Genomic DNA, 63,334 nt, shown 5'->3' with positions numbered 1-63,334 from the left:
CTGTCTCTGCGCAGCTGTTTCTGCGGAGCTGTTTCTGCGCAGCTGTTTCTGCGCAGCTGTTTCTGCGCAGCTGTTTCTGCGCAGCTGTTTCTGCGCAGCTGTTTCTGCGCAGCTGTTTCTGCGCAGCTGTTTCTGCGTAGCTGTTTCTGCGCAGCTGTTCCTGCGCACCTGTTCCTGCGCACCTGTTCCTGCGCAGCTGTTCCTGCGCAGCTGTTCCTGCGCAGCTGTTCCTGCGCACCTGCTCCTGCGCACCTGTTCCTGCGCAGCTGTTCCTGCGCACCTGTTCCTCCGCACCTGTTCCTGCGCACCTGTTCCTGCGCAGCTGTTCCTGCGCAGCTGTTCCTGCGCAGCTGTTCCTGCGCAGCTGTTCCTGCGCAGCTGTTCCTGCGCAGCTGTTCCTGCGCAGCTGCTCCTGCGCAGCTGTTTCTGCGCAGCTGTTCCTGCGCAGCTGTTTCTGCGCAGCTGTTTCTGCGCAGCTGTTTCTGCGCAGCTGTTTCTGCGCAGCTGTTTCTGCGCAGCTGTTTCTGCGCAGCTGTTTCTGCGCAGCTGTTCCTGCGCAGCTGTTTCTGCGCAGCTGTTTCTGCGCAGCTGTTCCTGCGCAGCTGTTTCTGCGCAGCTGTTTCTGCGCAGCTGTTCCTGCGCAGCTGTTCCTGCGCAGCTGTTTCTGCGCCGCTGTTTCTGCGCAGCTGTTTCTGCGAAGCTGTTTCTGCGCAGCTGTTTCTGCGCAGCTGTTTCTGCGCAGTTGTTTCTGCGCAGTTGTTTCTGCGCAGCTGTTCCTGCGCAGCTGTTTCTGCGCAGCTGTTCCTGCGCAGCTGTTTCTGCGCAGCTGTTCCTGCGCAGCTGTTCCTGCGCAGCTGTTCCTGCGCAGCTGTTCCTGCGCAGCTGTTCCTGCGCAGCTGTTCCTGCGCAGCTGTTTCTGCGCAGCTGTTTCTGCGCAGCAGTTTCTGCGCAGCAGTTTCTGCGCAGCAGTTTCTGCGCAGCTGTTCCTGCGCAGCTGTTCCTGCGCAGCTGTTCCTGCGCAGCTGTTCCTGCGCAGCTGTTTCTGCGCAGCTGTTCCTGCGCAGCTGTTCCTGCGCAGCTGTTCCTGCGCAGCTGTTCCTGCGCAGCTGTTCCTGCGCAGCTGTTTCTGCGCAGCTGTTTCTGCGCAGCTGTTTCAGCGCAGCTGTTCCTGCGCAGCTGTTTCTGCGCAGCTGTTTCTGCGCAGCTGTTTCTGCGCAGCTGTTTCTGCGCAGCTGTTTCTGCGCAGCTGTTTCTGCGCAGCTGTTTCTGCGCAGCTGTTTCTGCGCAGCAGTTTCTGCGCAGCAGTTTCTGCGCAGCTGTTCCTGCGCAGCTGTTCCTGCGCAGCTGTTCCTGCGCAGCTGTTCCTGCGCAGCTGTTTCTGCGCAGCTGTTTCTGCGCAGCTGTTTCTGCGCAGCTGTTCCTGCGCAGCTGTTTCTGCGCAGCTGTTTCTGCGCAGCTGTTCCTGCGCAGCTGTTCCTGCGCAGCTGTTCCTGCGCAGCTGTTCCTGCGCAGCTGTTCCTGCGCAGCTGTTCCTGCGCAGCTGTTCCTGCGCAGCTGTTTCTGCGCAGCTGTTTCTGCGCAGCTGTTCCTGCGCAGCTGTTTCTGCGCAGCTGTTCCTGCGCAGCTGTTCCTGCGCAACTGTTCCTGCGCAGCTGTACCTGCGCAGCTGTTCCTGCGCAGCTGTTCCTGCGCAGCTGTTCCTGCGCAGCTGTTCCTGCGCAGCTGTTCCTGCGCAGCTGTACCTGCGCAGCTGTTCCTGCGCAGCTGTTCCTGCGCAGCTGTTCCTGCGCAGCTGTTCCTGCGCAGCTGTTCCTGCGCAGCTGTTCCTGCGCAGATGTTTCTGCGCAGCTGTTTCTGCGCAGCTGTTTCTGCGCAGCTGTTCCTGCGCAGCTGTTCCTGCGCAGCTGTTCCTGCGCAGCTGTTCCTGCGCAGCTGTTCCTGCGCAGCTGTTCCTGCGCAGCTGTTCCTGCGCAGCTGTTCCTGCGCAGCTGTTCCTGCGCAGCTGTTTCTGCGCAGCTGTTTCTGCGCAGCTGTTTCTGCGCAGCTGTTTCAGCGCAGCTGTATCTGCGCAGCTGTATCTGCGCAGCTGTTTCTGCGCAGCTGTTTCTGCGCAGCTGCTTCTGCGCAGCTGCTTCTGCGCAGCTGCTTCTGCGCAGCTGCTTCTGCGCAGCTGTTTCTGCGCAGCTGTTCCTGCGCAGCTGTTTCTGCGCAGCTGTTTCTGCGCAGCTGTTCCTGCGCAGCTGTTTCTGCGCAGCTGTTTCTGCGCAGCTTTTTCTGCGCAGCTGTTCCTGCGCAGCTGTTTCTGCGCAGCTGTTTCTGCGCAGCTGTTCCTGCGCAGCTGTTTCTGCGAAGCTGTTTCTGCGCAGCTGTTTCTGCGCAGCTGTTTCTGCGCAGCTGTTCCTGCGCAGCTGTTTCTGCACAGCTGTTCCTGCGCAGCTGTTCCTGCGCAGCTGTTCCTGCGCACCTGTTTTTGCGCAGCTGTTCCTGCGCAGCTGTTCCTGCGCAGCTGTTCCTGCGCAGCTGTTCCCGCGCACCTATTCTCGCGCAGCTGTTCTCGCGCAGCCGTTTCCGCGCAGCCGTTTCCGCGCAGCCGTTTCCGCGCAGCCGTTTCCGCATAGCCGCTTCCGCGCAGCCGCTTCTGCGCAGCCGTCTCCGCGCAGCTGTTTCTGATTTTCTGATGAGACTTCACTGCAACAGCATGGGTGACGAACTCCGTACGCGCGCGTGGTCTAGAGATCCTACCACGCGCGTACGGGATTCAACTTTACATGTTCAACTGCCCAAAAAACATTGAACATGGAGGTACGCTCCTGTAACCGGAGGCTATAGAGTGTTTCTGCGCCGCTGTTTCTGCGCCGCTGTTTCTGCGCAGCTGTTTCTGCGCAGCTGTTTCTGCGCAGCTGTTTCTGCGCAGCTGTTTCTGCGCAGCTGTTTCTGCGCAGCTGTTTCTGCGCAGCTTTTTCTGCGCAGCTGTTTCTGCGCAGCTGTTTCTGCGAACCTGTTTCTTCGCAGCTGTTTCTGCGCAGCTGTCTCTGCGCAGCTGTTTCTGCGCAGCTGTTTCTGCGCAGCTGTTTCTGCGCAGCTGTTTCTGCGCAGCTGTTTCTGCGCAGCTGTTTCTGCGCAGCTGTTTCTGCGCAGCTGTTTCTGCGCAGCTGTTTCTGCGTAGCTGTTCCTGCGCAGCTGTTTCTGCGCAGCTGTTTCTGCGCACCTGTTCCTGCGCACCTGTTCCTGCGCACCTGTTCCTGCGCACCTGTTCCTGCGCAGCTGTTCCTGCGCAGCTGTTCCTGCGCAGCTGTTCCTGCGCACCTGCTCCTGCGCACCTGTTCCTGCGCAGCTGTTCCTGCGCACCTGTTCCTCCGCACCTGTTCCTGCGCACCTGTTCCTGCGCACCTGTTCCTGCGCAGCTGTTCCTGCGCAGCTGTTCCTGCGCAGCTGTTCCTGCGCAGCTGTTCATGCGCAGCTGCTCCTGCGCAGCTGTTTCTGCGCAGCTGTTCCTGCGCAGCTGTTTCTGCGCAGCTGTTTCTGCGCAGCTGTTTCTGCGCAGCTGTTTCTGCGCAGCTGTTTCTGCGCAGCTGTTTCTGCGCAGCTGTTTCTGCGCAGCTGTTCCTGCGCAGCTGTTTCTGCGCAGCTGTTTCTGCGCAGCTGTTTCTGCGAAGCTGTTTCTGCGCAGCTGTTTCTGCGCAGCTGTTTCTGCGCAGCTGTTTCTGCGCAGTTGTTTCTGCGCAGTTGTTTCTGCGCAGCTGTTCCTGCGCAGCTGTTTCTGCGCAGCTGTTCCTGCGCAGCTGTTTCTGCGCAGCTGTTCCAGCGCAGCTGTTCCTGCGCAGCTGTTCCTGCGCAGCTGTTCCTGCGCAGCTGTTCCTGCGCAGCTGTTCCTGCGCAGCTGTTCCTGCGCAGCTGTTCCTGCGCAGCTGTTTCTGCGCAGCTGTTTCTGCGCAGCAGTTTCTGCGCAGCAGTTTCTGCGCAGCTGTTCCTGCGCAGCTGTTCCTGCGCAGCTGTTCCTGCGCAGCTGTTCCTGCGCAGCTGTTCCCGCGCAGCTGTTTCTGCGCAGCTGTTTCTGCGCAGCTGTTTCTGCGCAGCTGTTTCTGCGCAGCTGTTCCTGCGCAGCTGTTCCTGCACAGCTGCTCCTGCGCAGCTGTTCCTGCGCAGCTGTTCCTGCGCAGCTGTTTCTGCGCAGCTGTTTCTGCGCAGCTGTTCCTGCGCAGCTGTTTCTGCGCAGCTGTTCCTGCGCAGCTGTTCCTGCGCAGCTGCTCCTGCGCAACTGTTCCTGCGCAGCTGTACCTGCGCAGCTGTTCCTGCGCAGCTGTTCCTGCGCAGCTGTTCCTGCGCAGCTGTTCCTGCGCAGCTGTTCCTGCGCAGCTGTTCCTGCGCAGCTGTTTCTGCGCAGCTGTTTCTGCGCAGCTGTTTCTGCGCAGCTGTTCCTGCGCAGCTGTTCCTGCGCAGCTGTTCCTGCGCAGCTGTTCCTGCGCAGCTGTTCCTGCGCAGCTGTTCCTGCGCAGCTGTTTCTGCGCAGCTGTTTCTGCGCAGCTGTTTCTGCGCAGCTGTTCCTGCGCAGCTGTTCCTGCGCAGCTGTTCCTGCGCAGCTGTTCCTGCGCAGCTGTTTCTGCGCAGCTGTTTCTGCGCAGCTGTTCCTGCGCAGCTGTTTCTGCGCAGCTGTTCCTGCGCAGCTGTTCCTGCGCAGCTGCTCCTGCGCAACTGTTCCTGCGCAGCTGTTCCTGCGCAGCTGTTCCTGCGCAGCTGTTCCTGCGCAGCTGTACCTGCGCAGCTGTTCCTGCGCAGCTGTTCCTGCGCAGCTGTTCCTGCGCAGCTGTTCCTGCGCAGCTGTTCCTGCGCAGCTGTTTCTGCGCAGCTGTTTCTGCGCAGCTGTTTCTGCGCAGCTGTTTCTGCGCAGCTGTTTCTGCGCAGCTGTTCCAGCGCAGCTGTTCCTGCGCAGCTGTTCCTGCGCAGCTGTTCCTGCGCAGCTGTTCCTGCGCAGCTGTTCCTGCGCAGCTGTTCCTGCGCAGCTGTTCCTGCGCAGCTGTTTCTGCGCAGCTGTTTCTGCGCAGCAGTTTCTGCGCAGCAGTTTCTGCGCAGCTGTTCCTGCGCAGCTGTTCCTGCGCAGCTGTTCCTGCGCAGCTGTTCCTGCGCAGCTGTTCCCGCGCAGCTGTTTCTGCGCAGCTGTTTCTGCGCAGCTGTTTCTGCGCAGCTGTTTCTGCGCAGCTGTTCCTGCGCAGCTGTTCCTGCCCAGCTGCTCCTGCGCAGCTGTTCCTGCGCAGCTGTTCCTGCGCAGCTGTTTCTGCGCAGCTGTTTCTGCGCAGCTGTTCCTGCGCAGCTGTTCCTGCGCAGCTGTTCCTGCGCAGCTGTTCCTGCGCAGCTGCTCCTGCGCAACTGTTCCTGCGCAGCTGTACCTGCGCAGCTGTTCCTGCGCAGCTGTTCCTGCGCAGCTGTTCCTGCGCAGCTGTTCCTGCGCAGCTGTACCTGCGCAGCTGTTCCTGCGCAGCTGTTCCTGCGCAGCTGTTCCTGCGCAGCTGTTCCTGCGCAGCTGTTCCTGCGCAGCTGTTCCTGCGCAGCTGTTCCTGCGCAGCTGTTTCTGCGCAGCTGTTTCTGCGCAGCTGTTTCTGCGCAGCTGTTTCTGCGCAGCTGTTCCTGCGCAGCTGTTCCTGCGCAGCTGTTCCTGCGCAGCTGTTCCTGCGCAGCTGTTCCTGCGCAGCTGTTTCTGCGCAGCTGTTCCTGCGCAGCTGTTTCTGCGCAGCTGTTCCTGCGCAGCTGTTCCTGCGCAGCTGTTTCTGCGCAGCTGTTTCTGCGCAGCTGTTCCTGCGCAGCTGTTTCTGCGCAGCTGTTTCTGCGCAGCTGTTTCTGCGAAGCTGTTTCTGCGCAGCTGTTTCTGCGCAGCTGTTTCTGCGCAGCTGTTCCTGCGCAGCTGTTTCTGCGCAGCTGTTTCTGCGCAGCTGTTTCTGCGCAGCAGTTTCTGCGCAGCAGTTTCTGCGCAGCTGTTCCTGCGCAGCTGTTCCTGCGCAGCTGTTCCTGCGCAGCTGTTCCTGCGCAGCTGTTTCTGCGCAGCTGTTTCTGCGCAGCTGTTCCTGCGCAGCTGTTCCTGCGCAGCTGTTCCTGCGCAGCTGTTCCTGCGCAGCTGTTTCTGCGCAGCTGTTTCTGCGCAGCTGTTCCTGCACAGCTGTTTCTGCGCAGCTGTTCCTGCGCAGCTGTTCCTGCGCAGCTGCTCCTGCGCAACTGTTCCTGCGCAGCTGTTCCTGCGCAGCTGTTCCTGCGCAGCTGTTCCTGCGCAGCTGTTCCTGCGCAGCTGTACCTGCGCAGCTGTTCCTGCGCAGCTGTTCCTGCGCAGCTGTTCCTGCGCAGCTGTTCCTGCGCAGCTGTTCCTGTGCAGCTGTTCCTGCGCAGCTGTTTCTGCGCAGCTGTTCCTGTGCAGCTGTTCCTGCGCAGCTGTTCCTGCGCAGCTGTTCCTGCGCAGCTGTTCCTGCGCAGCTGTTCCTGCGCAGCTGTTTCTGCGCAGCTGTTCCTGCGCAGCTGTTTCTGCGCAGCTGTTTCAGCGCAGCTGTATCTGCGCAGCTGTATCTGCGCAGCTGTTTCTGCGCAGCTGTTTCTGCGCAGCTGCTTCTGCGCAGCTGCTTCTGCGCAGCTGCTTCTGCGCAGCTGTTTCTGCGCAGCTGTTCCTGCGCAGCTGTTCCTGCGCAGCTGTTCCTGCGCAGCTGTTCCTGCGCACCTGTTTTTGTGCACCTGTTCCTGCGCAGCTGTTCCTGCGCAGCTGTTCCTGCGCAGCTGTTCCCGCGCAGCTGTTCCCGCGCACCTGTTCTCGCGCAGCTGTTCTCGCGCAGCCGTTTCCGCGCAGCCGTTTCCGCGCAGCCGTTTCCGCGCAGCCGCTTCCGCGCAGCCGCTTCTGCGCAGCCGTCTCCGCGCAGCTGTTTCTGATTTTCTGATGAGACTTCACTGCAACAGCATGGGTGACGAACTCCGTACGCGCGCGTGGTCTAGAGATCCTACCACGCGCGTACGGGATTCAACTTTACATGTTCAACTGCCCAAAAAACATTGAACATGGAGGTACGCTCCTGTAACCGGAGGCTATAGAGTGTTTCTGCGCCGCTGTTTCTGCGCCGCTGTTTCTGCGCAGCTGTTTCTGCGCAGCTGTTTCTGCGCAGCTGTTTCTGCGCAGCTGTTTCTGCGCAGCTGTTTCTGCGCAGCTGTTTCTGCGCAGCTGTTTCTGCGCAGCTGTTTCTTCGCAGCTGTTTCTGCGCAGCTGTCTCTGCGCAGCTGTCTCTGCGCAGCTGTTTCTTCGCAGCTGTTTCTGCGCAGCTGTTTCTGCGCAGCTGTTTCTGCGCAGCTGTTTCTGCGCAGCTGTTTCTGCGCAGCTGTTTCTGCGTAGCTGTTCCTGCGCAGCTGTTTCTGCGAAGCTGTTTCTGCGCAGCTGTTTCTGCGCAGCTGTTTCTGCGCAGCTGTTTCTGCGCAGCTGTTCCTGCGCAGCTGTTCCTGCGCAGCTGTTTCTGCGCAGCTGTTTCTGCGCAGCTGTTTCTGCGCAGCTGTTCCTGCGCAGCTGTTTCTGCGCAGCTGTTTCTGCGCAGCTGTTCCTGCGCAGCTGTTCCTGCGCAGCTGTTTCTGCGCCGCTGCTTCTGCACCGCTGTTTCTGCGCAGCTGTTTCTGCGCAGCTGTTTCTTCGCATCTGTTTCTGCGCAGCTGTTTCTGCGCAGCTGTTTCTGCGCAGCTGTTTCTGCGCAGCTGTTTCTGCGCAGCTGTTTCTGCGCAGCTGTTTCTGCGCAGCTGTTTCTGCGCAGCTGTTTCTGCGCAGCTGTAACTGCGCAGATGTCTCTGCGCAGCTGTCTCTGCGCAGCTGTCTCTGCGCAGCTGTCTCTGCGGAGCTGTTTCTGCGCAGCTGTTTCTGCGCAGCTGTTTCTGCGCAGCTGTTTCTGCGCAGCTGTTTCTGCGCAGCTGTTTCTGCGCAGCTGTTTCTGCGCAGCTGTTTCTGCGCAGCTGTTCCTGCGCACCTGTTCCTGCGCACCTGTTCCTGCGCACCTGTTCCTGCGCAGCTGTTCCTGCGCAGCTGTTCCTGCGCAGCTGTTCCTGCGCACCTGCTCCTGCGCACCTGTTCCTGCGCAGCTGTTCCTGCGCACCTGTTCCTCCGCACCTGTTCCTGCGCACCTGTTCCTGCGCACCTGTTCCTGCGCAGCTGTTCCTGCGCAGCTGTTCCTGCGCAGCTGTTCCTGCGCAGCCGTTCCTGCGCAGCTGCTCCTGCGCAGCTGTTTCTGCGCAGCTGTTCCTGCGCAGCTGTTCCTGCGCAGCTGTTTCTGCGCAGCTGTTTCTGCGCAGCTGTTTCTGCGCAGCTGTTTCTGCGCAGCTGTTTCTGCGCAGCTGTTTCTGCGCAGCTGTTCCTGCGCAGCTGTTTCTGCGCAGCTGTTTCTGCGCAGCTGTTCCTGCGCAGCTGTTTCTGCGCAGCTGTTTCTGCGCAGCTGTTCCTGCGCAGCTGTTCCTGCGCAGCTGTTTCTGCGCAGCTGTTTCTGCGCAGCTGTTTCTGCGAAGCTGTTTCTGCGCAGCTGTTTCTGCGCAGCTGTTTCTGCGCAGCTGTTCCTGCGCAGCTGTTTCTGCGCAGTTGTTTCTGTGCAGTTGTTTCTGTGCAGCTGTTCCTGCGCAGCTGTTTCTGCGCAGCTGTTCCTGCGCAGCTGTTTCTGCGCAGCTGTTCCTGCGCAGCTGTTCCTGCGCAGCTGTTCCTGCGCAGCTGTTCCTGCGCAGCTGTTCCTGCGCAGCTGTTCCTGCGCACCTGTTCCTGCGCACCTGTTTTTGCGCACCTGTTTTTGCGCACCTGTTCCTGCGCACCTGTTCCTGCGCAGCTGTTCCTGCGCAGCTGTTCCTGCGCAGCTGTTCCTGCGCAGCTGTTCCCGCGCACCTGTTCCCGCGCACCTGTTCTCGCGCAGCTGTTCTCGCGCAGCCGTTTCCGCGCAGCCGTTTCCGCGCAGCCGTTTCCGCGCAGCCGCTTCCGCGCAGCCGCTTCTGCGCAGCCGTCTCCGCGCAGCTGTTTCTGATTTTCTGATGAGACTTCACTGCAACAGCATGGGTGACGAACTCCGTACGCGCGCGTGGTCTAGAGATCCTACCACGCGCGTACGGGATTCAACTTTACATGTTCAACTGCCCAAAAAACATTGAACATGGAGGTACGCTCCTGTAACCAGAGGCTATAGAGTGTTTCTGCGCCGCTGTTTCTGCGCCGCTGTTTCTGCGCCGCTGTTTCTGCGCAGCTGTTTCTGCGCAGCTGTTTCTGCGCAGCTGTTTCTGCGCAGCTGTTTCTGCGCAGCTGTTTCTGCGCAGCTGTTTCTGCGCAGCTGTTTCTGCGCAGCTGTTTCTGCGCAGCTGTTTCTGCGCAGCTGTCTCTGCGCAGCTGTTTCTGCGCAGCTGTCTCTGCGCAGCTGTTTCTGCGCAGCTGTTTCTGCGCAGCTGTTTCTGCGCAGCTGTTTCTGCGCAGCTGTTTCTGCGCAGCTGTTTCTGCGTAGCTGTTCCTGCGCAGCTGTTTCTGCGCAGCTGTTTCTGCGCAGCTGTTTCTGCGCAGCTGTTTCTGCGCAGCTGTTCCTGCGCAGCTGTTCCTGCGCAGCTGTTTCTGCGCAGCTGTTTCTGCGCAGCTGTTTCTGCGCAGCTGTTTCTGCGCAGCTGTTCCTGCGCAGCTGTTCCTGCGCAGCTGTTTCTGCGCAGCTGTTTCTGCGCAGCTGTTCCTGCGCAGCTGTTTCTGCGCCGCTGTTTCTGCGCCGCTGTTTCTGCGCAGCTGTTTCTGCGCAGCTGTTTCTGCGCAGCTGTTTCTTCGCATCTGTTTCTGCGCAGCTGTTTCTGCGCAGCTGTTTCTGCGCAGCTGTTTCTGCGCAGCTGTTTCTGCGCAACTGTTTCTGCGCAGCTGTTTCTGCGCAGCTGTTTCTGCGCAGCTGTTTCTGCGCAGCTGTATCTGCGCAGCTGTCTCTGCGCAGCTGTCTCTGCGCAGCTGTTTCTGCGGAGCTGTTTCTGCGCAGCTGTTTCTGCGCAGCTGTTTCTGCGCAGCTGTTTCTGCGCAGCTGTTTCTGCGCAGCTGTTTCTGCGCAGCTGTTTCTGCGCAGCTGTTCCTGCGCAGCTGTTCCTGCGCACCTGTTCCTGCGCAGCTGTTCCTGCGCAGCTGTTCCTGCGCAGCTGTTCCTGCGCAGCTGTTCCTGCGCAGCTGTTCCTGCGCAGCTGTTCCTGCGCAGCTGTTCCTGCGCACCTGCTCCTGCGCACCTGTTCCTGCGCAGCTGTTCCTGCGCACCTGTTCCTCCGCACCTGTTCCTTCGCACCTGTTCCTGCGCACCTGTTCCTGTGCAGCTGTTCCTGCGCAGCTGTTCCTGTGCAGCTGTTCCTGCGCAGCTGTTCCTGCGCAGCTGCTCCTGCGCAGCTGTTTCTGCGCAGCTGTTTCTGCGCAGCTGTTTCTGCGCAGCTGTTTCTGCGCAGCTGTTTCTGCGCAGCTGTTTCTGCGCAGCTGTTTCTGCGCAGCTGTTTCTGCGCAGCTGTTTCTGCGCAGCTGTTTCTGCGCAGCTGTTTCTGCGCAGCTGTTTCTGCGCAGCTGTTTCTGCGCAGCTGTTCCTGCGCAGCTGTTTCTGCGCAGCTGTTTCTGCGCAGCTGTTTCTGCGCAGCTGTTTCTGCGAAGCTGTTTCTGCGCAGCTGTTTCTGCGCAGCTGTTTCTGCGCAGCTGTTCCTGCGCAGCTGTTTCTGCGCAGTTGTTTCTGCGCAGTTGTTTCTGCGCAGCTGTTCCTGCGCAGCTGTTTCTGCGCAGCTGTTCCTGCGCAGCTGTTTCTGCGCAGCTGTTCCTGCGCAGCTGTTTCTGCGCAGCTGTTCCTGCGCAGCTGTTCCTGCGCAGCTGTTCCTGCGCAGCTGTTCCTGCGCAGCTGTTCCTGCGCAGCTGTTCCTGCGCAGCTGTTTCTGCGCAGCAGTTTCTGCGCAGCAGTTTCTGCGCAGCAGTTTCTGCGCAGCTGTTCCTGCGCAGCTGTTCCTGCGCAGCTGTTCCTGCGCAGCTGTTCCTGCGCAGCTGTTTCTGCGCAGCTGTTCCTGCGCAGCTGTTCCTGCGCAGCTGTTTCTGCGCAGCTGTTCCTGCGCAGCTGTTTCTGCGCAGCTGTTCCTGCGCAGCTGTTCCTGCGCAGCTGTTCCTGCGCAGCTGTTCCTGCGCAGCTGCTCCTGCGCAGCTGTACCTGCGCAGCTGTTCCTGCGCAGCTGTTCCTGCGCAGCTGTTCCTGCGCAGCTGTTTCTGCGCAGCTGTTCCTGCGCAGCTGTACCTGCGCAGCTGTACCTGCGCAGCTGTTCCTGCGCAGCTGTTCCTGCGCAGCTGTTCCTGCGCAGCTGTTCCTGCGCAGCTGTTCCTGCGCAGCTGTTCCTGCGCAGCTGTTCCTGCGCAGCTGTTCCTGCGCAGCTGTTCCTGCGCAGCTGTTCCTGCGCAGCTGTTCCTGCGCAGCTGTTCCTGCGCAGCTGTTCCTGCGCAGCCGTTCCTGCGCAGCCGTTTCTGCGCAGCCGTTTCTGCGCAGCCGCTTCTGCGCAGCCGCTTCTGCGCAGCCGCTTCTGCGCAGCCGCTTCTGCGCAGCCGCTTCTGCGCAGCCGCTTCTGCGCAGCCGCTTCTGCGCAGCCGCTTCTGCGCAGCCGCTTCTGCGCAGCCGCTTCTGCGCAGCCGCTTCTGCGCAGCCGCTTCTGCGCAGCCGCTTCTGCGCAGCCGTTTCTGCGCAGCCGTTTCTGCGCAGCCGTTTCTGCGCAGCCGCTTCTGCGCAGCCGCTTCTGCGCAGCCGCTTCTGCGCAGCCGCTTCTGCGCAGCCGCTTCTGCGCAGCCGCTTCTGCGCAGCCGCTTCTGCGCAGCCGCTTCTGCGCAGCCGCTTCTGCGCAGCCGCTTCTGCGCAGCCGCTTCTGCGCAGCCGCTTCTGCGCAGCCGCTTCTGCGCAGCCGCTTCTGCGCAGCTGTTCCTGCGCAGCCGCTTCTGCGCAGCTGTTTCTGATTTTCTGATGAGACTCCACTGCAACAGCATGGGTGACGAACTCCGTACGCGCGCGTGGTCTAGAGATCCTACCACGCGCGTACGGGATTCAACTTTACATGTTCAACTGCCCAAAAAACATTGAACATGGAGGTACGCTCCTGTAACCGGAGGCTATAGAGTGTTTCTGCGCCGCTGTTTCTGCGCCGCTGTTTCTGCGCAGCTGTTTCTGCGCAGCTGTTCCTGCGCAGCTGTTCCTGCGCAGCTGTTCCTGCGCAGCTGTTCCTGCGCAGCTGTTCCTGTGCAGCTGTTCCTGCGCAGCTGTTCCTGCGCAGCTGTTCCTGCGTAGCTGTTCCTGCGCAGCTGTTCCTGCGCAGCTGTTTCTGCGCAGCTGTTCCTGCGCAGCTGTTCCTGCGCAGCTGTTTCTGCGCAGCTGTTTCTGCGCAGCTGTTTCTGTGCAGCTGTTCCTGCGCAGCTGTTTCTGCGCAGCTGTTTCTGCGCAGCTGTTTCTGCGCAGCTGTTTCTGCGCAGCTGTTTCTGCGCAGCTGTATCTGCGCAGCTGTATCTGCGCAGCTGTTTCTGCGCAGCTGTTTCTGCGCAGCTGTATCTGCGCAGCTGTATCTGCGCAGCTGTTTCTGCGCAGCTGTTTCTGCGCAGCTGTTTCTGCGCAGCTGTTTCTGCGCACTGTTTCTGCGCAGCTGTTTCTGCGCAGCTGTTTCTGCGCAGCTGTTTCTGCGCAGCTGCTTCAGCGCAGCTGTTTCTGCGCAGCTGCTTCTGCGCAGCTGTTTCTGCGCAGCTGTTTCTGCGCAGCTGTTTCTGCGCAGCTGTTTCTGCGCAGCTGTTTCTGCGCAGCCGTTTCTGCGCAGCCGTTTCTGCGCAGCCGTTTCTGCGCAGCCGTTTCTGCGCAGCCGTTTCTGCGCAGCCGTTTCTGCGCAGCCGTTTCTGCGCAGCCGTTTCTGCGCAGCCGTTTCTGCGCAGCCGTTTCTGCGCAGCCGTTTCTGCGCAGCCGTTTCTGCGCAGCCGTTTCTGCGCATACGTTTCTGCGCAGCCGTTTCTGCGCAGCCGTTTCTCCGCAGCCGTTTCTGCGCAGCCGTTTCTGCGCAGCTGTATCTGCGCAGCTGTATCTGCGCAGCTGTATCTGCGCAGCTGTTTCTGCGCAGCTGTTTCTGCGCAGCTGCTTCTGCGCAGCTGCTTCTGCGCAGCTGCTTCTGCGCAGCTGCTTCTGCGCAGCTGATTCTGCGCAGCTGCTTCTGCGCAGCTGCTTCTGCGCAGCTGTTTCTGCGCAGTCGTTTCTGCGCAGCCGTTTCTGCGCAGCCGTTTCTGCGCAGCCGTTTCTGCGCAGCCGTTTCTGCGCAGCCGTTTCTGCGCAGCCGTTCCTGCGCAGCCGTTTCTGCGCAGCCGTTTCTGCGCAGCCGTTTCTGCGCAGCCGCTTCTGCGCAGCCGCTTCTGCGCAGCCGCTTCTGCGCAGCCGCTTCTGCGCAGCCGCTTCTGCGCAGCCGCTTCTGCGCAGCCGCTTCTGCGCAGCCGCTTCTGCGCAGCCGCTTCTGCGCAGCCGCTTCTGCGCAGCCGCTTCTGCGCAGCCGTTCCTGCGAAGCCGTTCCAGCGCAGCCGTTCCTGCGCAGCCGTTCCTGCGCAGCCGTTCCTGCGCAGCCGTTCCTGCGCAGCCGTTCCTGCGCAGCCGTTCCTGCGCAGCCGTTCCTGCGCAGCCGTATCTGCGCAGACGTTTCTGCGCAGCCGTTTCTGCGCAGCCGTTTCTGCGCAGCCGTTTCTGCGCAGCCGTTTCTGCGCAGCCGCTTCTGCGCAGCCGCTTCTGCGCAGCCGCTTCTGCGCAGCCGCTTCTGCGCAGCCGCTTCTGCGCAGCCGCTTCTGCGCAGCCGCTTCTGCGCAGCCGCTTCTGCGCAGCCGCTTCTGCGCAGCCGCTTCTGCGCAGCCGTTTCTGCGCAGCCGTTTCTGCGCAGCCGTTTCTGCGCAGCCGTTACTGCGCAGCCGTTTCTGCGCAGCCGCTTCTGCGCAGCCGCTTCTGCGCAGCCGCTACTGCGCAGCCGCTACTGCGCAGCCGCTTCTGCGCAGCCGCTTCTGCGCAGCCGCTTCTGCGCAGCCGCTTGTGCGCAGCCGCTTCTGCGCAGCCGCTTCTGCGCAGCCGCTTCTGCGCAGCCGCTTCTGCGCAGCCGCTTCTGCGCAGCCGCTTCTGCGCAACCGCTTCTGCGCAGCCGCTTCTGCGCAGCCGCTTCTGCGCAGCCGCTTCTGCGCAGCCGCTTCTGCGCAGCCGCTTATGCGCAGCTGTTCCTGCGCAGCCGTTCCTGCGCAGCCGTTTCTGCGAAGCCGTTTCTGCGCAGCCGCTTCTGCGCAGCTGTTTCTGATTTTCTGATGAGACTTCACTGCAACAGCATGGGTGACGAACTCCGTACGCGCGCGTGGTCTAGAGATCCTACCACGTGCGTACGGGATTTAACTTTACATGTTCAACTGCCCAAAAAACATTGAACATGGAGGTACGCTCCTGTAACCGGAGGCTATAGAGTGTTTCTGCGCCGCTGTTTCTGCGCCGCTGTTTCTGCGCCGCTGTTTCTGCGCAGCTGTTTCTGCAGCTGTTTCTGCGCAGCTGTTTCTGCGCAGCTGTTTCTGCGCAGCTGTTGCTGCGCAGCTGTTCCTGCGCAGCTGTTCCTGCGCAGCTGTTCCTGCGCAGCTGTTTCTGCGCAGCTGTTCCTGCGCAGCTGTTCCTGCGCAGCTGTTCCTGCGCAGCTGTTCCTGCGCAGCTGTTTCTGCGCAGCTGTTTCTGCGCACCTGTTTCTGCGCAGCTGTTCCTGCGCAGCTGTTCCTGCGCAGCTGTTTCTGCGCAGCTGTTTCTGCGCAGCTGTTCCTGCGCAGCTGTTTCTGTGCAGCTGTTTCTGCGCAGCTGTTTCTGCGCAGCTGTTTCTGCGCAGCTGTTTCTGCGCAGCTCTTTCTGCGCAGCTGTATCTGCGCAGCTGTTTCTGCGCAGCTGTATCTGCGCAGCTGTATCTGCGCAGCTGTATCTGCGCAGCTGTATCTGCGCAGCTGTTTCTGCGCAGCTGTTTCTGCGCAGCTGTTTCTGCGCCCTGTTTCTGCGCAGCTGTTTCTGCGCAGCTGTTTCTGCGCAGCTGTTTCTGCGCAGCTGCTTCTGCGCAGCTGCTTCTGCGCAGCTGTTTCTGCGCAGCTGTTTCTGCGCAGCTGTTTCTGCGCAGCTGTTTCTGCGCAGCTGTTTCTGCGCAGCTGTTTCTGCGCAGCCGTTTCTGCGCAGCCGTTTCTGCGCAGCCGTTTCTGCGCAGCCGTTTCTGCGCAGCCGTTTCTGCGCAGCCGTTTCTGCGCAGCCGTTTCTGCGCAGCCGTTTCTGCGCAGCTGTTTCTGCGCAGCCGTTTCTGCGCAGCCGTTTCTGCGCAGCCGTTTCTGCGCAGCCGTTTCTGCGCAGCCGTTTCTGCGCATACGTTTCTGCGCAGCCGTTTCTGCGCAGCCGTTTCTGCGCAGCCGTTTCTGCGCAGCCGTTTCTGCGCAGCCGTTTCTGCGCAGCCGCTTCTGCGCAGCCGCTTCTGCGCAGCCGCTTCTGCGCAGCCGCTTCTGCGCAGCCGTTTCCGCGCAGCCGCTTCCGCGCAGCCGCTTCCGCGCAGCCGCTTCTGCGCAGCCGCTTCTGCGCAGCCGCTTCTGCGCAGCCGCTTCTGCGCAGCCGCTTCTGCGCAGCCGCTTCTGCGCAGCCGCTTCTGCGCAGCTGTTTCTGCGCAGCTGTTTCTGCGCAGCTGTTCCTGCGCAGCTGTTTCTGCGCAGTTGTTTCTGCGCAGTTGTTTCTGCGCAGCTGTTCCTGCGCAGCTGTTTCTGCGCAGCTGTTCCTGCGCAGCTGTTTCTGCGCAGCTGTTCCTGCGCAGCTGTTTCTGCGCAGCTGTTCCTGCGCAGCTGTTCCTGCGCAGCTGTTCCTGCGCAGCTGTTCCTGCGCAGCTGTTTCTGCGCAGCTGTTTCTGCGCAGCAGTTTCTGCGCAGCAGTTTCTGCGCAGCTGTTCCTGCGCAGCTGTTCCTGCGCAGCTGTTCCTGCGCAGCTGTTCCTGCGCAGCTGTTTCTGCGCAGCTGTTTCTGCGCAGCTGTTCCTGCGCAGCTGTTCCTGCGCAGCTGTTCCTGCGCAGCTGTTCCTGCGCAGCTGTTCCTGCGCAGCTGTTCCAGCGCAGCTGTTTCTGCGCAGCTGTTCCTGCGCAGCTGTTTCTGCGCAGCTGTTCCTGCGCAGCTGTTCCTGCGCAGCTGTTCCTGCGCAGCTGTTCCTGCGCAGCTGTTCCTGCGCAGCTGTTCCTGCGCAGCTGTTCCTGCGCAGCTGTTCCTGCGCAGCTGTTCCTGCGCAGCTGTTCCTGCGCAGCTGTTTCTGCGCAGCTGTTTCTGCGCAGCTGCTTCTGCGCAGCTGCTTCTGCGCAGCTGCTTCTGCGCAGCTGCTTCCGCGCAGCTGCTTCTGCGCAGCTGCTTCTGCGCAGCTGCTTCTGCGCAGCTGCTTCTGCGCAGCTGCTTCTGCGCAGCTGCTTCTGCGCAGCCGTTTCTGCGCAGCCGTTTCTGCGCAGCCGTTTCTGCGCTGCCGTTTCTGCGCAGCCGTTTCTGCGCAGCCGTTTCTGCGCAGCCGTTCCTGCGCAGCCGTTCCTGCGCAGCTGTTTCTGCGCAGCTGTTCCTGCGCAGCTGTTTCTGCGCAGCTGTTTCTGCGCAGCTGTTTCTGCGCAGCTGTTTCTGCGCAGCTGTTTCTGCGCAGCTGTTTCTGCGCAGCTGTTTCTGCGCAGCTGTTTCTGCGCAGCTGTTCCTGCGCAGCTGTTCCTGCGCAGCTGTTTCTGCGCAGCTGTTTCTGCGCAGCTGTTTCTGCGCAGCTGTTCCTGCGCAGCTGTTTCTGCGCAGTTGTTTCTGCGCAGCTGTTTCTGCGCAGCTGTTTCTGCGAAGCTGTTTCTGCGCAGCTGTTTCTGCGCAGCTGTTTCTGCGCAGCTGTTCCTGCGCAGCTGTTTCTGCGCAGTTGTTTCTGCGCAGCTGTTCCTGCGCAGCTGTTCCTGCGCAGCTGTTCCTGCGCAGCTGTTCCTGCGCAGCTGTTCCTGCGCAGCTGTTTCTGCGCAGCAGTTTCTGCGCAGCAGTTTCTGCGCAGCAGTTTCTGCGCAGCAGTTTCTGCGCAGCTGTTCCTGCGCAGCTGTTCCTGCGCAGCTGTTCCTGCGCAGCTGTTCCTGCGCAGCTGTTTCTGCGCAGCTGTTCCTGCGCAGCTGTTCCTGCGCAGCTGTTCCTGCGCAGCTGTTCCTGCGCAGCTGTTCCTGCGCAGCTGTTCCTGCGCAGCTGTTCCTGCGCAGCTGTTCCTGCGCAGCTGTTCCTGCGCAGCTGTTCCTGCGCAGCTGTTCCTGCGCAGCTGTTCCTGCGCAGCTGTTCCTGCGCAGCTGTTCCTGCGCAGCTGTTTCTGCGCAGCTGTTTCTGCGCAGCTGCTTCTGCGCAGCTGCTTCAGCGCAGCTGCTTCTGCGCAGCTGCTTCTGCGCAGCTGCTTCTGCGCAGCTGCTTCTGCGCAGCTGCTTCTGCGCAGCTGCTTCTGCGCAGCTGCTTCTGCGCAGCTGCTTCTGCGCAGCCGCTTCTGCGCAGCCGCTTCTGCGCAGCCGTTTCTGCGCAGCCGTTTCTGCGCAGCCGTTTCTGCGCAGCCGTTTCTGCGCAGCCGTTTCTGCGCAGCCGTTTCTGCGCAGCCGCTTCTGCGCAGCCGCTTCTGCGCAGCCGCTTCTGCGCAGCCGCTTCTGCGCAGCCGCTTCTGCGCAGCCGCTTCTGCGCAGCCGCTTCCGCGCAGCCGCTTCCGCGCAGCCGCTTCCGCGCAGCCGCTTCCGCGCAGCCGCTTCCGCGCAGCCGTTTCCGCGCAGCCGTTTCCGCGCAGCCGTTTCCGCGCAGCCGCTTCCGCGCAGCCGCTTCCGCGCAGCCGCTTCTGCGCAGCCGCTTCTGCGCAGCCGCTTCTGCGCAGCCGCTTCTGCGCAGCCGCTTCTGCGCAGCCGCTTCTGCGCAGCCGCTTCTGCGCAGTTGTTTCTGCGCAGCTGTTTCTGCGCAGCTGTTTCTGCGCAGCTGTTTCTGCGCAGCTGCATCTGCGCAGCCGCTTCTGCGCAGCCGCTTCTGCGCAGCCGCTTCTGCGCAGCCGCTTCTGCGCAGCCGTTTCTGCGCAGCTGTTTCTGCGCAGCTGTTTCTGCGCAGCTGTTTCTGCGCAGCTGCATCTGCGCAGCTGTTTCTGCGCAGCCGCTTCTGCGCAGCCGCTTCTGCGCAGCCGCTTCTGCGCAGCCGCTTCTGCGCAGCCGCTTCTGCGCAGCCGCTTCTGCGCAGCCGCTGCTGCGCAGCCGTTTCTGCGCAGCCGTTTCTGCGCAGCCGTTTCTGCGCAGCCGCTTCTGCGCAGCCGCTTCTGCGCAGCCGCTTCTGCGCAGGCGCTTCTGCGCAGCCGCTTCTGCGCAGCCGCTTCTGCGCAGCCGCTTCTGCGCAGCCGCTTCTGCGCAGCCGCTTCTGCGCAGCCGCTTCTGCGCAGCCGCTTCTGCGCAGCCGCTTCTGCGCTGCCGCTTCTGCGCAGCCGCTTGTGCGCAGCCGCTTGTGCGCAGCCGCTTGTGCGCAGCCGCTTCTGCGCAGCCGCTTCTGCGCAGCCGTTTCTGCGCAGCCGCTTCTGCGCAGCCGCTTCTGCGCAGCCGCTTCTGCGCAGCCGCTTCTGCGCAGCCGCTTCTGCGCAGCCGCTTCTGCGCAGCTGTTCCTGCGCAGCCGCTTCTGCGCAGCTGTTTCTGATTTTCTGATGAGACTGCACTGCAACAGCATGGGTGACGAACTCCGTACGCGCGCGTGGTCTAGAGATCCTACCACGCGCGTACGGGATTCAACTTTACATGTTCAACTGCCCAAAAAACATTGAACATGGAGGTACGCTCCTGTAACCGGAGGCTATAGAGTGTTTCTGCGCCGCTGTTTCTGCGCCGCTGTTTCTGCGCAGCTGTTCCTGCGCAGCTGTTCCTGCGCAGCTGTTCCTGCGCAGCTGTTCCTGCGCAGCTGTTCCTGCGCAGCTGTTCCTGCGCAGCTGTTCCTGTGCAGCTGTTCCTGCGCGGCTGTTCCTGCGCGGCTGTTCCTGCGCGGCTGTTTCTGCGCGGCTGATTCTGCGCGGCTGTTTCTGCGAGGCTGTTTCTGCGAGGCTGTTTCTGCGCGGCTGTTTCTGCGCAGCTGTTTCTGCGCAGCTGTTCCTGCGCAGCTGTTCCTGCGCAGCTGTTCCTGCGCAGCTGTTCCTGCACAGCTGTTCCTGCGCACCTGTTCCTGCGCAGCTGTTCCTGCGCAGCTGTTCCTGCGCACCTGTTCCTGCGAACCTGTTCCTGCGCACCTGTACCTGCGCACCTGTTCCTGCGCACCTGTTCCTGCGCACCTGTTCCTGCGCAGCTGTTCCTGCGCAGCTGTTCCCGCGCACCTGTTCCCGCGCACCTGTTCCCGCGCACCTGTTCCCGCGCAGCCGTTCCCGCGCAGCCGTTCCCGCGCAGCCGTTTCCGCGCAGCCATTTCCGCGCAGCCGTTTCCGCGCAGCCGTTTCCGCGCAGCCGCTTCCGCGCAGCCGCTTCTGCGCAGCCGTCTCCGCGCAGCTGTTTCTGATTTTCTGATGAGACTTCACTGCAACAGCATGGGTGACGAACTCCGTACGCGCGCGTGGTCTAGAGATCCTACCACGCGCGTACGGGATTCAACTTTACATGTTCAACTGCCCAAAAAACATTGAACATGGAGGTACGCTCCTGTAACCGGAGGCTATAGAGTGTTTCTGCGCCGCTGTTTCTGCGCAGCTGTTTCTGCGCAGCTGTTTCTGCGCAGCTGTTTCTGCGCAGCTGTTTCTGCGCAGCTGTTTCTGCGCAGCTGTTTCTGCGCAGCTGTTTCTGCGCAGCTGTCTCTGCGCAGCTGTCTCTGCGCAGCTGTCTCTGCGCAGCTGTCTCTGCGCAGCTGTTTCTGCGCAGCTGTTTCTGCGCAGCTGTTTCTGCGCAGCTGTTTCTGCGCAGCTGTTTCTGCGCAGCTGTTTCTGCGCAGCTGTTTCTGCGCGGCTGTTTCTGCGCAGCTGTTTCTGCGCAGCTGTTACTGCGCAGCTGTTCCTGCGCACCTGTTCCTGCGCACCTGTTCCTGCGCAGCTGTCCCTGCGCAGCTGTTCCTGCGCAGCTGTTCCTGCGCACCTGTTCCTGCGCAGCTGTTCCTGCGCACCTGTTCCTGCGCACCTGTTCCTGCGCACCTGTTCCTGCGCAGCTGTTCGTGCGCACCTGTTCCTGCGCAGCTGTTCCTGCGCAGCTGTTCCTGCGCACCTGTTCCTGCGCACCTGTTCCTGCGCACCTGTTCCTGCGCAGCTGTTCCTGCGCAGCTGTTCCTGCGCAGCTGTTCCTGCGCAGCTGTTCCTGCGCAGCTGTTCCTGCGCAGCTGCTCCTGCACAGCTGTTCCTGCGCAGCAGCTCCTGCGCAGCTGTTTCTGCGCAGCTGTTCCTGCGCAGCTGTTTCTGCGCAGCTGTTTCTGCGCAGCTGTTTCTGCGCAGCTGTTTCTGCGCAGCTGTTTCTGCGCAGCTGCTTCTGCGCAGCTGTTTCTGCGCAGCTGTTCCTGCGCAGCTGTTTCTGCGAAGCTGTTTCTGCGCAGCTGTTTCTGCGCAGCTGTTTCTGCGCAGCCGTTTCTGCGCAGCTGTTCCTGCGCAGCTGTTTCTGCGCAGCTGTTTCTGCGCAGCTGTTCCTGCGCAGCTGTTTCTGCGCAGCTGTTTCTGCGCAGCTGTTTCTGCGCAGCTGTTCCTGCGCAGCTGTTTCTGCGCAGCTGTTTCTGCGCAGCTGTTTCTGCGCAGCTGTTTCTGCGAAGCTGTTTCTGCGCAGCTGTTTCTGCGCAGCTGTTTCTGCGCAGCTGTTCCTGCGCAGCTGTTTCTGCGCAGCTGTTTCTGCGCAGCTGTTTCTGCGCAGCTGTTCCTGCGCAGCTGTTTCTGCGCAGCTGTTTCTGCGCAGCTGTTTCTGCGCAGCTGTTTCTGCGCAGCTGTTCCTGCGCAGCTGTTCCTGCGCAGCTGTTCCTGCGCAGCTGTTTCTGCGCAGCTGTTTCTGCGCAGCTGATCCTGCGCAGCTGTTCCTGCGCAGCTGTTCCTGCGCAGCTGTTTCTGCGCAGCTGTTTCTGCGCAGCTGTTCCTGCGCGGCTGTTCCTGCGCGGCTGTTCCTGCGCGGCTGTTCCTGCGCGGCTGTTCCTGCGCGGCTGTTCCTGCGCGGCTGTTGCTGCGCGGCTGTTGCTGCGCGGCTGTTTCTGCGCGGCTGTTTCTGCGAGGCTGTTTCTGCGCGGCTGTTTCTGCGCAGCTGTTTCTGCGCTGCTGTTTCTGCGCAGCTGTTTCTGCGCAGCTGTTCCTGCGCAGCTGTTCCTGCGCAGCTGTTCCTGCGCAGCTGTTCCTGCGCAGCTGTTCCTGCGCACCTGTTCCTGCGCACCTGTTCCTGCGCAGCTGTTCCTGCGCAGCTGTTCCTGCGCAGCTGTTCCTGCGCAGCTGTTCCTGCGCAGCTGTTCCTGCGCAGCTGTTCCTGCGCAGCTGTTCCTGCGCAGCTGTTCCTGCGCAGCTGTTCCTGCGCAGCTGTTTCTGCGCAGCTGTTTCTGCGCAGCTGCTTCTGCGCAGCTGCTTCTGCGCAGCTGCTTCTGCGCAGCTGCTTCTGCGCAGCTGCTTCTAGCAGCTGCTTCTGCGCAGCTGCTTCTGCGCAGCTGCTTCTGCGCAGCTGCTTCTGCGCAGCCGTTTCTGCGCAGCCGTTTCTGCGCAGCCGTTTCTGCGCTGCCGTTTCTGCGCAGCCGTTTCTGCGCAGCCGTTTCTGCGCAGCCGTTTCTGCGCAGCCGTTCCTGCGCAGCCGTTCCTGCGCAGCTGTTTCTGCGCAGCTGTTCCTGCGCAGCTGTTTCTGCGCAGCTGTTTCTGCGCAGCTGTTCCTGCGCAGCTGTTCCTGCGCAGCTGTTCCTGCGCAGCTGTTCCTGCGCAGCTGTTCCTGCGCAGCTGTTTCTGCGCAGCAGTTTCTGCGCAGCAGTTTCTGCGCAGCAGTTTCTGCGCAGCTGTTCCTGCGCAGCTGTTCCTGCGCAGCTGTTCCTGCGCAGCTGTTCCTGCGCAGCTGTTTCTGCGCAGCTGTTTCTGCGCAGCTGTTCCTGCGCAGCTGTTCCTGCGCAGCTGTTCCTGCGCAGCTGTTCCTGCGCAGCTGTTTCTGCGCAGCAGTTTCTGCGCAGCAGTTTCTGCGCAGCAGTTTCTGCGCAGCAGTTTCTGCGCAGCTGTTCCTGCGCAGCTGTTCCTGCGCAGCTGTTTCTGCGCAGCAGTTTCTGCGCAGCAGTTTCTGCGCAGCAGTTTCTGCGCAGCTGTTCCTGCGCAGCTGTTCCTGCGCAGCTGTTCCTGCGCAGCTGTTCCTGCGCACCTGTTCCTGCGCACCTGTTCCTGCGCAGCTGTTCCTGCGCACCTGTTCCTCCGCACCTGTTCCTCCGCACCTGTTCCTGCGCACCTGTTCCTGCGCACCTGTTCCTGCGCAGCTGTTCCTGCGCAGCTGTTCCTGCGCAGCTGTTCCTGCGCAGCTGTTTCTGCGCAGCTGTTCCTGCGCAGCTGTTTCTGCGCAGCTGTTTCTGCGCAGCTGTTTCTGCGCAGCTGTTTCTGCGCAGCTGTTTCTGCGCAGCTGTTTCTGCGCAGCTGTTTCTGCGCAGCTGTTTCTGCGCAGCTGTTCCTGCGCAGCTGTTTCTGCGCAGCTGTTCCTGCGCAGCTGTTCCTGCGCAGCTGTTTCTGCGCAGCTGTTTCTGCGCAGCTGTTCCTGCGCAGCTGTTCCTGCGCAGCTGTTTCTGCGCAGCTGTTTCTGCGAAGCTGTTTCTGCGCAGCTGTTTCTGCGCAGCTGTTTCTGCGCAGCTGTTCCTGCGCAGCTGTTTCTGCGCAGTTGTTTCTGCGCAGTTGTTTCTGCGCAGCTGTTCCTGCGCAGCTGTTTCTGCGCAGCTGTTCCTGCGCAGCTGTTTCTGCGCAGCTGTTCCTGCGCAGCTGTTTCTGCGCAGCTGTTCCTGCGCAGCTGTTCCTGCGCAGCTGTTCCTGCGCAGCTGTTCCTGCGCAGCTGTTCCTGCGCAGCTGTTTCTGCGCAGCTGTTTCTGCGCAGCAGTTTCTGCGCAGCAGTTTCTGCGCAGCTGTTCCTGCGCAGCTGTTCCTGCGCAGCTGTTCCTGCGCAGCTGTTCCTGCGCAGCTGTTTCTGCGCAGCTGTTTCTGCGCAGCTGTTCCTGCGCAGCTGTTCCTGCGCAGCTGTTCCTGCGCAGCTGTTCCTGCGCAGCTGTTCCAGCGCAGCTGTTTCTGCGCAGCTGTTCCTGCGCAGCTGTTCCTGCGCAGCTGTTCCTGCGCAGCTGTTCCTGCGCAGCTGTTCCTGCGCAGCTGTTCCTGCGCAGCTGTTCCTGCGCAGCTGTTCCTGCGCAGCTGTTCCTGCGCAGCTGTTCCTGCGCAGCTGTTCCTGCGCAGCTGTTCCTGCGCAGCTGTTTCTGCGCAGCTGTTTCTGCGCAGCTGTTTCTGCGCAGCTGCTTCTGCGCAGCTGCTTCTGCGCAGCTGCTTCCGCGCAGCTGCTTCCGCGCAGCTGCTTCCGCGCAGCTGCTTCTGCGCAGCTGCTTCTGCGCAGCTGCTTCTGCGCAGCTGCTTCTGCGCAGCTGCTTCTGCGCAGCTGCTTCTGCGCAGCCGTTTCTGCGCAGCCGTTTCTGCGCAGCCGTTTCTGCGCTGCCGTTTCTGCGCAGCCGTTTCTGCGCAGCCGTTTCTGCGCAGCCGTTCCTGCGCAGCTGTTCCTGCGCAGCTGTTTCTGCGCAGCTGTTCCTGCGCAGCTGTTTCTGCGCAGCTGTTTCTGCGCAGCTGTTTCTGCGCAGCTGTTTCTGCGCAGCTGTTTCTGCGCAGCTGTTTCTGCGCAGCTGTTTCTGCGCAGCTGTTTCTGCGCAGCTGTTCCTGCGCAGCTGTTTCTGCGCAGCTGTTCCTGCGCAGCTGTTCCTGCGCAGCTGTTTCTGCGCAGCTGTTTCTGCGCAGCTGTTTCTGCGCAGCTGTTCCTGCGCAGCTGTTTCTGCGCAGCTGTTTCTGCGCAGCTGTTTCTGCGCAGCTGTTTCTGCGAAGCTGTTTCTGCGCAGCTGTTTCTGCGCAGCTGTTTCTGCGCAGCTGTTCCTGCGCAGCTGTTTCTGCGCAGTTGTTTCTGCGCAGCTGTTCCTGCGCAGCTGTTCCTGCGCAGCTGTTCCTGCGCAGCTGTTCCTGCGCAGCTGTTTCTGCGCAGCAGTTTCTGCGCAGCAGTTTCTGCGCAGCAGTTTCTGCGCAGCTGTTCCTGCGCAGCTGTTCCTGCGCAGCTGTTCCTGCGCAGCTGTTTCTGCGCAGCTGTTCCTGCGCAGCTGTTCCTGCGCAGCTGTTCCTGCGCAGCTGTTCCAGCGCAGCTGTTTCTGCGCAGCTGTTCCTGCGCAGCTGTTCCTGCGCAGCTGTTCCTGCGCAGCTGTTCCTGCGCAGCTGTTCCTGCGCAGCTGTTCCTGCGCAGCTGTTCCTGCGCAGCTGTTCCTGCGCAGCTGTTCCTGCGCAGCTGTTCCTGCGCAGCTGTTCCTGCGCAGCTGTTTCTGCGCAGCTGTTTCTGCGCAGCTGCTTCTGCGCAGCTGCTTCTGCGCAGCTGCTTCTGCGCAGCTGCTTCTGCGCAGCTGCTTCTGCGCAGCTGCTTCTGCGCAGCTGCTTCTGCGCAGCTGCTTCTGCGCAGCCGCTTCTGCGCAGCCGTTTCTGCGCAGCCGTTTCTGCGCAGCCGTTTCTGCGCAGCCGTTTCTGCGCAGCCGTTTCTGCGCAGCCGTTTCTGCGCAGCCGTTTCTGCGCAGCCGTTTCTGCGCAGCCGCTTCTGCGCAGCCGCTTCTGCGCAGCCGCTTCTGCGCAGCCGCTTCTGCGCAGCCGCTTCTGCGCAGCCGCTTCCGCGCAGCCGCTTCCGCGCAGCCGCTTCCGCGCAGCCGCTTCCGCGCAGCCGCTTCCGCGCAGCCGTTTCCGCGCAGCCGTTTCCGCGCAGCCGTTTCCGCGCAGCCGCTTCCGCGCAGCCGCTTCCGCGCAGCCGCTTCCGCGCAGCCGCTTCTGCGCAGCCGCTTCTGCGCAGCCGCTTCTGCGCAGCCGCTTCTGCGCAGCCGCTTCTGCGCAGCTGTTTCTGCGCAGCTGTTTCTGCGCAGCTGTTTCTGCGCAGCTGTTTCTGCGCAGCTGCATCTGCGCAGCCGCTTCTGCGCAGCCGCTTCTGCGCAGCCGCTTCTGCGCAGCCGCTTCTGCGCAGCCGCTTCTGCGCAGCTGTTTCTGCGCAGCTGTTTCTGCGCAGCTGTTTCTGCGCAGCTGCATCTGCGCAGCTGTTTCTGCGCAGCCGCTTCTGCGCAGCCGCTTCTGCGCAGCCGCTTCTGCGCAGCCGCTTCTGCGCAGCCGCTTCTGCGCAGCCGCTTCTGCGCAGCCGCTGCTGCGCAGCCGTTTCTGCGCAGCCGTTTCTGCGCAGCCGTTTCTGCGCAGCCGTTTCTGCGCAGCCGTTTCTGCGCAGCCGCTTCTGCGCAGCCGCTTCTGCGCAGCCGCTTCTGCGCAGGCGCTTCTGCGCAGCCGCTTCTGCGCAGCCGCTTCTGCGCAGCCGCTTCTGCGCAGCCGCTTCTGCGCAGCCGCTTCTGCGCAGCCGCTTCTGCGCAGCCGCTTCTGCGCAGCCGCTTCTGCGCAGCCGCTTCTGCGCAGCCGCTTCTGCGCAGCCGCTTCTGCGCAGCCGCTTCTGCGCAGCCGCTTGTGCGCAGCCGCTTGTGCGCAGCCGCTTCTGCGCAGCCGCTTCTGCGCAGCCGCTTCTGCGCAGCCGCTTCTGCGCAGCCGTTTCTGCGCAGCCGCTTCTGCGCAGCCGCTTCTGCGCAGCCGCTTCTGCGCAGCCGCTTCTGCGCAGCCGCTTCTGCGCAGCCGCTTCTGCGCAGCTGTTCCTGCGCAGCCGCTTCTGCGCAGCTGTTTCTGATTTTCTGATGAGACTGCACTGCAACAGCATGGGTGACGAACTCCGTACGCGCGCGTGGTCTAGAGATCCTACCACGCGCGTACGGGATTCAACTTTACATGTTCAACTGCCCAAAAAACATTGAACATGGAGGTACGCTCCTGTAACCGGAGGCTATAGAGTGTTTCTGCGCCGCTGTTTCTGCGCCGCTGTTTCTGCGCAGCTGTTCCTGCGCAGCTGTTCCTGCGCAGCTGTTCCTGCGCAGCTGTTCCTGCGCAGCTGTTCCTGCGCAGCTGTTCCTGTGCAGCTGTTCCTGCGCGGCTGTTCCTGCGCGGCTGTTCCTGCGCGGCTGTTTCTGCGCGGCTGATTCTGCGCGGCTGTTTCTGCGAGGCTGTTTCTGCGAGGCTGTTTCTGCGCGGCTGTTTCTGCGCAGCTGTTTCTGCGCAGCTGTTTCTGCGCAGCTGTTCCTGCGCAGCTGTTCCTGCGCAGCTGTTCCTACGCAGCTGTTCCTGCGCAGCTGTTCCTGCGCACCTGTTCCTGCGCAGCTGTTCCTGCGCAGCTGTTCCTGCGCACCTGTTCCTGCGAACCTGTTCCTGCGCACCTGTACCTGCGCACCTGTTCCTGCGCACCTGTTCCTGCGCACCTGTTCCTGCGCAGCTGTTCCTGCGCAGCTGTTCCCGCGCACCTGTTCCCGCGCACCTGTTCCCGCGCACCTGTTCCCGCGCAGCCGTTCCCGCGCAGCCGTTCCCGCGCAGCCGTTTCCGCGCAGCCGTTTCCGCGCAGCCGTTTCCGCGCAGCCGTTTCCGCGCAGCCGCTTCCGCGCAGCCGCTTCTGCGCAGCCGTCTCCGCGCAGCTGTTTCTGATTTTCTGATGAGACTTCACTGCAACAGCATGGGTGACGAACTCCGTACGCGCGCGTGGTCTAGAGATCCTACCACGCGCGTACGGGATTCAACTTTACATGTTCAACTGCCCAAAAAACATTGAACATGGAGGTACGCTCCTGTAACCGGAGGCTATAGAGTGTTTCTGCGCCGCTGTTTCTGCGCAGCTGTTTCTGCGCAGCTGTTTCTGCGCAGCTGTTTCTGCGCAGCTGTTTCTGCGCAGCTGTTTCTGCGCAGCTGTTTCTGCGCAGCTGTTTCTGCGCAGCTGTTTCTGCGCAGCTGTCTCTGCGCAGCTGTCTCTGCGCAGCTGTCTCTGCGCAGCTGTCTCTGCGCAGCTGTTTCTGCGCAGCTGTTTCTGCGCAGCTGTTTCTGCGCAGCTGTTTCTGCGCAGCTGTTTCTGCGCAGCTGTTTCTGCGCAGCTGTTTCTGCGCGGCTGTTTCTGCGCAGCTGTTTCTGCGCAGCTGTTACTGCGCAGCTGTTCCTGCGCACCTGTTCCTGCGCACCTGTTCCTGCGCAGCTGTCCCTGCGCAGCTGTTCCTGCGCAGCTGTTCCTGCGCACCTGTTCCTGCGCAGCTGTTCCTGCGCACCTGTTCCTGCGCACCTGTTCCTGCGCATCTGTTCCTGCGCAGCTGTTCGTGCGCACCTGTTCCTGCGCAGCTGTTCCTGCGCAGCTGTTCCTGCGCACCTGTTCCTGCGCACCTGTTCCTGCGCAGCTGTTCCTGCGCAGCTGTTCCTGCGCAGCTGTTCCTGCGCAGCTGTTCCTGCGCAGCTGTTCCTGCGCAGCTGTTCCTGCGCAGCTGCTCCTGCACAGCTGTTCCTGCGCAGCAGCTCCTGCGCAGCTGTTTCTGCGCAGCTGTTCCTGCGCAGCTGTTTCTGCGCAGCTGTTTCTGCGCAGCTGTTTCTGCGCAGCTGTTTCTGCGCAGCTGTTTCTGCGCAGCTGCTTCTGCGCAGCTGTTTCTGCGCAGCTGTTCCTGCGCAGCTGTTTCTGCGAAGCTGTTTCTGCGCAGCTGTTTCTGCGCAGCTGTTTCTGCGCAGCCGTTTCTGCGCAGCTGTTCCTGCGCAGCTGTTTCTGCGCAGCTGTTTCTGCGCAGCTGTTCCTGCGCAGCTGTTTCTGCGCAGCTGTTTCTGCGCAGCTGTTTCTGCGCAGCTGTTCCTGCACAGCTGTTTCTGCGCAGCTGTTTCTGCGCAGCTGTTTCTGCGCAGCTGTTTCTGCGAAGCTGTTTCTGCGCAGCTGTTTCTGCGCAGCTGTTTCTGCGCAGCTGTTTCTGCGCAGCTGTTCCTGCGCAGCTGTTTCTGCGCAGCTGTTTCTGCGCAGCTGTTTCTGCGCAGCTGTTCCTGCGCAGCTGTTTCTGCGCAGCTGTTTCTGCGCAGCTGTTTCTGCGCAGCTGTTCCTGCGCAGCTGTTCCTGCGCAGCTGTTTCTGCGCAGCTGTTTCTGCGCAGCTGATCCTGCGCAGCTGTTCCTGCGCAGCTGTTCCTGCGCAGCTGTTTCTGCGCAGCTGTTTCTGCGCAGCTGTTCCTGCGCAGCTGTTCCTGCGCGGCTGTTCCTGCGCGGCTGTTCCTGCGCGGCTGTTCCTGCGCGGCTGTTCCTGCGCGGCTGTTGCTGCGCGGCTGTTGCTGCGCGGCTGTTTCTGCGCGGCTGTTTCTGCGAGGCTGTTTCTGCGCGGCTGTTTCTGCGCGGCTGTTTCTGCGCTGCTGTTTCTGCGCAGCTGTTTCTGCGCAGCTGTTCCTGCGCAGCTGTTCCTGCGCAGCTGTTCCTGCGCAGCTGTTCCTGCGCAGCTGTTTCTGCGCAGCTGTTCCTGCGCAGCTGTTCCTGCGCAGCTGTTCCTGCGCAGCTGTTCCTGCGCAGCTGTTCCTGCGCAGCTGTTCCTGCGCACCTGTTCCTGCGCACCTATTCCTGCGCACCTGTTTTTGCGCACCTGTTTTTGCGCACCTGCTCCTGCGCACCTGTTCCTGCGCAGCTGTTCCTGCGCAGCTGTTCCTGCGCAGCTGTTCCTGCGCAGCTGTTCCTGCGCACCTGTTCCCCCGCACCTGTTCCCGCGCGGCCGTTTCCGCGCAGCCGTTTCCGCGCAGCCGTTTCCGCGCAGCCGTTTCCGCGCAGCCGTTTCCGCGCAGCCGCTTCCGGGCAGCCGCTTCCGCGCAGCCGCTTCCGCGCAGCCGCTTCTGCGCAGCCGTCTCCGCGCAGCTGTTTCTGATTTTCTGAAGAGACTTCACTGCAACAGCATGGGTGACGAACTCCGTACGCGCGCGTGGTCTAGAGATCCTACCACGCGCGTACGGGATTCAACTTTACATGTTCAACTGCCCAAAAATCATTGAACATGGAGGTACGCTCCTGTAACCGGAGGCTATAGAGTGTTTCTGCGCCGCTGTTTCTGCGCCGCTGTTTCTGCGCAGCTGTTTCTGCGCAGCTGTTTCTGCGCATCTGTTTCTGCGCAGCTGTTTCTGCGCAGATGTTTCTGCGCAGCTGTTTCTGCGCAGCTGTTTCTGCGCAGCTGTTTCTGCGCAGCTGTTTCTGCGCAGCTGTTTCTGTGCAGCTGTTTCTGCGCAGCTGTTTCTGCGCATCTGTTTCTGCGCAGCTGTTTCTGCGCAGCTGTTTCTGCGCAGCTGTTTCTGCGCAGCTGTTTCTGCGCAGCTGTTTCTGCGCAGCTGTTTCTGCGCAGCTGTATCTGCGCAGCTGTTTCTGCGCAGCTGTCTCTGTGCAGCTGTTCCTGCGCAGCTGTTCCTGCGCAGCTGTTTCTGCGCAGCTGTTTCTGCGCAGCTGCTTCTGCGCAGCTGCTTCTGCGCAGCTGCTTCTGCGCAGCTGCTTCTGCGCAGCTGCTTCTGCGCAGCTGCTTCTGCGCAGCTGCTTCTGCGCAGCTGCTTCTGCGCAGCCGCTTCTGCGCAGCCGTTTCTGCGCAGCCGTTTCTGCGCAGCCGTTTCTGCGCAGCCGTTTCTGCGCAGCCGTTTCTGCGCAGCCGTTTCTGCGCAGCCGTTTCTGCGCAGCCGTTTCTGCGCAGCCGCTTCTGCGCAGCCGCTTCTGCGCAGCCGCTTCTGCGCAGCCGCTTCTGCGCAGCCGCTTCTGCGCAGCCGCTTCCGCGCAGCCGCTTCCGCGCAGCCGCTTCCGCGCAGCCGCTTCCGCGCAGCCGCTTCCGCGCAGCCGTTTCCGCGCAGCCGTTTCCGCGCAGCCGTTTCCGCGCAGCCGCTTCCGCGCAGCCGCTTCCGCGCAGCCGCTTCCGCGCAGCCGCTTCTGCGCAGCCGCTTCTGCGCAGCCGCTTCTGCGCAGCCGCTTCTGCGCAGCCGCTTCTGCGCAGCTGTTTCTGCGCAGCTGTTTCTGCGCAGCTGTTTCTGCGCAGCTGTTTCTGCGCAGCTGCATCTGCGCAGCCGCTTCTGCGCAGCCGCTTCTGCGCAGCCGCTTCTGCGCAGCCGCTTCTGCGCAGCCGCTTCTGCGCAGCTGTTTCTGCGCAGCTGTTTCTGCGCAGCTGTTTCTGCGCAGCTGCATCTGCGCAGCTGTTTCTGCGCAGCCGCTTCTGCGCAGCCGCTTCTGCGCAGCCGCTTCTGCGCAGCCGCTTCTGCGCAGCCGCTTCTGCGCAGCCGCTTCTGCGCAGCCGCTGCTGCGCAGCCGTTTCTGCGCAGCCGTTTCTGCGCAGCCGTTTCTGCGCAGCCGTTTCTGCGCAGCCGTTTCTGCGCAGCCGCTTCTGCGCAGCCGCTTCTGCGCAGCCGCTTCTGCGCAGGCGCTTCTGCGCAGCCGCTTCTGCGCAGCCGCTTCTGCGCAGCCGCTTCTGCGCAGCCGCTTCTGCGCAGCCGCTTCTGCGCAGCCGCTTCTGCGCAGCCGCTTCTGCGCAGCCGCTTCTGCGCAGCCGCTTCTGCGCAGCCGCTTCTGCGCAGCCGCTTCTGCGCAGCCGCTTCTGCGCAGCCGCTTGTGCGCAGCCGCTTGTGCGCAGCCGCTTCTGCGCAGCCGCTTCTGCGCAGCCGCTTCTGCGCAGCCGCTTCTGCGCAGCCGTTTCTGCGCAGCCGCTTCTGCGCAGCCGCTTCTGCGCAGCCGCTTCTGCGCAGCCGCTTCTGCGCAGCCGCTTCTGCGCAGCCGCTTCTGCGCAGCTGTTCCTGCGCAGCCGCTTCTGCGCAGCTGTTTCTGATTTTCTGATGAGACTGCACTGCAACAGCATGGGTGACGAACTCCGTACGCGCGCGTGGTCTAGAGATCCTACCACGCGCGTACGGGATTCAACTTTACATGTTCAACTGCCCAAAAAACATTGAACATGGAGGTACGCTCCTGTAACCGGAGGCTATAGAGTGTTTCTGCGCCGCTGTTTCTGCGCCGCTGTTTCTGCGCAGCTGTTCCTGCGCAGCTGTTCCTGCGCAGCTGTTCCTGCGCAGCTGTTCCTGCGCAGCTGTTCCTGCGCAGCTGTTCCTGTGCAGCTGTTCCTGCGCGGCTGTTCCTGCGCGGCTGTTCCTGCGCGGCTGTTTCTGCGCGGCTGATTCTGCGCGGCTGTTTCTGCGAGGCTGTTTCTGCGAGGCTGTTTCTGCGCGGCTGTTTCTGCGCAGCTGTTTCTGCGCAGCTGTTTCTGCGCAGCTGTTCCTGCGCAGCTGTTCCTGCGCAGCTGTTCCTACGCAGCTGTTCCTGCGCAGCTGTTCCTGCGCACCTGTTCCTGCGCAGCTGTTCCTGCGCAGCTGTTCCTGCGCACCTGTTCCTGCGAACCTGTTCCTGCGCACCTGTACCTGCGCACCTGTTCCTGCGCACCTGTTCCTGCGCACCTGTTCCTGCGCAGCTGTTCCTGCGCAGCTGTTCCCGCGCACCTGTTCCCGCGCACCTGTTCCCGCGCACCTGTTCCCGCGCAGCCGTTCCCGCGCAGCCGTTCCCGCGCAGCCGTTTCCGCGCAGCCGTTTCCGCGCAGCCGTTTCCGCGCAGCCGTTTCCGCGCAGCCGCTTCCGCGCAGCCGCTTCTGCGCAGCCGTCTCCGCGCAGCTGTTTCTGATTTTCTGATGAGACTTCACTGCAACAGCATGGGTGACGAACTCCGTACGCGCGCGTGGTCTAGAGATCCTACCACGCGCGTACGGGATTCAACTTTACATGTTCAACTGCCCAAAAAACATTGAACATGGAGGTACGCTCCTGTAACCGGAGGCTATAGAGTGTTTCTGCGCCGCTGTTTCTGCGCAGCTGTTTCTGCGCAGCTGTTTCTGCGCAGCTGTTTCTGCGCAGCTGTTTCTGCGCAGCTGTTTCTGCGCAGCTGTTTCTGCGCAGCTGTTTCTGCGCAGCTGTTTCTGCGCAGCTGTCTCTGCGCAGCTGTCTCTGCGCAGCTGTCTCTGCGCAGCTGTCTCTGCGCAGCTGTTTCTGCGCAGCTGTTTCTGCGCAGCTGTTTCTGCGCAGCTGTTTCTGCGCAGCTGTTTCTGCGCAGCTGTTTCTGCGCAGCTGTTTCTGCGCGGCTGTTTCTGCGCAGCTGTTTCTGCGCAGCTGTTACTGCGCAGCTGTTCCTGCGCACCTGTTCCTGCGCACCTGTTCCTGCGCAGCTGTCCCTGCGCAGCTGTTCCTGCGCAGCTGTTCCTGCGCACCTGTTCCTGCGCAGCTGTTCCTGCGCACCTGTTCCTGCGCACCTGTTCCTGCGCATCTGTTCCTGCGCAGCTGTTCGTGCGCACCTGTTCCTGCGCAGCTGTTCCTGCGCAGCTGTTCCTGCGCACCTGTTCCTGCGCACCTGTTCCTGCGCAGCTGTTCCTGCGCAGCTGTTCCTGCGCAGCTGTTCCTGCGCAGCTGTTCCTGCGCAGCTGTTCCTGCGCAGCTGTTCCTGCGCAGCTGCTCCTGCACAGCTGTTCCTGCGCAGCAGCTCCTGCGCAGCTGTTTCTGCGCAGCTGTTCCTGCGCAGCTGTTTCTGCGCAGCTGTTTCTGCGCAGCTGTTTCTGCGCAGCTGTTTCTGCGCAGCTGTTTCTGCGCAGCTGCTTCTGCGCAGCTGTTTCTGCGCAGCTGTTCCTGCGCAGCTGTTTCTGCGAAGCTGTTTCTGCGCAGCTGTTTCTGCGCAGCTGTTTCTGCGCAGCCGTTTCTGCGCAGCTGTTCCTGCGCAGCTGTTTCTGCGCAGCTGTTTCTGCGCAGCTGTTCCTGCGCAGCTGTTTCTGCGCAGCTGTTTCTGCGCAGCTGTTTCTGCGCAGCTGTTCCTGCACAGCTGTTTCTGCGCAGCTGTTTCTGCGCAGCTGTTTCTGCGCAGCTGTTTCTGCGAAGCTGTTTCTGCGCAGCTGTTTCTGCGCAGCTGTTTCTGCGCAGCTGTTTCTGCGCAGCTGTTCCTGCGCAGCTGTTTCTGCGCAGCTGTTTCTGCGCAGCTGTTTCTGCGCAGCTGTTCCTGCGCAGCTGTTTCTGCGCAGCTGTTTCTGCGCAGCTGTTTCTGCGCAGCTGTTCCTGCGCAGCTGTTCCTGCGCAGCTGTTTCTGCGCAGCTGTTTCTGCGCAGCTGATCCTGCGCAGCTGTTCCTGCGCAGCTGTTCCTGCGCAGCTGTTTCTGCGCAGCTGTTTCTGCGCAGCTGTTCCTGCGCAGCTGTTCCTGCGCGGCTGTTCCTGCGCGGCTGTTCCTGCGCGGCTGTTCCTGCGCGGCTGTTCCTGCGCGGCTGTTGCTGCGCGGCTGTTGCTGCGCGGCTGTTTCTGCGCGGCTGTTTCTGCGAGGCTGTTTCTGCGCGGCTGTTTCTGCGCGGCTGTTTCTGCGCTGCTGTTTCTGCGCAGCTGTTTCTGCGCAGCTGTTCCTGCGCAGCTGTTCCTGCGCAGCTGTTCCTGCGCAGCTGTTCCTGCGCAGCTGTTTCTGCGCAGCTGTTCCTGCGCAGCTGTTCCTGCGCAGCTGTTCCTGCGCAGCTGTTCCTGCGCAGCTGTTCCTGCGCAGCTGTTCCTGCGCACCTGTTCCTGCGCACCTATTCCTGCGCACCTGTTTTTGCGCACCTGTTTTTGCGCACCTGCTCCTGCGCACCTGTTCCTGCGCAGCTGTTCCTGCGCAGCTGTTCCTGCGCAGCTGTTCCTGCGCAGCTGTTCCTGCGCACCTGTTCCCCCGCACCTGTTCCCGCGCGGCCGTTTCCGCGCAGCCGTTTCCGCGCAGCCGTTTCCGCGCAGCCGTTTCCGCGCAGCCGTTTCCGCGCAGCCGCTTCCGGGCAGCCGCTTCCGCGCAGCCGCTTCCGCGCAGCCGCTTCTGCGCAGCCGTCTCCGCGCAGCTGTTTCTGATTTTCTGAAGAGACTTCACTGCAACAGCATGGGTGACGAACTCCGTACGCGCGCGTGGTCTAGAGATCCTACCACGCGCGTACGGGATTCAACTTTACATGTTCAACTGCCCAAAAATCATTGAACATGGAGGTACGCTCCTGTAACCGGAGGCTATAGAGTGTTTCTGCGCCGCTGTTTCTGCGCCGCTGTTTCTGCGCAGCTGTTTCTGCGCAGCTGTTTCTGCGCATCTGTTTCTGCGCAGCTGTTTCTGCGCAGATGTTTCTGCGCAGCTGTTTCTGCGCAGCTGTTTCTGCGCAGCTGTTTCTGCGCAGCTGTTTCTGCGCAGCTGTTTCTGTGCAGCTGTTTCTGCGCAGCTGTTTCTGCGCATCTGTTTCTGCGCAGCTGTTTCTGCGCAGCTGTTTCTGCGCAGCTGTTTCTGCGCAGCTGTTTCTGCGCAGCTGTTTCTGCGCAGCTGTTTCTGCGCAGCTGTATCTGCGCAGCTGTTTCTGCGCAGCTGTCTCTGTGCAGCTGTCTCTGCGCAGCTGTCTCTGCGCAGCTGTTTCTGCGCAGCTGTTTCTGCGCAGCTGTTTCTGCGCAGCTGTTTCTGCGCAGCTGTTTCTGCGCAGCTGTTTCTGCGCAGCTGTTTCTGCGCAGCTGTTCCTGCGCAGCTGTTTCTGCGCAGCTGTTTCTGCGCAGCTGTTTCTGCGCAGCTGTTCCTGCGCACCTGTTCCTGCGCACCTGTTCCTGCGCAGCTGTTCCTGCGCAGCTGTTCCTGCGCAGCTGTTCCTGCGCACCTGCTCCTGCGCACCTGTTCCTGCGCAGCTGTTCCTGCGCACCTGTTCCTCCGCACCTGTTCCTGCGCAGCTGTTCCTGCGCACCTGTTCCTGCGCAGCTGTTCCTGCGCAGCTGTTCCTGCGCAGCTGTTCCTGCGCAGCTGTTCCTGCGCAGCTGCTCCTGCGCAGCTGTTTCTGCGCAGCTGTTCCTGCGCAGCTGTTTCTGCGCAGCTGTTTCTGCGCAGCTGTTTCTGCGCAGCTGTTTCTGCGCAGCTGTTTCTGCGCAGCTGTTTCTGCGCAGCTGTTCCTGCGCAGCTGTTTCTGCGCAGCTGTTTCTGCGCAGCTGTTCCTGCGCAGCTGTTTCTGCGCAGCTGTTTCTGCGCAGCTTTTTCTGCGCAGCTGTTCCTGCGCAGCTGTTTCTGCGCAGCTGTTTCTGCGCAGCTGTTCCTGCGCAGCTGTTTCTGCGAAGCTGTTTCTGTGCAGCTGTTTCTGCGCAGCTGTTTCTGCGCAGCTGTTTCTGCGCAGCAGTTCCTGCGCAGCTGTTTCTGCGCAGCTGTTCCTGCGCAGCTGTTCCTGCGCAGCTGTTCCTGCGCAGCTGTTCCTGCGCAGCTGATTCTGCGCAGCTGTTTCTGCGCAGCTGTTCCTGCGCAGCTGTTTCTGCGCAGCTGTTTCTGCGCAGCTGTTCCTGCGCAGCTGTTCCTGCGCAGCTGTTCCTGCGCTGCTGTTCCTGCGCAGCTGTTTCTGCGCAGCTGTTCCTGCGCAGCTGTTTCTGCGCAGCTGTTCCTGCGCAGCTGTTTCTGCGCAGCTGTTCCTGCGCAGCTGTTCCTGCGCAGCTGTTCCTGCGCAGCTGTTCCTGCGCAGCTGTACCTGCACAGCTGTTCCTGCGCAGCTGTTCCTGCGCAGCTGTTCCTGCGCAGCTGTTCCTGCGCAGCTGTTTCTGCGCAGCTGTTCCTGCGCAGCTGTACCTGCGCAGCTGTTCCTGCGCAGCTGTTCCTGCGCAGCTGTTCCTGCGCAGCTGTTCCTGCGCAGCTGTTCCTGCGCAGCTGTTCCTGCGCAGCTGTTCCTGCGCAGCTGTTCCTGCGCAGCTGTTCCTGCGCAGCTGTTTCTGCGCAGCTGTTTCTGCGCAGCTGTTTCTGCGCAGCTGTTTCTGCGCAGCTGTTTCTGCGCAGCTGTATCTGCGCAGCTGTATCCGCGCAGCTGTTTCTGCGCAGCTGTTTCTGCGCAGCTGCTTCTGCGCAGCTGCTTCTGTGCAGCTGCTTCTGCGCAGCTGCTTCTGCGCAGCTGCTTCTGCGCAGCTGCTTCTGCGCAGCTGCTTCTGCGCAGCTGCTTCTGCGCAGCTGCTTCTGCGCAGCTGTTTCTGCGCAGCTGCTTCTGCGCAGCCGTTTCTGCGCAGCTGTTTCTGCGCAGCCGTTTCTGCGCAGCCTTTTCTGCGCAGCCGTTTCTGCGCAGCCGTTTCTGCGCAGCCGTTTCTGCGCAGCCGTTTCTGCGCAGCCGTTTCTGCGCAGCCGTTTCTGCGCAGCCGTTTCTGCGCAGCCGTTTCTGCGCAGCTGTTCCAGCGCAGCTGTTTCTGCGAAGCTGTTTCTGCGCAGCTGTTTCTGCGCAGCTGTTTCTGCGCAGCTGTTTCTGCGCAGCTGTTCCTGCGCAGCTGTTCCTGCGCAGCTGTTTCTGCGCAGCTGTTCCTGCGCAGCTGTTCCTGCGCAGCTATTCCTGCGCAGCTGTTCCTGCGCACCTGTTCCTGCGCACCTGTTTTTGCGCACCTGTTCCTGCGCAGCTGTTCCTGCGCAGCTGTTCCTGCGCAGCTGTTCCTGCGCAGCTGTTCCCGCGCAGCTGTTCCCGCGCACCTGTTCTCGCGCAGCTGTTCTCGCGCAGCCGTTTCCGCGCAGCCGTTTCCGCGCAGCCGTTTCCGCGCAGCCGCTTCCGCGCAGCCGCTTCTGCGCAGCCGTCTCCGCGCAGCTGTTTCTGATTTTCTGATGAGACTTCACTGCAACAGCATGGGTGACGAACTCCGTACGCGCGCGTGGTCTAGAGATCCTACCACGCGCGTACGGGATTCAACTTTACATGTTCAACTGCCCAAAAAACATTGAACATGGAGGTACGCTCCTGTAACCGGAGGCTATAGAGTGTTTCTGCGCCGCTGTTTCTGCGCCGCTGTTTCTGCGCAGCTGTTTCTGCGCAGCTGTTTCTGCGCAGCTGTTTCTGCGCACCTGTTCCTGCGCACCTGTTCCTGCGCAGCTGTTCCTGCGCAGCTGTTCCCGCGCACCTGTTCCCGCGCACCTGTTCCCGCGCACCTGTTCCCGCGCAGCCGTTCCCGCGCAGCCGTTCCCGCGCAGCCGTTTCCGCGCAGCCGTTTCCGCGCAGCCGTTTCCGCGCAGCCGTTTCCGCGCAGCCGCTTCCGCGCAGCCGCTTCTGCGCAGCCGTCTCCGCGCAGCTGTTTCTGATTTTCTGATGAGACTTCACTGCAACAGCATGGGTGACGAACTCCGTACGCGCGCGTGGTCTAGAGATCCTACCACGCGCGTACGGGATTCAACTTTACATGTTCAACTGCCCAAAAAACATTGAACATGGAGGTACGCTCCTGTAACCGGAGGCTATAGAGTGTTTCTGCGCCGCTGTTTCTGCGCAGCTGTTTCTGCGCAGCTGTTTCTGCGCAGCTGTTTCTGCGCAGCTGTTTCTGCGCAGCTGTTTCTGCGCAGCTGTTTCTGCGCAGCTGTTTCTGCGCAGCTGTTTCTGCGCAGCTGTCTCTGCGCAGCTGTCTCTGCGCAGCTGTCTCTGCGCAGCTGTCTCTGCGCAGCTGTTTCTGCGCAGCTGTTTCTGCGCAGCTGTTTCTGCGCAGCTGTTTCTGCGCAGCTGTTTCTGCGCAGCTGTTTCTGCGCAGCTGTTTCTGCGCGGCTGTTTCTGCGCAGCTGTTTCTGCGCAGCTGTTACTGCGCAGCTGTTCCTGCGCACCTGTTCCTGCGCACCTGTTCCTGCGCAGCTGTCCCTGCGCAGCTGTTCCTGCGCAGCTGTTCCTGCGCACCTGTTCCTGCGCAGCTGTTCCTGCGCACCTGTTCCTGCGCACCTGTTCCTGCGCACCTGTTCCTGCGCAGCTGTTCGTGCGCACCTGTTCCTGCGCAGCTGTTCCTGCGCAGCTGTTCCTGCGCACCTGTTCCTGCGCACCTGTTCCTGCGCAGCTGTTCCTGCGCAGCTGTTCCTGCGCAGCTGTTCCTGCGCAGCTGTTCCTGCGCAGCTGTTCCTGCGCAGCTGTTCCTGCGCAGCTGCTCCTGCACAGCTGTTCCTGCGCAGCAGCTCCTGCGCAGCTGTTTCTGCGCAGCTGTTCCTGCGCAGCTGTTTCTGCGCAGCTGTTTCTGCGCAGCTGTTTCTGCGCAGCTGTTTCTGCGCAGCTGTTTCTGCGCAGCTGCTTCTGCACAGCTGTTTCTGCGCAGCTGTTCCTGCGCAGCTGTTTCTGCGAAGCTGTTTCTGCGCAGCTGTTTCTGCGCAGCTGTTTCTGCGCAGCCGTTTCTGCGCAGCCGTTCCTGCGCAGCTGTTTCTGCGCAGCTGTTTCTGCGCAGCTGTTCCTGCGCAGCTGTTTCTGCGCAGCTGTTTCTGCGCAGCTGTTTCTGCGCAGCTGTTCCTGCGCAGCTGTTTCTGCGCAGCTGTTTCTGCGCAGCTGTTTCTGCGCAGCTGTTTCTGCGAAGCTGTTTCTGCGCAGCTGTTTCTGCGCAGCTGTTTCTGCGCAGCTGTTTCTGCGCAGCTGTTCCTGCGCAGCTGTTTCTGCGCAGCTGTTTCTGCGCAGCTGTTTCTGCGCAGCTGTTCCTGCGCAGCTGTTTCTGCGCAGCTGTTTCTGCGCAGCTGTTTCTGCGCAGCTGTTCCTGCGCAGCTGTTCCTGCGCAGCTGTTTCTGCGCAGCTGTTTCTGCGCAGCTGATCCTGCGCAGCTGTTCCTGCGCAGCTGTTCCTGCGCAGCTGTTTCTGCGCAGCTGTTTCTGCGCAGCTGTTCCTGCGCAGCTGTTCCTGCGCAGCTGTTCCTGCGCGGCTGTTCCTGCGCGGCTGTTCCTGCGCGGCTGTTCCTGCGCGGCTGTTGCTGCGCGGCTGTTGCTGCGCGGCTGTTTCTGCGCGGCTGTTTCTGCGAGGCTGTTTCTGCGCGGCTGTTTCTGCGCGGCTGTTTCTGCGCTGCTGTTTCTGCGCAGCTGTTTCTGCGCAGCTGTTCCTGCGCAGCTGTTCCTGCGCAGCTGTTCCTGCGCAGCTGTTCCTGCGCAGCTGTTCCTGCGCACCTGTTCCTGCGCAGCTGTTCCTCCGCAGCTGTTCCTGCGCAGCTGTTCCTGCGCAGCTGTTCCTGCGCAGCTGTTCCTGCGCAGCTGTTCCTGCGCACCTGTTCCTGCGCACCTATTCCTGCGCACCTGTTTTTGCGCACCTGTTTTTGCGCACCTGCTCCTGCGCACCTGTTCCTGCGCAGCTGTTCCTGCGCAGCTGTTCCTGCGCAGCTGTTCCTGCGCAGCTGTTCCTGCGCACCTGTTCCCCCGCACCTGTTCCCGCGCGGCCGTTTCCGCGCAGCCGTTTCCGCGCAGCCGTTTCCGCGCAGCCGTTTCCGCGCAGCCGTTTCCGCGCAGCCGCTTCCGGGCAGCCGCTTCCGCGCAGCCGCTTCCGCGCAGCCGCTTCTGCGCAGCCGTCTCCGCGCAGCTGTTTCTGATTTTCTGAAGAGACTTCACTGCAACAGCATGGGTGACGAACTCCGTACGCGCGCGTGGTCTAGAGATCCTACCACGCGCGTACGGGATTCAACTTTACATGTTCAACTGCCCAAAAATCATTGAACATGGAGGTACGCTCCTGTAACCGGAGGCTATAGAGTGTTTCTGCGCCGCTGTTTCTGCGCCGCTGTTTCTGCGCAGCTGTTTCTGCGCAGCTGTTTCTGCGCATCTGTTTCTGCGCAGCTGTTTCTGCGCAGATGTTTCTGCGCAGCTGTTTCTGCGCAGCTGTTTCTGCGCAGCTGTTTCTGCGCAGCTGTTTCTGCGCAGCTGTTTCTGTGCAGCTGTTTCTGCGCAGCTGTTTCTGCGCATCTGTTTCTGCGCAGCTGTTTCTGCGCAGCTGTTTCTGCGCAGCTGTTTCTGCGCAGCTGTTTCTGCGCAGCTGTTTCTGCGCAGCTGTTTCTGCGCAGCTGTATCTGCGCAGCTGTTTCTGCGCAGCTGTCTCTGTGCAGCTGTCTCTGCGCAGCTGTCTCTGCGCAGCTGTTTCTGCGCAGCTGTTTCTGCGCAGCTGTTTCTGCGCAGCTGTTTCTGCGCAGCTGTTTCTGCGCAGCTGTTTCTGCGCAGCTGTTTCTGCGCAGCTGTTCCTGCGCAGCTGTTTCTGCGCAGCTGTTTCTGCGCAGCTGTTTCTGCGCAGCTGTTCCTGCGCACCTGTTCCTGCGCACCTGTTCCTGCGCAGCTGTTCCTGCGCAGCTGTTCCTGCGCAGCTGTTCCTGCGCACCTGCTCCTGCGCACCTGTTCCTGCGCAGCTGTTCCTGCGCACCTGTTCCTCCGCACCTGTTCCTGCGCAGCTGTTCCTGCGCACCTGTTCCTGCGCAGCTGTTCCTGCGCAGCTGTTCCTACGCAGCTGTTCCTGCGCAGCTGTTCCTGCGCAGCTGCTCCTGCGCAGCTGTTTCTGCGCAGCTGTTCCTGCGCAGCTGTTTCTGCGCAGCTGTTTCTGCGCAGCTGTTTCTGCGCAGCTGTTTCTGCGCAGCTGTTTCTGCGCAGCTGTTTCTGCGCAGCTGTTCCTGCGCAGCTGTTTCTGCGCAGCTGTTTCTGCGCAGCTGTTCCTGCGCAGCTGTTTCTGCGCAGCTGTTTCTGCGCAGCTTTTTCTGCGCAGCTGTTCCTGCGCAGCTGTTTCTGCGCAGCTGTTTCTGCGCAGCTGTTCCTGCGCAGCTGTTTCTGCGAAGCTGTTTCTGTGCAGCTGTTTCTGCGCAGCTGTTTCTGCGCAGCTGTTTCTGCGCAGCTGTTCCTGCGCAGCTGTTTCTGCGCAGCTGTTCCTGCGCAGCTGTTCCTGCGCAGCTGTTCCTGCGCAGCTGTTCCTGCGCAGCTGATTCTGCGCAGCTGTTTCTGCGCAGCTGTTCCTGCGCAGCTGTTTCTGCGCAGCTGTTTCTGCGCAGCTGTTCCTGCGCAGCTGTTCCTGCGCAGCTGTTCCTGCGCTGCTGTTCCTGCGCAGCTGTTTCTGCGCAGCTGTTCCTGCGCAGCTGTTTCTGCGCAGCTGTTCCTGCGCAGCTGTTTCTGCGCAGCTGTTCCTGCGCAGCTGTTCCTGCGCAGCTGTTCCTGCGCAGCTGTTCCTGCGCAGCTGTACCTGCGCAGCTGTTCCTGCGCAGCTGTTCCTGCGCAGCTGTTCCTGCGCAGCTGTTCCTGCGCAGCTGTTTCTGCGCAGCTGTTCCTGCGCAGCTGTACCTGCGCAGCTGTTCCTGCGCAGCTGTTCCTGCGCAGCTGTTCCTGCGCAGCTGTTCCTGCGCAGCTGTTCCTGCGCAGCTGTTCCTGCGCAGCTGTTCCTGCGCAGCTGTTCCTGCGCAGCTGTTCCTGCGCAGCTGTTTCTGCGCAGCTGTTTCTGCGCAGCTGTTTCTGCGCAGCTGTTTCTGCGCAGCTGTATCTGCGCAGCTGTATCCGCGCAGCTGTTTCTGCGCAGCTGTTTCTGCGCAGCTGCTTCTGCGCAGCTGCTTCTGTGCAGCTGCTTCTGCGCAGCTGCTTCTGCGCAGCTGCTTCTGCGCAGCTGCTTCTGCGCAGCTGCTTCTGCGCAGCTGCTTCTGCGCAGCTGCTTCTGCGCAGCTGTTTCTGCGCAGCTGCTTCTGCGCAGCCGTTTCTGCGCAGCTGTTTCTGCGCAGCCGTTTCTGCGCAGCCTTTTCTGCGCAGCCGTTTCTGCGCAGCCGTTTCTGCGCAGCCGTTTCTGCGCAGCCGTTTCTGCGCAGCCGTTTCTGCGCAGCCGTTTCTGCGCAGCCGTTTCTGCGCAGCCGTTTCTGCGCAGCTGTTCCAGCGCAGCTGTTTCTGCGAAGCTGTTTCTGCGCAGCTGTTTCTGCGCAGCTGTTTCTGCGCAGCTGTTTCTGCGCAGCTGTTCCTGCGCAGCTGTTCCTGCGCAGCTGTTTCTGCGCAGCTGTTCCTGCGCAGCTGTTCCTGCGCAGCTGTTCCTGCGCAGCTGTTCCTGCGCAGCTGTTCCTGCGCACCTGTTCCTGCGCACCTGTTTTTGCGCACCTGTTCCTGCGCAGCTGTTCCTGCGCAGCTGTTCCTGCGCAGCTGTTCCTGCGCAGCTGTTCCCGCGCAGCTGTTCCCGCGCACCTGTTCTCGCGCAGCTGTTCTCGCGCAGCCGTTTCCGCGCAGCCGTTTCCGCGCAGCCGCTTCCGCGCAGCCGCTTCTGCGCAGCCGTCTCCGCGCAGCTGTTTCTGATTTTCTGATGAGACTTCACTGCAACAGCATGGGTGACGAACTCCGTACGCGCGCGTGGTCTAGAGATCCTACCACGCGCGTACGGGATTCAACTTTACATGTTCAACTGCCCAAAAAACATTGAACATGGAGGTACGCTCCTGTAACCGGAGGCTATAGAGTGTTTCTGCGCCGCTGTTTCTGCGCCGCTGTTTCTGCGCAGCTGTTTCTGCGCAGCTGTTTCTGCGCAGCTGTTTCTGCGCAGCTGTTTCTGTGCAGCTGTTTCTGCGCAGCTGTTTCTGCGCAGCTTTTTCTGCGCAGCTGTTTCTGCGCAGCTGTTTCTGCGCAGCTGTTTCTTCGCAGCTGTTTCTGCGCAGCTGTCTCTGCGCAGCTGTCTCTGCGCAGCTGTTTCTGCGCAGCTGTTTCTGCGCAGCTGTTTCTGCGCAGCTGTTTCTGCGCAGCTGTTTCTGCGCAGCTGTTTCTGCGCAGCTGTTTCTGCGTAGCTGTTCCTGCGCAGCTGTTTCTGCGAAGCTGTTTCTGCGCAGCTGTTTCTGCGCAGCTGTTTCTGCGCAGCTGTTTCTGCGCAGCTGTTCCTGCGCAGCTGTTCCTGCGCAGCTGTTCCTGCGTAGCTGTTTCTGCGCAGCTGTTTCTGCGCAGCTGTTTCTGCGCAGCTGTTCCTGCGCAGCTGTTTCTGCGCAGCTGTTTCTGCGCAGCTGTTCCTGCGCAGCTGTTCCTGCGCAGCTGTTTCTGCGCCGCTGTTTCTGCGCCGCTGTTTCTGCGCAGCTGTTTCTGCGCAGCTGTTTCTGCGCAGCTGTTTCTTCGCATCTGTTCCTGCGCAGCTGTTTCTGCGCAGCTGTTTCTGCGCAGCTGTTTCTGCGCAGCTGTTTCTGCGCAGCTGTTTCTGCGCAGCTGTTTCTGCGCAGCTGTTTCTGCGCAGCTGTTTCTGCGCAGCTGTAACTGCGCAGATGTCTCTGCGCAGCTGTCTCTGCGCAGCTGTCTCTGCGCAGCTGTTTCTGCGCAGCTGTTTCTGCGCAGCTGTTTCTGCGCAGCTGTTTCTGCGCAGCTGTTTCTGCGCAGCTGTTTCTGCGCAGCTGTTTCTGCGCAGCTGTTTCTGCGTAGCTGTTTCTGCGCAGCTGTTCCTGCGCACCTGTTCCTGCGCACCTGTTCCTGCGCACCTGTTCCTGCGCAGCTGTTCCTGCGCAGCTGTTCCTGCGCAGCTGTTCCTGCGCACCTGCTCCTGCGCACCTGTTCCTGCGCAGCTGTTCCTGCGCACCTGTTCCTCCGCACCTGTTCCTGCGCACCTGTTCCTGCGCAGCTGTTCCTGCGCAGCTGTTCCTGCGCAGCTGTTCCTGCGCAGCTGTTCCTGCGCAGCTGTTCCTGCGCAGCTGTTCCTGCGCAGCTGCTCCTGTGCAGCTGTTTCTGCGCAGCTGTTCCTGCGCAGCTGTTTCTGCGCAGCTGTTTCTGCGCAGCTGTTTCTGCGCAGCTGTTTCTGCGCAGCTGTTTCTGCGCAGCTGTTTCTGCGCAGCTGTTTCTGCGCAGCTGTTCCTGCGCAGCTGTTTCTGCGCAGCTGTTTCTGCGCAGCTGTTCCTGCGCAGCTGTTTCTGCGCAGCTGTTTCTGCGCAGCTGTTCCTGCGCAGCTGTTCCTGCGCAGCTGTTTCTGCGCCGCTGTTTCTGCGCAGCTGTTTCTGCGAAGCTGTTTCTGCGCAGCTGTTTCTGCGCAGCTGTTTCTGCGCAGTTGTTTCTGCGCAGTTGTTTCTGCGCAGCTGTTCCTGCGCAGCTGTTTCTGCGCAGCTGTTCCTGCGCAGCTGTTTCTGCGCAGCTGTTCCTGCGCAGCTGTTCCTGCGCAGCTGTTCCTGCGCAGCTGTTCCTGCGCAGCTGTTCCTGCGCAGCTGTTTCTGCGCAGCTGTTTCTGCGCAGCAGTTTCTGCGCAGCAGTTTCTGCGCAGCAGTTTCTGCGCAGCTGTTCCTGCGCAGCTGTTCCTGCGCAGCTGTTCCTGCGCAGCTGTTCCTGCGCAGCTGTTTCTGCGCAGCTGTTCCTGCGCAGCTGTTCCTGCGCAGCTGTTCCTGCGCAGCTGTTCCTGCGCAGCTGTTCCTGCGCAGCTGTTTCTGCGCAGCTGTTTCTGCGCAGCTGTTTCAGCGCAGCTGTTCCTGCGCAGCTGTTTCTGCGCAGCTGTTTCTGCGCAGCTGTTTCTGCGCAGCTGTTTCTGCGCAGCTGTTTCTGCGCAGCTGTTTCTGCGCAGCTGTTCCTTCGCAGCTGTTTCTGCGCAGCTGTTTCTGCGCAGCAGTTTCTGCGCAGCAGTTTCTGCGCAGCTGTTCCTGCGCAGCTGTTCCTGCGCAGCTGTTCCTGCGCAGCTGTTCCTGCGCAGCTGTTTCTGCGCAGCTGTTTCTGCGCAGCTGTTTCTGCGCAGCTGTTCCTGCGCAGCTGTTTCTGCGCAGCTGTTTCTGCGCAGCTGTTCCTGCGCAGCTGTTCCTGCGCAGCTGTTCCTGCGCAGCTGTTCCTGCGCAGCTGTTCCTGCGCAGCTGTTCCTGCGCAGCTGTTCCTGCGCAGCTGTTTCTGCGCAGCTGTTTCTGCGCAGCTGTTCCTGCGCAGCTGTTTCTGCGCAGCTGTTCCTGCGCAGCTGTTCCTGCGCAACTGTTCCTGCGCAGCTGTACCTGCGCAGCTGTTCCTGCGCAGCTGTTCCTGCGCAGCTGTTCCTGCGCAGCTGTTCCTGCGCAGCTGTTCCTGCGCAGCTGTACCTGCGCAGCTGTTCCTGCGCAGCTGTTCCTGCGCAGCTGTTCCTGCGCAGCTGTTCCTGCGCAGCTGTTCCTGCGCAGCTGTTCCTGCGCAGCTGTTCCTGCGCAGCTGTTTCTGCGCAGCTGTTTCTGCGCAGCTGTTTCTGCGCAGCTGTTCCTGCGCAGCTGTTCCTGCGCAGCTGTTCCTGCGCAGCTGTTCCTGCGCAGCTGTTCCTGCGCAGCTGTTCCTGCGCAGCTGTTCCTGCGCAGCTGTTCCTGCGCAGCTGTTCCTGCGCAGCTGTTTCTGCGCAGCTGTTTCTGCGCAGCTGTTTCTGCGCAGCTGTTTCAGCGCAGCTGTATCTGCGCAGCTGTATCTGCGCAGCTGTTTCTGCGCAGCTGTTTCTGCGCAGCTGCTTCTGCGCAGCTGCTTCTGCGCAGCTGCTTCTGCGCAGCTGCTTCTGCGCAGCTGTTTCTGCGCAGCTGTTCCTGCGCAGCTGTTTCTGCGCAGCTGTTTCTGCGCAGCTGTTCCTGCGCAGCTGTTTCTGCGCAGCTGTTTCTGCGCAGCTTTTTCTGCGCAGCTGTTCCTGCGCAGCTGTTTCTGCGCAGCTGTTTCTGCGCAGCTGTTCCTGCGCAGCTGTTTCTGCGAAGCTGTTTCTGCGCAGCTGTTTCTGCGCAGCTGTTTCTGCGCAGCTGTTCCTGCGCAGCTGTTCCTGCGCAGCTGTTCCTGCGCACCTGTTTTTGCGCAGCTGTTCCTGCGCAGCTGTTCCTGCGCAGCTGTTCCTGCGCAGCTGTTCCCGCGCACCTATTCTCGCGCAGCTGTTCTCGCGCAGCCGTTTCCGCGCAGCCGTTTCCGCGCAGCCGTTTCCGCGCAGCCGTTTCCGCATAGCCGCTTCCGCGCAGCCGCTTCTGCGCAGCCGTCTCCGCGCAGCTGTTTCTGATTTTCTGATGAGACTTCACTGCAACAGCATGGGTGACGAACTCCGTACGCGCGCGTGGTCTAGAGATCCTACCACGCGCGTACGGGATTCAACTTTACATGTTCAACTGCCCAAAAAACATTGAACATGGAGGTACGCTCCTGTAACCGGAGGCTATAGAGTGTTTCTGCGCCGCTGTTTCTGCGCCGCTGTTTCTGCGCAGCTGTTTCTGCGCAGCTGTTTCTGCGCAGCTGTTTCTGCGCAGCTGTTTCTGCGCAGCTGTTTCTGCGCAGCTGTTTCTGCGCAGCTTTTTCTGCGCAGCTGTTTCTGCGCAGCTGTTTCTGCGAACCTGTTTCTTCGCAGCTGTTTCTGCGCAGCTGTCTCTGCGCAGCTGTTTCTGCGCAGCTGTTTCTGCGCAGCTGTTTCTGCGCAGCTGTTTCTGCGCAGCTGTTTCTGCGCAGCTGTTTCTGCGCAGCTGTTTCTGCGCAGCTGTTTCTGCGCAGCTGTTTCTGCGTAGCTGTTCCTGCGCAGCTGTTTCTGCGCAGCTGTTTCTGCGCAGCTGTTTCTGCGCAGCTGTTTCTGCGCAGCTGTTTCTGCGCAGCTGTTCCTGCGCAGCTGTTCCTGCGCAGCTGTTTCTGCGCAGCTGTTTCTGCGCAGCTGTTTCTGCGCAGCTGTTCCTGCGCAGCTGTTTCTGCGCAGCTGTTTCTATGCAGCTGTTTCTGCGCAGCTGTTTCTGCGCAGCTGTAACTGCGCAGATGTCTCTGCGCAGCTGTCTCTGCGCAGCTGTCTCTGCGCAGCTGTTTCTGCGGAGCTGTTTCTGCGCAGCTGTTTCTGCGCAGCTGTTTCTGCGCAGCTGTTTCTGCGCAGCTGTTTCTGCGCAGCTGTTTCTGCGCAGCTGTTTCTGCGCAGCTGTTTCTGCGCAGCTGTTTCTGCGCAGCTGTTTCTGCGCACCTGTTCCTGCGCACCTGTTCCTGCGCACCTGTTCCTGCGCACCTGTTCCTGCGCACCTGTTCCTGCGCAGCTGTTCCTGCGCAGCTGTTCCTGCGCACCTGCTCCTGCGCACCTGTTCCTGCGCAGCTGTTCCTGCGCACCTGTTCCTCCGCACCTGTTCCTGCGCACCTGTTCCTGCGCACCTGTTCCTGCGCAGCTGTTCCTGCGCAGCTGTTCCTGCGCAGCTGTTCCTGCGCAGCTGTTCATGCGCAGCTGCTCCTGCGCAGCTGTTTCTGCGCAGCTGTTCCTGCGCAGCTGTTTCTGCGCAGCTGTTTCTGCGCAGCTGTTTCTGCGCAGCTGTTTCTGCGCAGCTGTTTCTGCGCAGCTGTTTCTGCGCAGCTGTTTCTGCGCAGCTGTTCCTGCGCAGCTGTTTCTGCGCAGCTGTTTCTGCGCAGCTGTTTCTGCGAAGCTGTTTCTGCGCAGCTGTTTCTGCGCAGCTGTTTCTGCGCAGCTGTTTCTGCGCAGTTGTTTCTGCGCAGTTGTTTCTGCGCAGCTGTTCCTGCGCAGCTGTTTCTGCGCAGCTGTTCCTGCGCAGCTGTTTCTGCGCAGCTGTTCCAGCGCAGCTGTTCCTGCGCAGCTGTTCCTGCGCAGCTGTTCCTGCGCAGCTGTTCCTGCGCAGCTGTTCCTGCGCAGCTGTTCCTGCGCAGCTGTTCCTGCGCAGCTGTTTCTGCGCAGCTGTTTCTGCGCAGCAGTTTCTGCGCAGCAGTTTCTGCGCAGCTGTTCCTGCGCAGCTGTTCCTGCGCAGCTGTTCCTGCGCAGCTGTTCCTGCGCAGCTGTTCCCGCGCAGCTGTTTCTGCGCAGCTGTTTCTGCGCAGCTGTTTCTGCGCAGCTGTTTCTGCGCAGCTGTTCCTGCGCAGCTGTTCCTGCACAGCTGCTCCTGCGCAGCTGTTCCTGCGCAGCTGTTCCTGCGCAGCTGTTTCTGCGCAGCTGTTTCTGCGCAGCTGTTCCTGCGCAGCTGTTTCTGCGCAGCTGTTCCTGCGCAGCTGTTCCTGCGCAGCTGCTCCTGCGCAACTGTTCCTGCGCAGCTGTACCTGCGCAGCTGTTCCTGCGCAGCTGTTCCTGCGCAGCTGTTCCTGCGCAGCTGTTCCTGCGCAGCTGTTCCTGCGCAGCTGTTCCTGCGCAGCTGTTTCTGCGCAGCTGTTTCTGCGCAGCTGTTTCTGCGCAGCTGTTCCTGCGCAGCTGTTCCTGCGCAGCTGTTCCTGCGCAGCTGTTCCTGCGCAGCTGTTCCTGCGCAGCTGTTCCTGCGCAGCTGTTTCTGCGCAGCTGTTTCTGCGCAGCTGTTTCTGCGCAGCTGTTCCTGCGCAGCTGTTCCTGCGCAGCTGTTCCTGCGCAGCTGTTCCTGCGCAGCTGTTTCTGCGCAGCTGTTTCTGCGCAGCTGTTCCTGCGCAGCTGTTTCTGCGCAGCTGTTCCTGCGCAGCTGTTCCTGCGCAGCTGCTCCTGCGCAACTGTTCCTGCGCAGCTGTTCCTGCGCAGCTGTTCCTGCGCAGCTGTTCCTGCGCAGCTGTTCCTGCGCAGCTGTACCTGCGCAGCTGTTGCTGCGCAGCTGTTCCTGCGCAGCTGTTCCTGCGCAGCTGTTCCTGCGCAGCTGTTCCTGCGCAGCTGTTTCTGCGCAGCTGTTTCTGCGCAGCTGTTTCTGCGCAGCTGTTTCTGCGCAGCTGTTTCTGCGCAGCTGTTCCAGCGCAGCTGTTCCTGCGCAGCTGTTCCTGCGCAGCTGTTCCTGCGCAGCTGTTCCTGCGCAGCTGTTCCTGCGCAGCTGTTCCTTCGCAGCTGTTCCTGCGCAGCTGTTTCTGCGCAGCTGTTTCTGCGCAGCAGTTTCTGCGCAGCAGTTTCTGCGCAGCTGTTCCTGCGCAGCTGTTCCTGCGCAGCTGTTCCTGCGCAGCTGTTCCTGCGCAGCTGTTCCCGCGCAGCTGTTTCTGCGCAGCTGTTTCTGCGCAGCTGTTTCTGCGCAGCTGTTTCTGCGCAGCTGTTCCTGCGCAGCTGTTCCTGCACAGCTGCTCCTGCGCAGCTGTTCCTGCGCAGCTGTTCCTGCGCAGCTGTTTCTGCGCAGCTGTTTCTGCGCAGCTGTTCCTGCGCAGCTGTTTCTGCGCAGCTGTTCCTGCGCAGCTGTTCCTGCGCAGCTGCTCCTGCGCAACTGTTCCTGCGCAGCTGTACCTGCGCAGCTGTTCCTGCGCAGCTGTTCCTGCGCAGCTGTTCCTGCGCAGCTGTTCCTGCGCAGCTGTTCCTGCGCAGCTGTTCCTGCGCAGCTGTTCCTGCGCAGCTGTTCCTGCGCAGCTGTTCCTGCGCAGCTGTTCCTGCGCAGCTGTTTCTGCGCAGCTGTTTCTGCGCAGCTGTTTCTGCGCAGCTGTTTCTGCGCAGCTGTTCCTGCGCAGCTGTTCCTGCGCAGCTGTTCCTGCGCAGCTGTTCCTGCGCAGCTGTTCCTGCGCAGCTGTTCCTGCGCAGCTGTTTCTGCGCAGCTGTTCCTGCGCAGCTGTTTCTGCGCAGCTGTTCCTGCGCAGCTGTTCCTGCGCAGCTGTTTCTGCGCAGCTGTTTCTGCGCAGCTGTTCCTGCGCAGCTGTTTCTGCGCAGCTGTTTCTGCGCAGCTGTTTCTGCGAAGCTGTTTCTGCGCAGCTGTTTCTGCGCAGCTGTTTCTGCGCAGCTGTTCCTGCGCAGCTGTTTCTGCGCAGCTGTTTCTGCGCAGCAGTTTCTGCGCAGCAGTTTCTGCGCAGCTGTTCCTGCGCAGCTGTTCCTGCGCAGCTGTTCCTGCGCAGCTGTTCCTGCGCAGCTGTTTCTGCGCAGCTGTTTCTGCGCAGCTGTTTCTGCGCAGCTGTTCCTGCGCAGCTGTTCCTGCGCAGCTGTTCCTGCGCAGCTGTTCCTGCGCAGCTGTTTCTGCGCAGCTGTTTCTGCGCAGCTGTTCCTGCACAGCTGTTTCTGCGCAGCTGTTCCTGCGCAGCTGTTCCTGCGCAGCTGCTCCTGCGCAACTGTTCCTGCGCAGCTGTTCCTGCGCAGCTGTTCCTGCGCAGCTGTTCCTGCGCAGCTGTTCCTGCGCAGCTGTACCTGCGCAGCTGTTCCTGCGCAGCTGTTCCTGCGCAGCTGTTCCTGCGCAGCTGTTCCTGCGCAGCTGTTCCTGCGCAGCTGTTTCTGCGCAGCTGTTTCTGCGCAGCTGTTTCTGCGCAGCTGTTTCTGCGCAGCTGTTTCTGCGCAGCTGTTCCTGCGCAGCTGTTCCTGCGCAGCTGTTCCTGCGCAGCTGTTCCTGCGCAGCTGTTCCTGTGCAGCTGTTCCTGCGCAGCTGTTTCTGCGCAGCTGTTCCTGCGCAGCTGTTCCTGCGCAGCTGTTCCTGCGCAGCTGTTCCTGCGCAGCTGTTCCTGCGCAGCTGTTCCTGCGCAGCTGTTTCTGCGCAGCTGTTCCTGCGCAGCTGTTTCTGCGCAGCTGTTTCAGCGCAGCTGTATCTGCGCAGCTGTATCTGCGCAGCTGTTTCTGCGCAGCTGTTTCTGCGCAGCTGCTTCTGCGCAGCTGCTTCTGCGCAGCTGCTTCTGCGCAGCTGTTTCTGCGCAGCTGTTCCTGCGCAGCTGTTCCTGCGCAGCTGTTCCTGCGCAGCTGTTCCTGCGCACCTGTTTTTGCGCACCTGTTCCTGCGCAGCTGTTCCTGCGCAGCTGTTCCTGCGCAGCTGTTCCCGCGCAGCTGTTCCCGCGCACCTGTTCTCGCGCAGCTGTTCTCGCGCAGCCGTTTCCGCGCAGCCGTTTCCGCGCAGCCGTTTCCGCGCAGCCGCTTCCGCGCAGCCGCTTCTGCGCAGCCGTCTCCGCGCAGCTGTTTCTGATTTTCTGATGAGACTTCACTGCAACAGCATGGGTGACGAACTCCGTACGCGCGCGTGGTCTAGAGATCCTACCACGCGCGTACGGGATTCAACTTTACATGTTCAACTGCCCAAAAAACATTGAACATGGAGGTACGCTCCTGTAACCGGAGGCTATAGAGTGTTTCTGCGCCGCTGTTTCTGCGCCGCTGTTTCTGCGCAGCTGTTTCTGCGCAGCTGTTTCTGCGCAGCTGTTTCTGCGCAGCTGTTTCTGCGCAGCTGTTTCTGCGCAGCTGTTTCTGCGCAGCTGTTTCTGCGCAGCTGTTTCTTCGCAGCTGTTTCTGCGCAGCTGTCTCTGCGCAGCTGTCTCTGCGCAGCTGTTTCTTCGCAGCTGTTTCTGCGCAGCTGTTTCTGCGCAGCTGTTTCTGCGCAGCTGTTTCTGCGCAGCTGTTTCTGCGCAGCTGTTTCTGCGTAGCTGTTCCTGCGCAGCTGTTTCTGCGAAGCTGTTTCTGCGCAGCTGTTTCTGCGCAGCTGTTTCTGCGCAGCTGTTTCTGCGCAGCTGTTCCTGCGCAGCTGTTCCTGCGCAGCTGTTTCTGCGCAGCTGTTTCTGCGCAGCTGTTTCTGCGCAGCTGTTCCTGCGCAGCTGTTTCTGCGCAGCTGTTCCTGCGCAGCTGTTCCTGCGCAGCTGTTTCTGCACCGCTGTTTCTGCGCAGCTGTTTCTGCGCAGCTGTTTCTTCGCATCTGTTTCTGCGCAGCTGTTTCTGCGCAGCTGTTTCTGCGCAGCTGTTTCTGCGCAGCTGTTTCTGCGCAGCTGTTTCTGCGCAGCTGTTTCTGCGCAGCTGTTTCTGCGCAGCTGTTTCTGCGCAGCTGTTTCTGCGCAGCTGTTTCTGCGCAGCTGTAACTGCGCAGATGTCTCTGCGCAGCTGTCTCTGCGCAGCTGTCTCTGCGCAGCTGTCTCTGCGGAGCTGTTTCTGCGCAGCTGTTTCTGCGCAGCTGTTTCTGCGCAGCTGTTTCTGGGCAGCTGTTTCTGCGCAGCTGTTTCTGCGCAGCTGTTTCTGCGCAGCTGTTTCTGCGCAGCTGTTTCTGCGCAGCTGTTCCTGCGCACCTGTTCCTGCGCACCTGTTCCTGCGCACCTGTTCCTGCGCAGCTGTTCCTGCGCAGCTGTTCCTGCGCAGCTGTTCCTGCGCACCTGCTCCTGCGCACCTGTTCCTGCGCAGCTGTTCCTGCGCACCTGTTCCTCCGCACCTGTTCCTGCGCACCTGTTCCTGCGCACCTGTTCCTGCGCAGCTGTTCCTGCGCAGCTGTTCCTGCGCAGCTGTTCCTGCGCAGCCGTTCCTGCGCAGCTGCTCCTGCGCAGCTGTTTCTGCGCAGCTGTTCCTGCGCAGCTGTTCCTGCGCAGCTGTTTCTGCGCAGCTGTTTCTGCGCAGCTGTTTCTGCGCAGCTGTTTCTGCGCAGCTGTTTCTGCGCAGCTGTTTCTGCGCAGCTGTTCCTGCGCAGCTGTTTCTGCGCAGCTGTTTCTGCGCAGCTGTTCCTGCGCAGCTGTTTCTGCGCAGCTGTTTCTGCGCAGCTGTTCCTGCGCAGCTGTTCCTGCGCAGCTGTTTCTGCGCAGCTGTTTCTGCGCAGCTGTTTCTGCGAAGCTGTTTCTGCGCAGCTGTTTCTGCGCAGCTGTTTCTGCGCAGCTGTTCCTGCGCAGCTGTTTCTGCGCAGTTGTTTCTGTGCAGTTGTTTCTGTGCAGCTGTTCCTGCGCAGCTGTTTCTGCGCAGCTGTTCCTGCGCAGCTGTTTCTGCGCAGCTGTTCCTGCGCAGCTGTTCCTGCGCAGCTGTTCCTGCGCAGCTGTTCCTGCGCAGCTGTTCCTGCGCAGCTGTTCCTGCGCAGCTGTTCCTGCGCAGCTGTTCCTGCGCAGCTGTTATTGCGCAGCTGTTTCTGCGCAGCAGTTTCTGCGCAGCAGTTTCTGCGCAGCTGTTCCTGCGCAGCTGTTCCTGCGCAGCTGTTCCTGCGCAGCTGTTCCTGCGCAGCTGTTTCTGCGCAGCTGTTTCTGCGCAGCTGTTCCTGCGCAGCTGTTCCTGCGCAGCTGTTCCTGCACAGCTGTTCCTGCGCAGCTGTTCCTGCGCAGCTGTTTCTGCGCAGCTGTTTCTGCGCAGCTGTTCCTGCGCAGCTGTTTCTGCGCAGCTGTTCCTGCGCAGCTGTTCCTGCGCAGCTGCTCCTGCGCAACTGTTCCTGCGCAGCTGTACCTGCGCAGCTGTTCCTGCGCAGCTGTTCCTGCGCAGCTGTTCCTGCGCAGCTGTACCTGCGCAGCTGTTCCTGCGCAGCTGTTCCTGCGCAGCTGTTCCTGCGCAGCTGTTCCTGCGCAGCTGTTCCTGCGCAGCTGTTTCTGCGCAGCTGTTTCTGCGAAGCTGTTTCTGCGCAGCTGTTTCTGCGCAGCTGTTCCTGCGCAGCTGTTCCTGCGCAGCTGTTCCTGCGCAGCTGTTTCTGCGCAGCTGTTCCTGCGCAGCTGTTCCTGCGCAGCTGTTCCTGTTCAGCTGTTCCTGCGCAGCTGTTCCTGCGCAGCTGTTCCTGCGCAGCTGTTCCTGCGCAGCTGTTCCTGCGCAGCTGTTCCTGCGCAGCTGTTTCTGCGCAGCTGTCTCTGCGCAGCTGTTTCTGCGCAGCTGCTTCTGCGCAGCTGCTTCTGCGCAGCTGCTTCTGCGCAGCTGCTTCTGCGCAGCTGCTTCTGCGCAGCTGTTTCTGCGCAGCTGTTTCTGCGCAGCTGTTTCTGCGCAGCTGTTTCTGCGCAGCCGTTTCTGCGCAGCCGTTTCTGCGCAGCCGTTTCTGCGCAGCCGTTTCTGCGCAGCCGTTTCTGCGCAGCCGTTTCTGCGCAGCCGTTTCTGCGCAGCCGTTTCTGCGCAGCCGTTTCTGCGCAGCCGTTTCTGCGCAGCCGTTTCTGCGCAGCCGTTTCTGCGCAGCCGTTCCTGCGCTGCTGTTTCTGCGCAGCTGTTTCTGCGAAGCTGTTTCTGCGCAGCTGTTTCTGCGCAGCTGTTCCTGCGCAGCTGTTTCTGCGCAGCTGTTCCTGCGCAGCTGTTCCTGCGCAGCTGTTCCTGCGCAGCTGTTCCTGCGCAGCTGTTCCTGCGCAGCTGTTCCTGCGCACCTGTTCCTGCGCACCTGTTTTTGCGCACCTGTTTTTGCGCACCTGTTCCTGCGCACCTGTTCCTGCGCAGCTGTTCCTGCGCAGCTGTTCCTGCGCAGCTGTTCCTGCGCAGCTGTTCCCGCGCACCTGTTCCCGCGCACCTGTTCTCGCGCAGCTGTTCTCGCGCAGCCGTTTCCGCGCAGCCGTTTCCGCGCAGCCGTTTCCGCGCAGCCGCTTCCGCGCAGCCGCTTCTGCGCAGCCGTCTCCGCGCAGCTGTTTCTGATTTTCTGATGAGACTTCACTGCAACAGCATGGGTGACGAACTCCGTACGCGCGCGTGGTCTAGAGATCCTACCACGCGCGTACGGGATTCAACTTTACATGTTCAACTGCCCAAAAAACATTGAACATGGAGGTACGCTCCTGTAACCAGAGGCTATAGAGTGTTTCTGCGCCGCTGTTTCTGCGCCGCTGTTTCTGCGCCGCTGTTTCTGCGCAGCTGTTTCTGCGCAGCTGTTTCTGCGCAGCTGTTTCTGCGCAGCTGTTTCTGCGCAGCTGTTTCTGCGCAGCTGTTTCTGCGCAGCTGTCTCTGCGCAGCTGTTTCTGCGCAGCTGTCTCTGCGCAGCTGTTTCTGCGCAGCTGTTTCTGCGCAGCTGTTTCTGCGCAGCTGTTTCTGCGCGGCTGTTTCTGCGCAGCTGTTTCTGCGTAGCTGTTCCTGCGCAGCTGTTTCTGCGCAGCTGTTTCTGCGCAGCTGTTTCTGCGCAGCTGTTTCTGCGCAGCTGTTCCTGCGCAGCTGTTCCTGCGCAGCTGTTTCTGCGCAGCTGTTTCTGCGCAGCTGTTTCTGCGCAGCTGTTCCTGCGCAGCTGTTCCTGCGCAGCTGTTTCTGCGCAGCTGTTTCTGCGCAGCTGTTCCTGCGCAGCTGTTTCTGCGCCGCTGTTTCTGCGCCGCTGTTTCTGCGCAGCTGTTTCTGCGCAGCTGTTTCTGCGCAGCTGTTTCTTCGCATCTGTTTCTGCGCAGCTGTTTCTGCGCAGCTGTTTCTGCGCAGCTGTTTCTGCGCAGCTGTTTCTGCGCAACTGTTTCTGCGCAGCTGTTTCTGCGCAGCTGTTTCTGCGCAGCTGTTTCTGCGCAGCTGTATCTGCGCAGCTGTCTCTGCGCAGCTGTCTCTGCGCAGCTGTTTCTGCGGAGCTGTTTCTGCGCAGCTGTTTCTGCGCAGCTGTTTCTGCGCAGCTGTTTCTGCGCAGCTGTTTCTGCGCAGCTGTTTCTGCGCAGCTGTTTCTGCGCAGCTGTTCCTGCGCAGCTGTTCCTGCGCACCTGTTCCTGCGCAGCTGTTCCTGCGCAGCTGTTCCTGCGCAGCTGTTCCTGCGCAGCTGTTCCTGCGCAGCTGTTCCTGCGCAGCTGTTCCTGCGCAGCTGTTCCTGCGCACCTGCTCCTGCGCACCTGTTCCTGCGCAGCTGTTCCTGCGCACCTGTTCCTCCGCACCTGTTCCTGCGCACCTGTTCCTGCGCACCTGTTCCTGTGCAGCTGTTCCTGCGCAGCTGTTCCTGTGCAGCTGTTCCTGTGCAGCTGTTCCTGCGCAGCTGCTCCTGCGCAGCTGTTTCTGCGCAGCTGTTTCTGCGCAGCTGTTTCTGCGCAGCTGTTTCTGCGCAGCTGTTTCTGCGCAGCTGTTTCTGCGCAGCTGTTTCTGCGCAGCTGTTTCTGCGCAGCTGTTTCTGCGCAGCTGTTTCTGCGCAGCTGTTTCTGCGCAGCTGTTTCTGCGCAGCTGTTTCTGCGCAGCTGTTTCTGCGCAGCTGTTTCTGCGCAGCTGTTCCTGCGCAGCTGTTTCTGCGCAGCTGTTTCTGCGCAGCTGTTTCTGCGCAGCTGTTTCTGCGAAGCTGTTTCTGCGCAGCTGTTTCTGCGCAGCTGTTTCTGCGCAGCTGTTCCTGCGCAGCTGTTTCTGCGCAGCTGTTTCTGCGCAGCTGTTCCTGCGCAGCTGTTCCTGCGCACCTGTTCCTGCGCAGCTGTTCCTGCGCAGCTGTTCCTGCGCAGCTGTTCCTGCGCAGCTGTTCCTGCGCAGCTGTTCCTGCGCAGCTGTTCCTGCGCAGCTGTTCCTGCGCACCTGCTCCTGCGCACCTGTTCCTGCGCAGCTGTTCCTGCGCACCTGTTCCTCCGCACCTGTTCCTGCGCACCTGTTCCTGCGCACCTGTTCCTGTGCAGCTGTTCCTGCGCAGCTGTTCCTGTGCAGCTGTTCCTGCGCAGCTGTTCCTGCGCAGCTGCTCCTGCGCAGCTGTTTCTGCGCAGCTGTTTCTGCGCAGCTGTTTCTGCGCAGCTGTTTCTGCGCAGCTGTTTCTGCGCAGCTGTTTCTGCGCAGCTGTTTCTGCGCAGCTGTTTCTGCGCAGCTGTTTCTGCGCAGCTGTTTCTGCGCAGCTGTTTCTGCGCAGCTGTTTCTGCGCAGCTGTTTCTGCGCAGCTGTTTCTGCGCAGCTGTTCCTGCGCAGCTGTTTCTGCGCAGCTGTTTCTGCGCAGCTGTTTCTGCGCAGCTGTTTCTGCGAAGCTGTTTCTGCGCAGCTGTTTCTGCGCAGCTGTTTCTGCGCAGCTGTTCCTGCGCAGCTGTTTCTGAACAGTTGTTTCTGCGCAGTTGTTTCTGCGCAGCTGTTCCTGCGCAGCTGTTTCTGCGCAGCTGTTCCTGCGCAGCTGTTTCTGCGCAGCTGTTCCTGCGCAGCTGTTCCTGCGCAGCTGTTCCTGCGCAGCTGTTCCTGCGCAGCTGTTCCTGCGCAGCTGTTCCTGCGCAGCTGTTCCTGCGCAGCTGTTTCTGCGCAGCAGTTTCTGCGCAGCAGTTTCTGCGCAGCAGTTTCTGCGCAGCAGTTTCTGCGCAGCTGTTCCTGCGCAGCTGTTCCTGCGCAGCTGTTCCTGCGCAGCTGTTTCTGCGCAGCTGTTTCTGCGCAGCTGTTTCTGCGCAGCTGTTTCTGCGCAGCTGTTTCTGCGCAGCTGTTTCTGCGCAGCTGTTTCTGCGCAGCTGTTTCTGCGCAGCTGTTTCTGCGCAGCTGTTTCTGCGCAGCTGTTTCTGCGCAGCTGTTCCTGCGCAGCTGTTTCTGCGCAGCTGTTTCTGCGCAGCTGTTTCTGCGCAGCTGTTTCTGCGAAGCTGTTTCTGCGCAGCTGTTTCTGCGCAGCTGTTTCTGCGCAGCTGTTCCTGCGCAGCTGTTTCTGAACAGTTGTTTCTGCGCAGTTGTTTCTGCGCAGCTGTTCCTGCGCAGCTGTTTCTGCGCAGCTGTTCCTGCGCAGCTGTTTCTGCGCAGCTGTTCCTGCGCAGCTGTTCCTGCGCAGCTGTTCCTGCGCAGCTGTTCCTGCGCAGCTGTTCCTGCGCAGCTGTTCCTGCGCAGCTGTTCCTGCGCAGCTGTTTCTGCGCAGCAGTTTCTGCGCAGCAGTTTCTGCGCAGCAGTTTCTGCGCAGCTGTTCCTGCGCAGCTGTTCCTGCGCAGCTGTTCCTGCGCAGCTGTTTCTGCGCAGCTGTTTCTGCGCAGCTGTTCCTGCGCAGCTGTTCCTGCGCAGCTGTTTCTGCGCAGCTGTTCCTGCGCAGCTGTTTCTGCGCAGCTGTTCCTGCGCAGCTGTTCCTGCGCAGCTGTTCCTGCGCAGCTGTTCCTGCGCAGCTGCTCCTGCGCAGCTGTACCTGCGCAGCTGTTCCTGCGCAGCTGTTCCTGCGCAGCTGTTCCTGCGCAGCTGTTTCTGCGCAGCTGTTCCTGCGCAGCTGTACCTGCGCAGCTGTTCCTGCGCAGCTGTTCCTGCGCAGCTGTTCCTGCGCAGCTGTTCCTGCGCAGCTGTTCCTGCGCAGCTGTTCCTGCGCAACTGTTCCTGCGCAGCTGTTCCTGCGCAGCTGTTCCTGCGCAGCTGTTCCTGCGCAGCTGTTTCTGCGCAGCTGTTCCTGCGCAGCTGTTCCTGCGCAGCCGTTCCTGCGCAGCCGTTTCTGCGCAGCCGTTTCTGCGCAGCCGCTTCTGCGCAGCCGCTTCTGCGCAGCCGCTTCTGCGCAGCCGCTTCTGCGCAGCCGCTTCTGCGCAGCCGCTTCTGCGCAGCCGCTTCTGCGCAGCCGCTTCTGCGCAGCCGCTTGTGCGCAGCCGCTTCTGCGCAGCCGCTTCTGCGCAGCCGCTTCTGCGCAGCCGCTTCTGCGCAGCCGTTTCTGCGCAGCCGTTTCTGCGCAGCCGTTTCTGCGCAGCCGCTTCTGCGCAGCCGCTTCTGCGCAGCCGCTTCTGCGCAGCCGCTTCTGCGCAGCCGCTTCTGCGCAGCCGCTTCTGCGCAGCCGCTTCTGCGCAGCCGCTTCTGCGCAGCCGCTTCTGCGCAGCCGCTTCTGCGCAGCCGCTTCTGCGCAGCCGCTTCTGCGCAGCCGCTTCTGCGCAGCTGTTCCTGCGCAGCCGCTTCTGCGCAGCTGTTTCTGATTTTCTGATGAGACTCCACTGCAACAGCATGGGTGACGAACTCCGTACGCGCGCGTGGTCTAGAGATCCTACCACGCGCGTACGGGATTCAACTTTACATGTTCAACTGCCCAAAAAACATTGAACATGGAGGTACGCTCCTGTAACCGGAGGCTATAGAGTGTTTCTGCGCCGCTGTTTCTGCGCCGCTGTTTCTGCGCAGCTGTTTCTGCGCAGCTGTTCCTGCGCAGCTGTTCCTGCGCAGCTGTTCCTGCGCAGCTGTTCCTGCGCAGCTGTTCCTGTGCAGCTGTTCCTGCGCAGCTGTTCCTGCGCAGCTGTTCCTGCGTAGCTGTTCCTGCGCAGCTGTTCCTGCGCAGCTGTTTCTGCGCAGCTGTTCCTGCGCAGCTGTTCCTGCGCAGCTGTTTCTGCGCAGCTGTTTCTGCGCAGCTGTTTCTGTGCAGCTGTTCCTGCGCAGCTGTTTCTGCGCAGCTGTTTCTGCGCAGCTGTTTCTGCGCAGCTGTTTCTGCGCAGCTGTTTCTGCGCAGCTGTATCTGCGCAGCTGTATCTGCGCAGCTGTTTCTGCGCAGCTGTTTCTGCGCAGCTGTATCTGCGCAGCTGTATCTGCGCAGCTGTTTCTGCGCAGCTGTTTCTGCGCAGCTGTTTCTGCGCAGCTGTTTCTGCGCACTGTTTCTGCGCAGCTGTTTCTGCGCAGCTGTTTCTGCGCAGCTGTTTCTGCGCAGCTGCTTCAGCGCAGCTGTTTCTGCGCAGCTGCTTCTGCGCAGCTGTTTCTGCGCAGCTGTTTCTGCGCAGCTGTTTCTGCGCAGCTGTTTCTGCGCAGCTGTTTCTGCGCAGCCGTTTCTGCGCAGCCGTTTCTGCGCAGCCGTTTCTGCGCAGCCGTTTCTGCGCAGCCGTTTCTGCGCAGCCGTTTCTGCGCAGCCGTTTCTGCGCAGCCGTTTCTGCGCAGCCGTTTCTGCGCAGCCGTTTCTGCGCAGCCGTTTCTGCGCAGCCGTTTCTGCGCAGCCGTTTCTGCGCATACGTTTCTGCGCAGCCGTTTCTGCGCAGCCGTTTCTCCGCAGCCGTTTCTGCGCAGCCGTTTCTGCGCAGCTGTATCTGCGCAGCTGTATCTGCGCAGCTGTATCTGCGCAGCTGTTTCTGCGCAGCTGTTTCTGCGCAGCTGCTTCTGCGCAGCTGCTTCTGCGCAGCTGCTTCTGCGCAGCTGCTTCTGCGCAGCTGATTCTGCGCAGCTGCTTCTGCGCAGCTGCTTCTGCGCAGCTGTTTCTGCGCAGTCGTTTCTGCGCAGCCGTTTCTGCGCAGCCGTTTCTGCGCAGCCGTTTCTGCGCAGCCGTTTCTGCGCAGCCGTTTCTGCGCAGCCGTTCCTGCGCAGCCGTTTCTGCGCAGCCGTTTCTGCGCAGCCGTTTCTGCGCAGCCGCTTCTGCGCAGCCGCTTCTGCGCAGCCGCTTCTGCGCAGCCGCTTCTGCGCAGCCGCTTCTGCGCAGCCGCTTCTGCGCAGCCGCTTCTGCGCAGCCGCTTCTGCGCAGCCGCTTCTGCGCAGCCGCTTCTGCGCAGCCGCTTCTGCGCAGCCGCTTCTGCGCAGCCGTTCCTGCGAAGCCGTTCCTGCGCAGCCGTTCCTGCGCAGCCGTTCCTGCGCAGCCGTTCCTGCGCAGCCGTTCCTGCGCAGCCGTTCCTGCGCAGCCGTTCCTGCGCAGCCGTTCCTGCGCAGCCGTATCTGCGCAGACGTTTCTGCGCAGCCGTTTCTGCGCAGCCGTTTCTGCGCAGCCGTTTCTGCGCAGCCGTTTCTGCGCAGCCGCTTCTGCGCAGCCGCTTCTGCGCAGCCGCTTCTGCGCAGCCGCTTCTGCGCAGCCGCTTCTGCGCAGCCGCTTCTGCGCAGCCGCTTCTGCGCAGCCGCTTCTGCGCAGCCGCTTCTGCGCAGCCGCTTCTGCGCAGCCGTTTCTGCGCAGCCGTTTCTGCGCAGCCGTTTCTGCGCAGCCGTTACTGCGCAGCCGTTTCTGCGCAGCCGCTTCTGCGCAGCCGCTTCTGCGCAGCCGCTACTGCGCAGCCGCTACTGCGCAGCCGCTTCTGCGCAGCCGCTTCTGCGCAGCCGCTTCTGCGCAGCCGCTTCTGCGCAGCCGCTTCTGCGCAGCCGCTTCTGCGCAGCCGCTTCTGCGCAGCCGCTTCTGCGCAGCCGCTTCTGCGCAGCCGCTTCTGCGCAGCCGCTTCTGCGCAGCCGCTTCTGCGCAGCCGCTTCTGCGCAGCCGCTTATGCGCAGCTGTTCCTGCGCAGCCGTTCCTGCGCAGCCGTTTCTGCGAAGCCGTTTCTGCGCAGCCGCTTCTGCGCAGCTGTTTCTGATTTTCTGATGAGACTTCACTGCAACAGCATGGGTGACGAACTCCGTACGCGCGCGTGGTCTAGAGATCCTACCACGTGCGTACGGGATTTAACTTTACATGTTCAACTGCCCAAAAAACATTGAACATGGAGGTACGCTCCTGTAACCGGAGGCTATAGAGTGTTTCTGCGCCGCTGTTTCTGCGCCGCTGTTTCTGCGCCGCTGTTTCTGCGCAGCTGTTTCTGCAGCTGTTTCTGCGCAGCTGTTTCTGCGCAGCTGTTTCTGCGCAGCTGTTGCTGCGCAGCTGTAACTGCGCAGCTGTTCCTGCGCAGCTGTTCCTGCGCAGCTGTTTCTGCGCAGCTGTTCCTGCGCAGCTGTTCCTGCGCAGCTGTTCCTGCGCAGCTGTTCCTGCGCAGCTGTTTCTGCGCAGCTGTTTCTGCGCACCTGTTTCTGCGCAGCTGTTCCTGCGCAGCTGTTCCTGCGCAGCTGTTTCTGCGCAGCTGTTTCTGCGCAGCTGTTCCTGCGCAGCTGTTTCTGTGCAGCTGTTTCTGCGCAGCTGTTTCTGCGCAGCTGTTTCTGCGCAGCTGTTTCTGCGCAGCTCTTTCTGCGCAGCTGTTTCTGCGCAGCTGTATCTGCGCAGCTGTATCTGCGCAGCTGTATCTGCGCAGCTGTATCTGCGCAGCTGTTTCTGCGCAGCTGTTTCTGCGCAGCTGTTTCTGCGCCCTGTTTCTGCGCAGCTGTTTCTGCGCAGCTGTTTCTGCGCAGCTGTTTCTGCGCAGCTGCTTCTGCGCAGCTGCTTCTGCGCAGCTGTTTCTGCGCAGCTGTTTCTGCGCAGCTGTTTCTGCGCAGCTGTTTCTGCGCAGCTGTTTCTGCGCAGCCGTTTCTGCGCAGCCGTTTCTGCGCAGCCGTTTCTGCGCAGCCGTTTCTGCGCAGCCGTTTCTGCGCAGCCGTTTCTGCGCAGCCGTTTCTGCGCAGCCGTTTCTGCGCAGCCGTTTCTGCGCAGCCGTTTCTGCGCAGCCGTTTCTGCGCAGCCGTTTCTGCGCAGCCGTTTCTGCGCAGCCGTTTCTGCGCAGCCGTTTCTGCGCATACGTTTCTGCGCAGCCGTTTCTGCGCAGCCGTTTCTGCGCAGCCGTTTCTGCGCAGCCGTTTCTGCGCAGCCGTTTCTGCGCAGCCGCTTCTGCGCAGCCGCTTCTGCGCAGCCGCTTCTGCGCAGCCGCTTCTGCGCAGCCGTTTCCGCGCAGCCGCTTCCGCGCAGCCGCTTCCGCGCAGCCGCTTCCGCGCAGCCGCTTCTGCGCAGCCGCTTCTGCGCAGCCGCTTCTGCGCAGCCGCTTCTGCGCAGCTGTTTCTGCGCAGCTGTTTCTGCGCAGCTGCATCTGCGCAGCTGTTTCTGCGCAGCTGCTTCTGCGCAGCTGCTTCTGCGCAGCTGCTGCTGCGCAGCCGTTTCTGCGCAGCCGTTTCTGCGCAGCCGTTTCTGCGCAGCCGTTTCTGCGCAGCCGCTTCTGCGCAGCCGCTTCTGCGCAGCCGCTTCTGCGCAGCCGCTTCTGCGCAGCCGCTTCTGCGCAGCCGCTTCTGCGCAGCCGCTTCTGCGCAGCCGCTTCTGCGCAGCCGCTTCTGCGCAGCCGCTTCTGCGCCGCCGCTTCTGCGCAGCCGCTTCTGCGCAGCCGCTTCTGCGCAGCCGCTTCTGCGCAGCCGCTTCTGCGCAGCCGCTTGTGCGCAGCCGCTTCTGCGCAGCCGCTTCTGCGCAGCCGCTTCTGCGCAGCCGCTTCTGCGCAGCCGTTTCTGCGCAGCCGTATCTGCGCAGCCGTTTCTGCGCAGCCGTTTCTGCGCAGCCGTTTCTGCGCAGCCGTTTCTGCGCAGCCGTTTCTGCGCAGCCGCTTCTGCGCAGCCGCTTCTGCGCAGCCGCTTCTGCGCAGCCGCTTCTGCGCAGCCGCTTCTGCGCAGCCGCTTCTGCGCAGCCGCTTCTGCGCAGCCGCTTCTGCGCAGCCGTTTCTGCGCAGCCGTTTCTGCGCAGCCGCTTCTGCGCAGCCGCTTCTGCGCAGCCGCTTCTGCGCAGCCGCTTCTGCGCAGCCGCTTCTGCGCAGCCGCTTCTGCGCAGCCGCTTCTGCGCAGCTGTTCCTGCGCAGCCGCTTCTGCGCAGCTGTTTCTGATTTTCTGATGAGACTTCACTGCAACAGCATGGGTGACGAACTCCGTACGCGCGCGTGGTCTAGAGATCCTACCACGCGCGTACGGGATTCAACTTTACATGTTCAACTGCCCAAAAAACATTGAACATGGAGGTACGCTCCTGTAACCGGAGGCTATAGAGTGTTTCTGCGCCGCTGTTTCTGCGCCGCTGTTTCTGCGCAGCTGTTTCTGCGCAGCTGTTTCTGCGCAGCTGTTCCTGCGCAGCTGTTCCTGCGCAGCTGTTCCTGCGCAGCTGTTCCTGCGCAGCTGTTCCTGCGCAGCTGTTCCTGCGCAGCTGTTTCTGCGCAGCTGTTTCTGCGCAGCTGTTTCTGCGCAGCTGTTTCAGCGCAGCTGTATCTGCGCAGCTGTATCTGCGCAGCTGTTTCTGCGCAGCTGTTTCTGCGCAGCTGCTTCTGCGCAGCTGCTTCTGCGCAGCTGCTTCTGCGCAGCTGCTTCTGCGCAGCTGCTTCTGCGCAGCGGTTTCTGCGCAGCTGTTCCTGCGCAGCTGTTTCTGCGCAGCTGTTCCTGCGCAGCTGTTTCTGCGCAGCTGTTTCTGCGCAGCTTTTTCTGCGCAGCTGTTCCTGCGCAGCTGTTTCTGCGCAGCTGTTTCTGCGCAGCTGTTCCTGCGCAGCTGTTTCTGCGAAGCTGTTTCTGCGCAGCTGTTTCTGCGCAGCTGTTTCTGCGCAGCTGTTCCTGCGCAGCTGTTTCTGCGCAGCTGTTCCTGCGCAGCTGTTCCTGCGCAGCTGTTCCTGCGCAGCTGTTCCTGCGCAGCTGTTTCTGCGCAGCTGTTTCTGCGCAGCTGTTCCTGCGCAGCTGTTTCTGCGCAGCTGTTTCTGCGCAGCTGTTCCTGCGCAGCTGTTTCTGCGCAGCTGTTTCTGCGCAGCTGTTCCTGCGCAGCTGTTCCTGCGCAGCTGTTCCTGCGCAGCTGTTCCTGCGCAGCTGTTCCTGCGCTGCTGTTCCTGCGCAGCTGTTTCTGCGCAGCTGTTCCTGCGCAGCTG

At 61.6% G+C, this 63,334-nt stretch overlaps 3 protein-coding genes across 3 annotated transcripts; all 3 read right to left on the bottom strand.

Annotated features, from left to right (window-relative positions):
- Positions 1-12,097: 12,097 nt before the first annotated feature.
- On the bottom strand, positions 12,098-19,416 carry LOC126232349 (trichohyalin-like). Its single transcript, XM_049942625.1, has 4 exons — positions 18,748-19,416; positions 14,382-18,632; positions 13,959-14,237; positions 12,098-13,873 (listed from the first exon to the last, which is right to left on the bottom strand). Exons 1-4 carry the CDS (start codon positions 19,414-19,416, stop codon positions 12,098-12,100), a joined length of 6,975 nt encoding a protein of 2,324 aa, XP_049798582.1.
- A 158-nt stretch (positions 19,417-19,574) lies between these two features.
- On the bottom strand, positions 19,575-25,865 carry LOC126232348 (trichohyalin-like). Its single transcript, XM_049942624.1, has one exon. The coding sequence runs from the start codon at positions 25,863-25,865 to the stop codon at positions 19,575-19,577; it is 6,291 nt and encodes a 2,096-aa protein (XP_049798581.1).
- A 64-nt stretch (positions 25,866-25,929) lies between these two features.
- LOC126232347 (nuclease SbcCD subunit C-like) lies at positions 25,930-30,841 on the bottom strand. Its single transcript, XM_049942623.1, has 3 exons — positions 29,064-30,841; positions 26,776-28,959; positions 25,930-26,695 (listed from the first exon to the last, which is right to left on the bottom strand). The coding sequence occupies exons 1-3, from the start codon at positions 30,839-30,841 to the stop codon at positions 25,930-25,932; spliced, it is 4,728 nt and encodes a 1,575-aa protein (XP_049798580.1).
- Between the last annotated feature and the right edge of the window lie 32,493 nt (positions 30,842-63,334).

Source organism: Schistocerca nitens, unplaced genomic scaffold (assembly GCF_023898315.1).
Source record: "Schistocerca nitens isolate TAMUIC-IGC-003100 unplaced genomic scaffold, iqSchNite1.1 HiC_scaffold_468, whole genome shotgun sequence".
NCBI classification, from domain to species: domain Eukaryota; kingdom Metazoa; phylum Arthropoda; class Insecta; order Orthoptera; family Acrididae; genus Schistocerca; species Schistocerca nitens.
The sequence above is the reverse complement of the archived record's forward strand: the minus strand, read 5'-3'. Positions and strand labels throughout refer to the sequence as shown.

What these genes read in the sequence shown, in the direction of transcription:
- LOC126232348 (XM_049942624.1), bottom strand. Translation starts at nt 25,865, where the DNA reads ATGCTGTTGCAGTGCAGTCTCATCAGAAAATCAGAAACAGCTGCGCAG.
- LOC126232347 (XM_049942623.1), bottom strand. Translation starts at nt 30,841, where the DNA reads ATGCTGTTGCAGTGCAGTCTCATCAGAAAATCAGAAACAGCTGCGCAG. An exon ending in ACAGCGGCGCAGAAACAGCG is followed by an intron (nt 28,960 to 29,063) that starts GCGCAGAAACAC and finishes CGCGCGTGGTAG; the next exon opens with GATCTCTAGACCACGCGCGC. An exon ending in TTTTTTGGGCAGTTGAACAT is followed by an intron (nt 26,696 to 26,775) that starts GTAAAGTTGAAT and finishes ATGCTGTTGCAG; the next exon opens with TGAAGTCTCATCAGAAAATC.
- LOC126232349 (XM_049942625.1), bottom strand. Translation starts at nt 19,416, where the DNA reads ATGGCTGCGCGGAAACGGCTGCGCGGGAACGGCTGCGCGGGAACGGCT. An exon ending in TTTTTTGGGCAGTTGAACAT is followed by an intron (nt 14,238 to 14,381) that starts GTAAAGTTAAAT and finishes ACGGCTTCGCAG; the next exon opens with AAACGGCTGCGCAGGAACGG. An exon ending in TGCGCAGTAGCGGCTGCGCA is followed by an intron (nt 13,874 to 13,958) that starts GTAGCGGCTGCG and finishes ACGGCTGCGCAG; the next exon opens with AAACGGCTGCGCAGAAACGG.